Source organism: Strix uralensis, chromosome 19 (genome assembly GCF_047716275.1).
Source record: "Strix uralensis isolate ZFMK-TIS-50842 chromosome 19, bStrUra1, whole genome shotgun sequence".
NCBI classification, from domain to species: domain Eukaryota; kingdom Metazoa; phylum Chordata; class Aves; order Strigiformes; family Strigidae; genus Strix; species Strix uralensis.
Window position 1 is genome coordinate 2,753,057 of NC_133990.1, and position 70,301 is coordinate 2,823,357.

A 70,301-nucleotide genomic window follows, 5' to 3' on the forward strand; every position below is an offset into this window, starting at 1 on the left:
TGAATGTCATAGAACCATAGAATATCCTGATTTGAAAAGGACCCACAAGGATCATCGAGTCCCAAATCCTATCTCCACACAGGGTAACTTAGAAGTTAAATCATATATCTAAAAATTAAAGCATATATCTGAGAGCATTGTCCAAATGCTTCTTGAACACTGATAGGCTTGGGGTCATGATCACTTCCCTGGGGACCTTCTTTTGGTGCTTGACCACCCTCTCAGTGAAGAACTTTTTCTTAATATTCAATCTGAACTTCCCCTGAGACAGTGTTAAGACATTCCCTCACATCCTGTCACCATACACCAGAGTGAAAAGGTCAGCACCTCACTCTCCACTCGCCCCTCATCAGGAAGTTGTAGACAAAAAATGAGGTCACCCCTCAGTCTCTTCTCTAAACTAAACAAACCTAGTATCCTCAGCCGTTCCTCATATGTCACGCCCTGTAGTCCTTTCACTGTCTTTATGCCTTCCTTTGGACACATTTAAATATTTTTATAACCTTTTTATATTGCAGAGCCCACAGCTGCACACAGTAATCAAGGTGACGTTGTATCAATGATGAGTATAGCGGTACAAAAACTTCTTTTGGCTGGTTAGATATACTGTGCTTAATGCACCCCAGAATATGATTGGCCCTTTTGGACACCAGTGTGTCTTGTTGACTCATCAACCAAGACCTCCAGATCCCTTTCTGCAAGGCTGCACTCTGGCCTCTTCTCCCCAGTCGAGGATTATACTGTCCCATGTACAAAATCCAGCATCTGTCCTTGTTAAATTTCACATGGTTGGTGATTGCCCAGCACTTTAATCTATCAAGATCTCTCTGTAAGACCTCTCTACACTCAAGGTAATCAGTTGTTCCTCCTAATTTACTATCAGTGGCAAACTTAACTTAGTGTGCCCTTAACTCCTGTTTCCAGGTCATTAATAAAAACGCTGAAGAGAATTGGACCTAAAACTGAGCCCTGGGGAACATCACTAGTGACTGGCCACCAGCCAGACATTACCACATTTACTACAACTGTCTAAGTCTGACCCTTCAGCCAATTGTTCACCCATCATACTGTGTACATGTCTAGCTGTATGCTGGATATTTTGGCCAGAAGTATACTGTGAAAGGCAGTATCAAAGTTCTGCTAAAATCCCTAAAAAACACATCCATTGCCTTGCCTTCATTCACTAGGTAGGTAACCTTGTCATAAAAGGATATTAAGTTAGTAAGGCATGACTTTCCCTTCATGAACCCATATTGGCTTTGACTGATGACTGCATTGTCTTTCAAGTGGTTTTTAGTAACTTCCAGAATAATCTCCATATTTTTACCAGGCACCGAAGTGAGACTGACAGGCCTGTAACTACCAGGGTCTTCTTTTTTACACTGTTTGAAAATTGGAATAACTTTTGCTAGCTTCCAGTTGACTGGGACCTCTCCAGATTCCCAAGACCGTTGATAAATAATTGAATGAGGTCTCACAATAACATTGGCCAACTATTTCAGTACCCTGGGATGAATCCCATTTGGGCCCATAGACTTATAGGCATTCAGTTGCAGCAGCAAATACCATACAAGTTCAAAGTCAGCTAGGAGCTTACCACTCCCCTAGTCACAGTCCTCCAGCCCCTGGGGTCCCAGGGTCCATCACTGGCTTTAAAACAGGAGGCAAAAAAGGCATTAAATGTCTCTGCTTTATCTTTATCTCTATTTGTGATCTGATCAACCTCATCAAGTAACAGACCACCGTTTTCTTTAGTCCTCCTTTTGCTGTTAACATACTTTAAAAACTCATTTATTTATCCAGCACAATACTGGCCAGCTTCAACTCCAACTGAATCTTGGCTGTATGAATTTTCTCCCTGCAGTGTTGAACAGCATCTCTGCAGTCCTCCTATGCAGCCTGACCTTGCTTTCAAAGTCCATACACTTTCTTTTTCCTCCTAAGCTCCAAAAGGAGATCTCTGTTTGGTGAAGTCACCTTCTTCTCTGCTTACTTGACTTCTGACATATTGGAATTGCCTGCTCCTGTGCTCTCAAAAGATCACTCTCAAAAAGTGACCAGTGTTTATGGACCTCCATACCCTTGAAAACAGATTCCTCAGGGGACCTTACTAACTAGTTCCTCGAGCATCCTAAAGTCCCCTCTCCCCAAATCCAAGGTAGTAGCTCTTCTGACAGTTTTTCTCATATCACTGAAGTTTTTAAATGCAATAGTTTCATGATCATTGTGGCCAAGACAGCCACCAATTATTACATTACCTACAAAATCTCTATTTACAAACAAAAGATCTATGAGGGCACCTTTCCTAGTTGGCTCCCTTAGTACCTGTATCAAGAAATTATCTTCAATGTGTTTCAGGAATTTCCTGGACCTGTTCATGTCTACTGATGATAGTCTCAGTTAACATCTGGGAAGTTGAAGTCAGCCATAAGGACAAGGGCAACTGATCTAGAGATTTCCCTTAATTCCATATAGAATCAGTGTTGCTGTCCTGGCTGGGTCATCTATAGTAGATTCCCACAACAACATGTACTTTATTAGCTTTTCCCCTAATCCTTACACAGAGGTTTTCGACCATGTTGTCCCCAACTGCAAGCGCTGTACAGCCCAACTCCTCCTGTACATACTGTGCTATCCCTCCACCTTGCCTGTCCTGTCTCTCACTCCTGAAGAGACTGTGACTATCCATCACAGGACTCCAGTCACAGGATTCTTCCCACCAAGTCTCACTTATGCCAATGACATTGTAGCTCTGGGTCTGAGTCAAAGCTTCTGATTCCTCTTGTTTATTTTTCATACTGCATGCATTAGTGTACAAACATTTCAAATGAATTCCAGAGTACTCAGTACATTGCGGAGAAGAGTGTAAACTCTCACTAGCACACCATTCCTCAGACATTGTCATGCCATCACACAGCTTATCTCTAGTAAGCCTAATTTTATTGCTTTCTCCCTTCAAATCTAGTTTAAAGTTCTTCCAATCATTCCCACTATCTCATGAGCAAAAATATTTTTCTCCCACTGATAAAGGTGAATTCCATCAGTCCCCAGCAAGCCTGCTGTCACCTAAATCATCCCATGACTGAAAAATCCAAAATTCTGCTGGTGACACCAGCTTCAGAGTCAGGCATCGATAAAACACATCTGTCTGTTTCTTTCAACATCATTCCCTAGAACTGTGAGGATTGAGGAGAGACAACATAATGTGAGACAACAGAGAAGATCTCAGAGCCAAGAAAAACAAAAATTTAGAATTCAGGCTTAAAGACAATCAGAAGAAGATATCTAAGCAATAGATGTCTTTAGAATGATGAAGTCATCTTCTCAAAAAAAAAAAAAAACAAAAAAAAACAAAAAAAAAAACAAGAAGTCTCTACTTAGAAGGAAAAAAGCTTGTCATTTAAAAAGTCCCACGTTTTCTACAGACTCTTTTGCTATTCCAATACAAAATTTTGTTGATAGTACAGAGGGATCAGTGGAAATTATCCTAATACCTTCTGTGCCATCTGGTTCTGCCTGCTCTTCACGCTGCTTCTGCTTGAACTTCAAGTTCCCATAGTGCATGACAGCCCCCGTCAGCTTGTAAATGGCTGTTTTCTCATCAGCAGTGAAGCCCAGGATGTCAATGGCACTCTGGCAACAGAATCAGTGAAATAAACCTCTGGGCCATTAAATGGAACTTTCACCATACCAATATGCTCTGCGTCACTTACATCTGTAGCCATCAGCTCCTCCTGGTCATTAATGCTGGGAACGGTGACCTCACCTTGACTCACAAATTGGTAGTCATATGGGTTGGTGGTAATGAGGAGCATGTCTTAAAGAAGAATAAGACATATCTGGGCATAAGAATGAAGATAAATGTTAAACATGTTCAGATTCAAACAATTTATAATACTTCCTACCAATTAGCTCCGGCTTCTTGTTGGACATGATCTGATAAAATATGTGGTAACTTCTTTCTGCTTTGAGCTGGAAAGTGACTCTGGACTTCTCCAGCAGATCTGTCAAAGAAGGTAGAAAGAGTTAGGCACGGGAATGCACGTGGAGCTGGGAATTTAGGAAAGAATGAGATCAGGCCAGGAGAGTGTCTTACAAGTTTCAATGTCGGCAGAAGCCAGTTTGCCTGTGGCCCCAAAGTGGATTCTGATGAATTTGCCCTGTTAAGGGGAAAAAGAAGCATTTCAGCCTCGGTACATTTCATTGCCATCTCCCCATGTGAGAACACCACTAGCCCATCACTGCTGTTGTAATGAGGAGGCATTTTTGTCCAAAGCAACAACTTACAAAGCGTGAGGAGTTGTCATTCCTCACGGTCTTGGCGTTTCCAAAAGCCTCCAGCAGTGGGTTAGCGCTGATGATTTGATCCTCAAGCGTTCCCTGCAGAATGATAATTATTGCTGGTTATCCTCTCCAAAAATCATGTCAGGATCAGAGGAAAGCTTTGATTCAAACCAGCACCTATTAATTTACCTGCATTTTGCCTGACTGCTCCTCCTTCTTCTTCTCCCCACTCGCTGCAATTGTTGCAAAGTACTGGATGACACGCTTTGTGTTCACAGTCTTCCCTGCTCCGGATTCTCCGCTGTGAAACCAAAGAGAGAAGCAGAGAGCGTGTGGTCAGGCGGGAGGTCCCCCAGCACCGGGCAGCCCCACAGGGACCCGAGAAGGGGTGTACATACGTGATCAGGATCGACTGGTTCTCACGATCTGTGAGAGAGGCAGAAATAAAGAAACTTTAATGCTATGGAACAACACATAAAATACTAGAAGTGGTCTAAAAATAAGATATCATGATAGTTGTGTGACAGAAACATTTGTTTGGCATTTAAGTAACTCCCCTCAGTAATGCTCTGCTTTAGGAAAAGTTTTGGATTCTAAAAAATGAAACCTTAGAGCAAAGCTTTTTTCCTCCTTTCTTTTTCGTTTCCTTTGTTCATTTATCTTTTTATCAAATACAGAAGAATGAAAGTTTTCTAACGTAGGTTTTTTCACCACCTTCATTTTATCTTTTCATTTTTTGCTAGGTTGCTTGCAAATCTTCAGAACTAAGTAAGTTTTAAAAGTTACAGAATGAAAAAAAAGAAGATAAAATATAAAAATGAAATTAAAATTGCAGATTAATTTTAGGTTACCTGATAAAAGCTCATCTGCCCTGCCCCCAGCACAGAGAATCAATGGCAAGTGGGAGAGTCCAAATAATACCCTGCCCCAGCTCTTTCTGGGCCCATCAGAGGAACCATCAACCCATTGCAAACATATTCTCCCTTTCCGTACTTTAGGCAGTATTCTTTCAGTCATGTATACTCTTGGCTGCAGAAGATTAAAGCAGATATTTTACCAGAAAAAGATTCCATAGGTGTATCTAAACTAACTTTATAACATAATCCTGGGAGTGGTTCCTATTCATTAAAGCCATTAACCCGGAGAGACACAAATCCATATGATTCATGGCCAGTTCCCTCTAGAATACACTGTTTGCTTGGAATTGACTAGCATTTGGAATAACCTCTGACTCAACACTCAGCACCTATAATCATATTGCCATATCTGATCTTAATTCTTTACTCACTCAAGTCCACAACACTATTCCTTACACATGCTCAGCTTCTTGTTTGCAGCATATTATTCACATCACATAGCCTTGTGTGCTCCAATTTTACCACATGACTAGGTAGGTACATGCAAGTCAAAACTTTTATCATTTTTAGTTTTCATTATTTCAACTGGAACTGTTCAGAGCTGCACTCATGGCAATCCACCCCACCATGTCCTATAGGCAGCCACGGACACTTCTACACTAAGGAACTCCTCAAATGTTTGGTAGGCTGGGGTAGCTACACACTACTACAAGAGGAGGCAACCCTTTTGGCTTAAAACAATCTAATTATTTTCTTTTTGTTCTTTAAGAATTAATATCTTTCTATACTGGGCCCAAAAGAAGGAGAAAATGGCTTTATTTTCCACTGAAATAATATTCCATCATAAGGCTCAGATGTGCACTGCTGGAACACTGGAATGGTTAAGCTGCTAAACCTCCTGTGTTATCATTGGGGGACTTAAATACGAAGAGGAAGAAAGATCTCAGGTGATTCACTCTACATTACTTATTGTTATAGTCCTTAGAGCTAAACACAGATTCTCTCAGTCTCAGTTTAAAGGGACATCTAGAATCTTTTGAGTAACATAATATGGGTGATCTGGGAAATGATCCTGGAAAGAAACAATCCAAACTGAGAGTTTAGACACAAGTTGTTATTCCCCTGAAAGGTGTTCATAGTATAATTGCCTTAAGGGAGTTACAGCCACTCACCAGTCAGCATGGACTGATAGGCATTGTCAGAGATGGAGAAGATGTGTGGAGGGACTTCCTGGCGCTTCTTGCCTCGGTAGGCCAACACCACCTCCGGGTTGTACACCGGCAGCCACTTGTAGGGGTTGACAGTGACGCAGAAGAGACCCGAGTAGGTCTGTGAGGAAGGGAGACAGCACGTTGGCTTCCACTTACCCTGGCAGAGCAGTTCCTCCTCGCTGCCCAGAGGAAGACTGCTGCTGGTACTTACGTAGATCATCCAGGCTGCGTAACGCTCTTTGAGGTTGTACAGCACAGCAGGTTCGTGGAGGTGAGTCATCATGGCCATGTCCTCGATTTTATCATACTTGGGAGGGTTCATGGGGAAGATTTGATCATCCTTCACGGTAAGAGACTGCCAAAGAATAGAAACATGTCGGCTAAGTATGTCAGCTAAGAGCTGAAACTCAGAATAAAATGGTGTCCTTCAGCCTTGTTTCTCCCTCACCTCTCCACCTTCAGTCTTCACAGTGACCTTTCCTGATTCTTTGCTCTGGATTTTTCCTTTCACAAAGGATTCCTTAGGATGCACCACAAAGACAGCTGTCTTGGCATCGAAAGGCTTGTTCTGGGCCTCAATTCTCTCCTTTTCTGACTTTCGGAGATACACAGCTGCCTCCCCAAAGACGGCCATCTCAGCGTCTGAAGACATGGATGCAATTTATTTGGGGTACACCTGTAGAGGATTAAAATTCTCCCATCAGAGGCTTGCATTATGATCAGTCTGATGTCAACAGCAATTTAAATTATTCTTGTCCTGTCATGCCATGGCATGTTAGTCTCTCAGAGTTGTTAGCACAAATATTTTTTTGATAAACATTAACTAGATCTACCTTTAGAAAATAAAGAAAAATATTTTTTCCCATCAGCTAGTTCTAGGATACAGTTCAGAAAAGGGTCTTACTAACAATCAAGAACACTAACTTCAGTTCTAAAGGTGTGTTTCAGAGTGAAGACAAACTTTTCAGAATTACCTATCAAAATGAAAAAGAGAGCTGTTCCTCACTTACTAGTTTGGCTTTAAACACCTAAAAGTTGTGCAGGCTCCAAAGAGCATCTCTTTATACATGTCTTCCTGGCAGATACTCTTGTATCTTTTTTGAAAGCCACCCTTCAAGCATTATAAATAGTGCACTTTGTCTACTTCTCCCTTACATATCTTCCACTTTAGAAAGACATACACTGAAAGACAAGCTTATGTATATTTTATCTACTGTAAATCGAGCCATAATTGCCATTTTAAGAGCTATATTCAGTCACTTCCTGGTTTTGAAAACTTGCTAATGGGGAAAAAACTAGTTTCATTGGTGTTTCTCTAAATGCAGTCCTCAGCTCCTACCCAAGCAAAGATGTTCAAATGTATCAAATTCAATAAAGAACACACTAATATTATTCTAACTTCGAAGTGGAGAAAACAGGAAATGCTTTTTTTGTCAAGAACGTGGAAACTAAATGAGATGTGATTGGAGAAGCTAAGAAAGAGAAACTAAACATAGTTCTTTTTGATATGTCCTCACCAGTTTTCCACAGGTGGGGTGTAGGATCTTCTCATTCCTAGCATCTTCAAACTCCTATAACGGTGTTCCACATTATCTCAGTTTGCATTTCTGATCTAGGTGCCTTCCCTGGTCTCCTAAGGAATTGATTTATCAAGCGTTACCCAGATTTTTTTGCCTTGGTTTGAAAAAGTCTTTGGGGTGGGGTTTTTTGTTTGGTTATTGGTTGGTTGTGGTTTTTCATTTGGCTGTTTAATGTGGAGGCCCAGGTGTCTCTACAGTTTCTGAAGAAAAAAGCCACCTCCAGGAGTTAACTCCACCTTTTTTGATACATCTTTCTCAGGATGGCCTGAATCATTCTCTGTCAGTATCCACTCTTCTCCATTAACTACAGACAGAATTTAGGTGACAGAGACTTAGAACAAGGACAAGTTTGTTCTTTTGAAAGTGATTTTTTTTAATTTTAAGCTTACCACCTTAGCACCCTTATATAGTCAGTGGAGAGAAACAGAACCCTGCAGAAGGCAACTGATATAGCCTCAGACAGGGAATATGGAGCACAGATCATTTCTGCAGTTCTGTATAAGCCTCCTAGTATATATGATTTAGCACTCCGGGAAGTATCAGGCATCAAATCTGGGATCTTCCTTACAGGAAACATCTAATCATTCTTCCAAAGATATGATTCAGCCCTTCCCTCATCTTCTAAGGCAGACTGGGTGGTGGAGCACTTATTATATGACAGGCATGTGAACCTTATTTAATTACCAGCATCTATTTTCTATTACCATCTCTTACAAACTCCACTGAAAGCCAAACAAAACACTTCTGTCCATTGTTCCTACTGAAGGTGAATCCTTGTACAGAAAGGACTGCAAAATGCACAGGATAAGAAAGATCTGTGCCTGTGGTTCCAATCTTCAGTCACTGTTCCTACATTTTTTTTCCTTATTCAGTGAATGCTGAGTACAGATTTTGTTGCTATTACCTGCCATGTATGCTAGGCTTTTGTGGCTCAGGTGTTCTTGAGTGGCCAGTAAGATAATTATTAAGATACACCTTCACTTAATCCTAATGGGATTTAAGCAGGAAGCACTTGACTGCTCAGAATCTGGGGCACAACACATGGCAAAACTGGAGGCATCTCCGGGTCTTTAACATAAGTGCAAATACCTTCAAGAGTCACTCATATTTCTATTTTGACTTTTATTCTTAAGGTTTTCTGGCAAATATTCTGGAAAACTTAGGTCTTGAAGCATTGTTAGGAAGTGTCTCCCCACCCTTCCTAGTCCATTCCTGCTCCCTAGGGCAGGAACAATTCTACTCCAGGAAATGATCAGTTGTATCACCTAGCCAGAGGCAAAGTCCACCTGCCTAAAGCACCACCCTGAGGTGGGCACTGGGAGCAGGTGAGTGTCAGCAAAGAAGCCATGGTTCCACAAACAGTTCTGGTTGGCCAGAACACGGGAAAACCAGGCTGTCTGCTGCTGCATACAGGAGCATGGCCTTGGGGAGAAACAACTTCCCACAGCAGACACCTCAGACTGTCCTTCTCCCTTGTGGAAGTGGGAGGATTGAATCAAGGCAGTTCTCCCAGTGGAGCAGTGAGATCCAGTGTGCCACCCAATGTGAACAGCATCATTCATCCACTACACCCAAGAACAACTGTTTCATGTGGAGATGCTGCTTAGCTGTACTCTGCCTCTCTGTGAAACAGAAATTCTGGCCTCTCTGAGTCCCCTGCACAGCAGAATCTGCGGTCCTGTCCTTGCACAGACAGGAGTGATCATCCAATGACCAAAAAAGGCATCAGCTTCAGTGCACGCAGTATTTCAGTGCCACATTTCCAGTTTTCCTCTGCAAATGGCCTTAGAGACAGGTTCCCACATATTCACACTGTGGAAGATGGCACTGAAACTTTGCATATAAAAAGAAGTTTAGGTCAAAAAACTTATACTTCCCAACATCTAGCCAATTAGGCATACTTTTATTCTGAATAAGCCTGCCGATCTGAGACACATATACTGCACTTTTCAGAGCCTTTTTCCCTTTTGACACTCAACTATAACGTATTATGACTACCTGAACTTAAATTGACAGCACAAATATTTGGTGACTAATAGCGCTGATTGGAAATAACTTGTAAGTGACATAATTGCATGAAAAAATGACTTTTTAATGTTTATCACAGTTTCAGTTTAATGGTGTTTTGATGCCTTGTAAATGTACATGAAAATAATTTATAAGAAAATAAAGGTTTATGAATTTAAAAAATTGAAGTGGATTTTTAAATCCAGTATTAGAATCCCCAAATGATAATACATTTCTCATAACTGGAATGTTCAGAAGGCAAGGCAATTTTAGATTTTCAGCTAAGTCTTTAAGCACTGATTTTGGATAACCAAGAGCAAAACATTAAATTAATTGCAGTTAAATGAGAGCTCCCTACATACTCAACAATTAAGTTTGAGTTTGGATGGGAAGAAAGATTTCCAGTTTTATATGTGGAGTTTGGATGGGCATAATAGCACAAAGTCCTTAGCAATGTCATAAAAGTTCCCTTCTTGTGAGGAAATGTGAATGGGTTGCATAGGTACCCCTCCGTATGGATGGAGAAACAGCCATCAGAAGACAGCAGGCTGAACAGAAAAAAAGTGCATACTGTGAGAGTAATACTGGTAATCTCTGGAGTTTAGTGGTCCTGCTAACTACTCAAGAACTGCCAAACCCACAACACCAAGACCTGCTAAATCTGCCCAAGTCCACCAGCACACACCACCATCAACAATGACTTGTACAATTGAGATGACATCCAAGAGGTTAGTAAAGACTACAGGATGATACGTATCACCTGATGAAACCAGGAGCCACTGAGGGTTTTCTTGAACACGCAGCTAGAAGCTGCTGGCCTGTCAGGGCTGGCCTCCTGGTTATTGCTCCTACTGGGGAGTATGTGCATGAAAGAGCTGTGAAGAAGTACATTAATGTACAGTGTCCAAGGTTGCCTGGCATGAATAGTAACAGCTTGAGTCTAGTAATTGTGGCAGATTTATTAATGAAAGGTGTTCCAATAAATGTTGATTGTGATCTGTGTCTTCACTCGACTCAAATCACTTATCAGAAACCAAGAAATTTGCAACACTAGGAGGACACTGTATCACGTTTCAAAGATGACCAGCAGGACTTGTATGCTTTTCAACACAACGTTTTTCAATAGAAAACATGGGATAAAGTGATAGACTGACTCACACATTTTTCACTAATGAATAAAATATGCAAATATTTTCTTCTGGTGTAATCTGATCAGTTTGGATACTGCCAAGTCAAAGATTGAGGGATAAAAACCCCACCCTTTTCTTTGGTCCACAATTAAATGTGAGATGTCAGCTGGAAGTGAGTTTAAGTCCAGATAAGTGGAATTATAATTGAATTTTACATAACAGAGACGAAAACAGCTTGTCAACAGCAAACAATGTCTACCTTAGATGGTCTCTTACAGTAGGTCTACAGCACGTTACAAAGCACTATGCATTTCATAGTGTTCTGTGCACAGAATGACCATCATCAGGTCTGCATAACTGCATCAGTGTGCTCTCTCCACCCAAGTTACTTCATCCTACCAAAGAGCAGGGCTGATATAATCACACTGCTTCTAAGTTACATGTTATTTTTCTTACATTGTACTTCTTAGACACACTCTTTGGATGGCAAACAAACTCCCAGAATAATTTCCCTCTCCCCCCCTGCCTCCCTTCAGTAAAAATGTATTTTAAAGTAGAACTGCTACACAAGTCCAAATCAGTTATATGTCTTTATTATACACAAGGAATGAATAAAACAGCGTCTTACCTCTTGTGGGATAGAATGAGTTACTTGCAGGCTGGTGACTTGCAGACTGGTAGTACTGTAAAATAAAAAAATAATTTCCCTTCTTATTGTTGTGCAGAAATTCAGAGTGAAGTTGCAGAATGAATATTTACAGATACCTTGAAAGCTTATTTAAAATATGAGCTGAGAAAGAGATCCCCTTCTGAAAATGAGGTCCAGGAGGAACAGGACTGCAGTTGTAACAGAGAATGCAAGACTCTATCCCCTCTTTGCTAGGCAAGATGCCCCACACTTACCTTGAAATTTTCTTTAAAGGCAGATCTGTCTTGTCTCACATCATTTTATACTCTTGTCTTCACATGGTACAGATACCCTTTCTTTCTTCAGTCATAACATTTTTGGCAAACTATGTTCCTGGCAAAGCATTGTTTGGCAAAGTCAACTAAAGGGAAAACTGTCAGGTGATGTGATCAGATATAATTAGAAATTATTGATATCTCACTGACTGAATAAATCCCCTATAAATAATATGAGAAGGATATAAAAGAAGGATTTGGACAAGTCCAGCAGCAACAATTTGAAAGGGCCTACTAAGCATGGTGAGTTAAACACTGAAAATAATCCAGGGTGCACGTCCAAGGACACAGAGGCCTTGCTCTTGATGGAGAAAAATCACTGAATCATGGCATCCTGGAAAGATTTATGTCAGAATGTTCTCTGGAAGTCTCTCATACAATTCTCAAAACAGAGGTAGATCAAGCTGTGCAGGAACATGTACAGGTGAATTTTGGAAATTTCCAAAGAGGAAGTTGCCACAACCTCTCTAGACATTTTCCAGTGTTTAAACATTTGTTTGTACTTCTCCTTCTCACAGCACAGTCTAAAGTTTATGAAGAAATGTGCTAAATGTTTTAAATAAATTATGCCATAAAGAAGCAAGTAATTTTTTGTTAAAACTACTTACCAGCTGCAATAGCAAAACACCTAAAGCAGAAAAGACGAGATGTGTTACAGTCCAGGCTCCTTCCTGTGACAGTGCTGGTACTGGGGGTCCCTCACTGTCTGAGTCCATGACCATGCTGAGCTTCTGAGCTAGAGCCTCACACCGAGTACTTCAGATGAATTCTGAGGTAAGTAGTTAAATACATACACGAGTGTACACATCCATTTGCACATGTGTACACAGGTACACTCGGCCTTTGTATTCCTTATAAAAATGGAAGAATGCTGTAGAAAAGGTGCTCTGTCCCAGCTGATCAGTTCTTTCTGAAGGAGCGTGCTTAGACCTGTGCCACCTGCACCACATCAGAAGCCAAAAGAGATGGTCAATGACATTCACAGTCTCTGACATAGGATCTACTCCACAAACACAGAGCAATAAGTTCCTTCTGACAGCTGTAAACACACCTACATTGAAATATCACACATCCAGAAAATGTAAGAAAATATGCTATTTAGATGTTTGTATTTTCTAACTTCAAGATTCCAATTTACGATGCCTAGAATTTCAGTGTTGTGAAAAGAAGTAATTTGCAGATTAAGATTAAAGTGATTGATACTGGGTTTTTTAATGAGGAAGTGACTGATATTCATCTTCACCTAACACACAATGCACTATATTAGCATGAAGACCTTCTGAATGGAGCCTTTCCACTTCCTTGCTACGACATTTTTACACAGATTATTGTCTGAGAAACTGTAGAAAGGTGCCCAGACATTAGCTACTGTGCTAGCCCTGAACCCATCTTCATCAGAGATTAAAATTAAGTTATAAGATGTTATAAGTAGCAGACAGGTGTGGGCACACATTTCCATCTGTCAACTCTTCTCTGCTACAAGGACCTGTGAGACACCTGAGAACAGCATTCATAAATTGCTGCACCTAAATCCAATAGAGCTCACCTGTTGGACCTTACACATCAGCAGCTTTAAATCACACCAGATTTAAACACATTCTTCTTCTGGTCATAGGCATTTTGGTTATTAAAAGAACTCAGTTGATAAAGCTCAGTCAATAGCACAGTTGCTAAGCTTAGAAAAATGATGCCTGTGATCCAAGGTAATAGCCAACATTAGGCACTGTCTTGAGCATGAAGAGCTTATTCCAAGCAGGGCTCTGGCACTACAGCACCCACATTTTGAGTGACTAGGCCCCAGCCTGGATCACTGCTGAACTCCTTGTGCAGGACATGGGGAGGCTGATGGAAACACCCTGCCCAGGAGGAGCCCAGAGCCAGGCAGTGGGAAATGGCGAGCGCAGGGGTGCATCTGAAGTCCTGCCTCTCTGGGGAGCAGGCACCAAGGGGTGCTGGCAGGGCACCTCCCTCCAGCGGGACCCAGAGCACAAATGCTCCAGCGTGGAGGCAGCAGGCTTTGCTCTGAGGGGCTCCTGCAGCTGAGTCCCCGGGTGGTGGGCTGCCACTTGGTGTCCAGCAGCCCAGTGGCTATCAGACCTGGCTGAGGAGGGCACAGAGAGGTCTTGGCAGCTCAGAGCATGGGATTAAGTATGGACATGAAGAAGCAGGGCTGCAGCTGAGCCCTGGTGGCAAGGGCACTGCACTGAACTGGAGCCCTGATTCTCTCAATATATTTTCACAGTTTATCAAACTGGTATTTTAAATACTCTACATAAAGAAATATATTTCACACACTTAACTTCATGAGCAATATCTATAGTATTATAATCTTGCTCTTTTCTATACATGATCAACATGCTGTCTCTGTACATCTCAATCTGACAATTGTGACATAAGGGCTAGTTGCAACTACTAAATCATTGTTCTTTTATATGTCTTTAGTTCATAACTCAAATTTTCCAGCCTTTGGGGTTGGGTTTTTTTTTAAGATCTGGTGCTTTACATCCTTTATCCTTTCAGACTCATAACAGTTCAAAACTAAACACTAAAAAACCACTAAAAAACACTAAAAATTTTTCCTCAATGTGAAGCAAATTTCATGACCTATGATACACAAAAATGATTCGAGAGTATTAAATTAGAAAGTATGAAGAAAGTTGCAAATAATTCACAATCCTTCAAACTTTGTTACACTTACAATCAGAAGTACACTTTTTTGATTGCTACAGTTACAATCAAATTTGAAGAGAAAAATATTTAAACATGATAATCTGAATTTGCACAAAGACACTGACAAATTTAACTACTTGTTAAACCAAATGCAAGGATAAACATAGTTGCTGTCTATGTACTGCTAGTTCAACATTTAATGATACTGCACTCAGCTAAAAATACAAATGCTCCTCATAAAAGAAGATACTTAACTTTGTTTTTTCCAGAAGCTAAGTGGTGTATGACAGAACTGTTCCACCTTTGGTCCACAACCTTGAATTGAAGGCTCAAAAGAGCTAAAGGCTCTTTCTGGGTTACTGTAAGAAGAACAACAAAAAAGAAGTAACGATATCCACCTGCTGTCAAGATGTCATAGAAATCCAGTGGTGGAAAAATCTACTCATTAGCAGGATCTTGTTTTGACATTTACAGTTGTTCTTTGCTTCTGCCCTCAGAGTAATGTTAACTGACTGTCTTCCACAGAAAGGTTTGCCTCATAACAAGGATTGGAAAACTTCAGAAAAGGTATTGATATCGAACATCATCAGAGCAGTAAGTACAAAATCTTCAGCAACCACCTCACACTGAACTAAGGTGAAGTAAAACAACTTAAAAAATGAGCTCGTTTTAAAAGACAGGTTTCTAAACCATGTTCAATAAAGAATAAATACACTGGCATGACAGTATTAGATAAGCTACCACTCTAGTAGTGTGAAGGATCAAGGAGTCTATGACAAATGCAAACAGATGCAGAACTTGTGTTCCCCTTGAGCTATCAATGACAGAGAGTTTCATAAGATCATAAATTGTCTGGATTTCAATATGCATATAATATAATACACAGAGAAAAATTTCATTTGACCTGAAAAATAAATGCCACTATCTGCTTAGCTTCAATAGGAAAAGACTATCTTGCTTGCCTGTGCAGATTCAGACATTTGCAGTACAGTAGGTGTCATTGTCTAAAAATTTGATTTCTGGTCTAAATTGGTCTTCTAGACTTGTCTTCCTATGGAAAGAAATAGGTACCTTTGTAAGTGATAAACCCTTCTCTAAAAAAGATGTCATGGTCATGGAAAGAAGTGACTTTCAGAATTACTTCTTTCCATATGCTACAGACTGAAACTCAAAATGAATAGCTTGAATCATGAGAATGACTGTTCTGGGCCAGACCAAATGTCAAGCCAGTCCACAAGGTGCCTAAAGCAGTTTCCTAGTGTAGTCCCATAGCATATTATATTTCCTGTTGCCATTTCTATCAGAAGGCCAGAAGCCTTGAGCTAGTTTAACAATACAAGGACTCATCAGAGCTTGTCTTGTCTTGTTGAGTCTTGAGCTTATTTAGCTTTGTTTAGATGAAACAGCAAGTTTCCCAAAAGTTTGGAGACAAATGTCTAACTTGTGTTTAGCTTTAGCCTAGTTTGTATGAAGAAATTTTACTCTGTATGTTAAAGACCTGAAAACACTAAGTGATGTTTAGGCCATAGATTTATGGACAAAAAAAAAAAAAAAAAGGAGAATGTAGAAACCCCACCAGCAACATCATACTCTTCCTGGCAAAGAACTCAGGATGCTGAAGACTCACTATATCAGGAAGGACCCTTGATCTCAGAAGACTGGAAAAATGAAAACTCAGCATTTTTTAAAAAGGAGCAGATACTATTAAATTTGTGATTTATCCATTTTGACTGTATCACTAAGCACCACTGGGAGGAACTGGGCAATTTAGATTGTAAGTATTAGTGACTGGACAAATAATATGTACTGTATTTTGATCAGACTGTTGAAACACTGTTTAGACTAACAATAAATTTTCTTGGACTGATGTGTGTCTCATCAGTGACACCTGGGGATGCACTGGATGGTCATGGCATGGTCCATTGCACATCCACATGACAGGGAGTCGCAGACCTCAGTACTGCTCTCACTCTCCCAATAGCTCCAGCTACATGAGAGTGTTTTTCCCTGCCTGTGTCCCAGACACAGTTGCCCTTACAGATGGTCACCATGTACTCTGTGTCTTCTGAGGACCAGGAGCTGCTCACATCCCTTAAGTAGCAAGAAGACTGTGGAGCAGAGGAGGTCCTGGACTCTAAGGAGGAAACCTCCACCTTCTGCTCTGAAGTGGGGGCAGCATTTTGCCTTGCTGGTATGGAAGGTGACACTGGAGGAATCGGGGTGCTGTCATTCTCATGGCACCTCTATCCACAAGGAAAGCAGCTCTAGACTTCCTGCTGCCAGCTTAAGCCTCAGTGTGGTCCCAATTGCTCAGCTGCATCCTGGGCCATCACCTTGTGGACCCAGATGATGACTCTTCCTCCCCAGAAGCTTGTCTCTTCTGTCAGTCTTCACGAGACCAGCCTTGCCAAGTAGCAAGTTCCATGCTGTCCACCCCTGGTCAAAGGCACATCTCTGACGCCTTCTTCCTTAGCCACTGCCTCAGCCTCTCCATCCTGCAACCAAGAGAAGCAGTTGTGAGACTGGACTCAGTATCAGCTCTCCCCTCTATCCTCCCCCAGGCATACTGGGACACTGACTGGCACTGGAAGGAGCCACAGCTCCAAAAGGGTGATCTTTGGCTTCTCACCCCCAGCCAGGCTCCTGCAGGGCTGGCTATAAATTTGTGTGAGTTGATGGAGGGGATGCTCAGGTGATTTTTCTGCTCACCTCACTGCTCTACCTTCTGGGTGGCAGAGGTGCTCTGTTTGCATCCCTCTCTCCTCCACCACAAAGCAGGTGAGGAACTGCTATATGGCCTGTGAAAACAAAGGCAGATCTCGCTCTACAGGGGCAGACAGGCTTCTAGCATCCTGCTATCACTGCTGATGCTGTGCTGGGAGGAACATGTCCCCTACCACCTAACACCCTCTTAGGAAGCTGCCTGGCTGTGTGTCCTCTGTGCTGGGAACTAGGACTGAGGGTGGGATACAGGCAGAAGGTGCTTCCTCTCTGGATACCTTCATCCCTGAGGGAATCAGAAGCCAGAAGGCACGGGAGGGCACTCATACATCATTACCCAGCCTCTGGTCTGTCGTCTTGGGCATCTCCAGTCATCTTCTCTCTGAAAAGCACTCATTTACTTACCTCATCACAGCACTCACAGTTGTCCTGGGACCAGAGTCAGTTCCCCAAGGCTGGTGCCAGAAAGAAGGGGAAGCAAGTTCCCATGCAATACTTGCTCACACTGGCCCTGCCAGGTACCAGCCCCTACCATCCATGAAGCTGTCCCGAGCATTTCCTGGGGGCTTTGCACTGGGACTCAGATGTCAAGGAGCTGCTCTGGTCACAATGCAACTCCCTCCAGATCAGGTACCATGATATTCTCCCCACCCTTCCTCAAGCCTGTCCTCCTCCAGGAGCATTTTGTGCTGCTGGTCTGTGCCCAGGCTCCCAAGTCAACCCAGTCCCACTGCAGCAGCCCTGCCATAGATGTGCCCCTACAGTTCCCCGTGTCCCTTTCTGAAGCCCAACTACAGGAATGACTCCTTGTTTCCTCCAAAGTCACTTGGGCTGGGTTCATCTGTATCCATCAAGTATTCACAGTTCCAACCCAGGTTCCTTGCAGCCCTCTTTGTCAGCTCTGGGGAGAGGAACGAAGAAAACAGTTGTTATTCGGTATGCCTCACTGCTCCTCTTGAGATACTGTTTGAAGAATGAGGCTCCCACTTATCCCACAGCCTGGGTGGGAGCCCCTGTGCAAAGTTCCCACTAGAAATCACTCTCTGGGCTGAGGCCTTGGCAGGGTCCTGCCCACAATGCCTTTCCCATGCAGGCTGGAGGCTAGAGCCCCACCAGGTGCCTCAGCAGTAGCTGGTTTGCACTCCTCTGCAGCAGCAATGGCACCTCCCCAGCAGCTGGCATCCCCCTATTGTCTGCACAACCTGCACAGAGGCAGAGGTGGGGCCACAGCACCCCTGGCCCAGGAGTTCCCTTGAGCACAGCAAGGCCGTCACTGTGGCCACCCTCCTTTTCCTGGCCCTGTGGGAAATATTGTGCTTCTCATGTTGGAACAGGCACGTCCTTATGGGACTGTGGCCCATGGATACACCCATGTAAGGGAAAGGAGTTCATGGCAAATGTTAAACCCTCATCCAAAGGGTCAAGGGGTGGAGACAATAACAGATAAACCTTTATATTGTTGTAGCCCATAATCCGCATTGTGTGTTATAGGAAGTGTTATAGCAGGAACCACACACAAAACAGTGGAGGATTAGCCTCACGAGAAGACATGCAAGTGCAGCAGTGAGCCATCCTGAGCTGGATTTGATGTCAAATAACTCCAAAAAACACACTGTCTTTCCTAGCCTAAGTGACCACCATAATAGATGGAACCCAAGTCATGGACTATATGAACTCAACAGATGTTTATGGGCATTTTAGGGACATTTTACAGGAGTGGTCTGTCATAAGAAATTATATTTGTGTATATATGATAAGATGTGGTAGGGGGTAGTGATTAATAAGGATGTATTAGTGTGAGACCAGTGCATGACTTAAATGGTATGGAATAACAGGTAGAGATGGTATTGGTTTTGGCTGGGATGATAATGAAAGCGCTGATGAGATCATCATTCCATCTTTTTGCATTCACCAACACTTCATCTAGACAATGTAATGAAGAAAGACCTCATTGTACTAACAGATTGCATTTTGACAAGCCAGAAATGTGACTGTAGCATGAAGAAAGCAAAGGCACTCTCTAGCTGTATCAATCAAGAAATTTTACTCGACACAGTAAACACTGAATAAGCATGATATTTCATTCTATGACTACAGCCTTCTGTGAATCCCAGAAAATATTATCCTGCTAGATCTGTGCCTATGAATCGATGTTCACTGTCTGAAAGATACACTAGTGTGCTTTTGATTGATGTAGGAAGTGGTCTTGTCTTAATAATCTAGCCAAAATTAAATCCAAATAGAGATTCTGTTTAAAAAATTGGACTAATTTAAGAGAAAATAACTCTCTGAGCTAAATGAGAGAAATTGAACAAAAGGGTTCTGGATCAGAATACCATAAAAAAGACAGAGAACACATGAGTTTTAGTCCCTCATGGTCTCCATCACCTTTGCTGTAAGCCCTGCTGCTGTGTCCCCATTGTCTGTAGCACCCCACGAGCAGGATTTGCTTAGCTGTGAGCAGGCCCAGCTGTGCCACAGGTCATACCTCAGCACCTGAACCCAGGGAACATCCAAGGCCATGGCTTGGCACTGTGAGATGGATGCATAGAGTGCCACGAGCAGTGGCTGTGTCTGAAGCTGCCTATGCTCAGCCTGCCTGCCTGTGCAAACAGAGGGTTGTCCTCCCTCCCAGGGAGCACAGCCTGCCCCGGCACCAGAGCAGCAGCACATGGGCTCCAAGCTCTCCATGGCACAGCCTCTTCTTGGTTGATCCCAAGTGGGACCTGTAGCCATTGGTCAGCAGTAATAATGACAACAGTAATTTTCAAAGAAAATATAGTTTCTCAAAGGCTCATGTCACATGTTTACTGTAGGCAGAAGGTGGGAAGGACATCCCCTGGAAATGCAAGAAATATCAGTAATTTTGAGTTGGAAACATACAGGGACACAAGATAAACTTGATCCTTTCCCTGCCACACATGAAGTGTGTAATGACTTCTTAAAATGCACCAAGCTGAAATCAGGGCCCCACAGGGTCTGACTTGTTATGAAAATGCCTGTTCTATACTGGGCCCAAGAATCCAATTGTAAACACTTTTCTAAGGACCCCAGCCCAGACAGTTATTTTTATGGATGCTAGTGTCATTGCTCTTTGGAGTTGGGTTTCAGCAGAAAGAAGCTAGTGTTTCGCTGACATCTTAAGATATGAAGGAGAGCTTTGAGCCCTCTGAGGAGTGAGTGAAACATTTGGCTCTACCAGCTGCACAGGGAATATGATCTGAGCCAAATATAAGAGCTGAGGGATTTATACATTTGTTTCAGACATCATAAGTTCATTTTAAGAAATGATTCTCCCTGCACACATGCACACACACTTAACTCACTCACACCTGCATGTTATGATACTCTAACATTTTCCTTCAGCGTTAGTCTTACTGTTGCTGTGCAGAGCCTGAAGTCTTCCTGGGAAAAAATCTCTATGTGATGTACAGAGTGGTTACTTTTTCCACAAAGCTTTCTGAACATGACCATCATGATCACCCTCCTCTGCCCTGTTTCATAACATCCCTAGATCTCTCTGGCAAGAAAAGAAGTTCTTTGGTACAGGAGACTGAAAACTTCTCTCAGCTGATCAGATAAAAGAGTGCCTGGCAGAGAGATTTCTCCATGACTTATTTGGCCCTGAGATGCGGATTTCCTTCCTCAGCAGCAGGATTATAGTGATACATATGCTCTCCACACACACACTATTCTCTCATGAATACTGCTGGAGGGACGTCTCATGTGCCGTCAATGTTACTTAGGGAAGCAGAGGCATCATATGTTATTCAAAGCACAGGTACTACTGATAAATGGCTGCAAAAGTTAGTTTGTCCCTTCAGTCTTTAATACCAAAGGCCTTGCAAGCCTTATACTTAGCAAAACTATGTGGGAAATTTTCCTGAATTTTACAACACAAGATATCACTTATCAGCATGGTCCATGCTCAGAAGTGTTTTGCTATTCCTTCCTTACAGCATCTTGTGAATGCAGTTGCAGTTTTGGTTACCCATCCCTACAGGAGCATCAGGCAAGGAAGAACAACCCCTTCTCATTGTCCATAGCAGGAACATTATGGATGGTCTGAAAAGCTATGCTTGCTGAGTTCCCAGTATTTGTCCATAAAGATGCTGTTTCCTGATCAGAGGAAGCTGATACTCTCTTTCCCTCAAGAGATGCTAAAGTCTTCAAAGTCATGACAGCCAGCATTGTGGAGAACACTGCATACCTCCTGAGTTATGTGGTTATAATCAAATACCAAGAATTACACGCATTGCTTCTGGGATGTCCAACAAGTCTATCTACACACTAAATCAAAGATAACTCCTTCACAGGTCAACAAAGGAACAAAGTAAGTCTACATATAGCAGAAAGATGTACAGACTGTTATTCACCCAGAAGTGCCCCCTGAGAGCGAGACAGATCTCTCCCCAACATGGAACAAAAAAAGAACCATTTTTCTTCCCATCCCAAGTGTTTTCTTCACACATAAGGTATGGAGAGTAGAAGAGCAAACATCCCCAGGCTAGTATCTCTGTACTGCTCTCACGCCAGCTTCATTCCAGACCTGATCAAAGGACAGAACACAGTTTTGTTACATCCCCTTGTCCACACAGTAACAATCCAGAAGAAAGAAAGAATATTAAAAAACTACATAATTCTTCAGAGGAAACAGAAGAGAGATAAAAACATATTACAAAATATATATAACAGTCAGAGACAACTAATGATATGCAGGCCATCTGATTGGAAGAGGCCAGCCCTGTCTATGACTGCCTTGGGAGTGCATGAACTAGCAGGGCTAAAGGCATCAGGCACAAAAATTTGCCATAAGGGTGACTTGTACCTGAAGAAAAATAAACAGGGGCTGTTTAGACAGGAGACACTGGTATACTTGTATGTGTATCCAAACTGATCCTCAGCAATCAACCCTGTTGTTAACCTGCTACTGTGAGGGTAATCAAACATTGGAGCTGGGTGACCAGAGAGGTTGTTTAGTCTCCAGCCCTGGAAATATTCAAACCAACTTAGCAAGGTCTTGAGCAACCTGCTTTTGTTCACCTTACTTGAGCAAGAGGGTTGAACTATATGATTTCCAGAGGTTTCTTCCAATCTCGAGTATTCTGAGATTCTACATGGAATGTAGAATGGACTGTAGAATTCTACATGGAATATAAAAATGGTCCACAAAACTGGACAAACAAAATTAACTACTAAAAGAACCGAAGATCAGGAACTGCTGTGAAAGTTAAAAGTTCAGAAGGAATATTAATATGAGCAACTCTGCCCCTTTCCTCCTCAAAGCAATAAAAGACATACACAAAAAATGGCCTAGTTCCCTGCTGATGTGAGAATAGAATAGAATAGAATAGAATAGAATAGAATAGAATAGAATAGAATAGAATAGAATAGAATAGAATAGAATAGAATAGAATAGAATAGAATAGAATAGAATATTTTTAGAATTACATCACAATAATTCTCCAAATGGGATTATTGTACTTAATTTGTGCAAAGAAATGGAGCTAATTCATGATCAGCCAGACATCGCCTCATACAGATATCTAGGAATTTCCATTATTCCGAAGACAAAATGTTTGAGTATTTAATGAAGTTTTTGCTTGAGTTGTTTCTGCATCTCAAAATAACTCTTGAATAGAAAAGAGCTCTTCCTGACTACATGTGTATCTTTTATAAGCCAAATGCTCTTTAGATGTCTTCTCCATCTGCATTGATACCTGAGGGAATGGTTTCTAAATGTGTCTGAATTTGGCTTAGTAACTTGGACTCTATTCAGTAAGAAGACATAAGACTCAGAAGTAGGAGAATCTGCCTTCCCAAATCCTATCTGTTTTGAAGGGTTCTTCTCTCTTCTTCTTTGACTGATTTACTTTCCAACAAGCTTCCTACTTGTCAACACTGACTGGTTAATTAGTGTGTTTAAAATAGATGAGAAATGCTAAGATTCGTGTGTTACAAGCCAGTCAGACTGTGGAGCTTTCCAGACATGCTTGTCATTCGTTAGTATCTAAGACACTGCCAAAATATCTTTAGTAGTAGTTATTGAACTTCTTCCAGTCCAGCTAAGGCCAGCTAAAAGGTTAGCTTTATCATAAGAAAACAAGCCTAGAGGAAGAGTGGCATAGGAACACTGAACAAGCAATGAGACTCTCACTCTGCTATTACAAGCCTCAACATTACAAATAGAGGAAATGGCAACATCCTAAATTATATTAAATGCAACACTGATTGCCTTCTCTGTAGCACTAGTTAAACTTCTTATTGCCTAAATAAATGCCTGTTGGAACTGTTCTTAGATGTTCAGTGTTAGGTGCTATGTTCCCTCAGAAGCAGTCTCAACCTGGGGAGACAGGTGTCTTTTTGCTCCCTAAATCTTTTGGGATTTAGGTTAGACAGAGTGTTATCTAAAAATCTTTGTGGGAATGCCTAGTGATTACACCACATGCTGTGATAATGAAATAGCTGTGCTGTGGGCTCTCATTAGCCTGAGTGACCATCAAATAACATACTATGACAATGCTATAATCATTAAGATATAGGCCACTTCATGTAGAACAACTTTCAAGATTTGTGGACCAGACAAGAGAATACAGTTAGCAGACTGGGTCTGTTTCCTGCTAAGATGTGACTTCTTAGCAAGATATTGTGAGGGAGACCTGAACCCTAAGGATGCCTGGCAAATTTACAGTGGCAGTACAATCAACTGATTCTGTATCAGCCTGTTTGACAGTTAACTTGAGCAGTTTGTGACAAAATCAGGGGTGTTAGAGGGTGTAAAAGAGAAGCATTTTGGGATGGGAACAGTTGAAAAGGGAAGAAAGTACTATTATCTTTTTATATGGATAAGATAGCAGGAAGCACAATGATTTCAAGCACAAAAGCAGAGTAGAGTGCCACTTCACATGTAGTTGCTGTGAAACAGAAAGAAACTGCTCAGTAATGATGCTGCACAGAAAAGTGGCTACAGATATGTTAGGTAAGTATATTTAGGATGAAAGATTGCTTGGTCAAGACTCATTAACCAGGAAGTAGACTTCTGCTTCTAGACATTATCTAAACAGGTTTGGTATACATTTTAAGAGCAACCAGACACGATGCGAACACTTTATTCATAAAGAAAAAAGCATTGTGATGGAAAAATTCTGAAAGATTCAATACTGACACAGATCAGTGTTAACACAGCATGAGGGAAATAAGATTGGAGCAGTTAAGTACTTCCAGTTCAAATCATATGAACCCAGACTGGCCAGTCACTGGCATTCCATGTGGCTGAAACCATTCAGCCCAGCTCCCACTGAAAAAAAAAAAATTTTAGAATAAAGCCAGAATAACAAAAGCTATAGTTGAAAAAAAGACAAGATAAAGCCAGAAAAGTACAGAATGGAACCAGAAGTAACTGAAGACATGAGGAAGCCACTTAAAGATCATCAAAGGAGATCTGAATCTTTGAAGTAAGAATTAAAGGACATTATGCCCAGAGATGTACAGGAAGAATGGCTTTACATCAGCTTTTGAAGCAAGCTCATGGGCCAGAAATCTATGCCTTTGATTGTTGCATAAGGTTAGCTAGTTGTTGTGGTTTAAACTCAGCCAGCAATTAAGAACCATACAGCTGCTTGCTCACTATTTCCCACTCCCAGTGGGATGGGGAGAAGAATCGGGAAAAAAAAGTAAAATTCAGGGGTTGATATAAGAACCGTTTAATAACTAAGATAGAATAAAATGTAATAATAGCAATAATAATACTGAATAATAATAATAATTGTAATAATAATTATAATGAAAAGTTTCTAGAAGTACTAAAGTTCGGGCACTGCTTATGAAGGAAGAGAGTATTCAGTTACTGATGGGGAACTATATTATTCTTCCCAAATAGTCAATCCAATAAGCTGCACTGTATCTAAGAAGACAGCCAATGGGTATGAGGTTGGTTTCATTCACTAGCAAGTTTCTGCTATTTCATTAGCCACATGGTCAAAAAGATGCGAGGTCAGAGAGATCCACAGATCTCATTGGCAATTTACAGGAAGGCAGTCCTAAGTCTCACGTGGATCAAGTCATTACATCTATTCAAATGTTATGTAATTACTTAAAATTCACAATGAATCTGGTACAGCAATATGTATCCAAGACCTGTAAGTTTCAAAAAAGTGTTATATGATAAAAAAATATAAAAATGTGAATGCATCCATTTCAAGGGAAAATTTGAAGGTTTAAGACATGAAGGGGGAGGTTGAAATAAATAATAATGTTGCCTATGATTAGAAGTCCTCAGAGCTAGGTTATTCAACTTTTATGGATGAGTAGTTTAACACCTTATTGTGGCAGTAAGTAGATACCACAGGCTATAGACATTGCCAGATCTGTGTAGTGACGATTCAGAAGAAATCACCATAAATTTATAATTTGAGGAAGAATTAAATAGAAAGAGAGACTGTAAGTCTTTACAGAAGGATCGGAAGAAAATTTTTTCTCAAACCAGGTTATTACATTTAAGTGTATCCAGGTGAGGTGATTTTGAGCATAGCTCTGTAAAAAATATCGGAACTAGAGATTATGTCTACTTACCTCATGCTTCCTCACTAATTATGGTATCTGAGAAAAAAGGGATGCTAAGGTTTTGAGCAGACTGCAGAAAACTTAACAAGGTGGCTCTGCCCAATCAGTATCCCATATATAAAAGAGACTCATTTATCACTCTAGACAGAACAGAATACTTCTGTATGTAGGGTTTAAGACTACTGATAAATAGTATTGAAAAATGATTTTCAGAAAATTAGTCTTCATTTACCATTGACATGGAACAATGAGTTGAGTTTAACACAATTCTTTCTAGATAAAAATATAATTAAATTTCAGAGATCAGTCAGCTAAGTATTTGTAGAGTACTTGTTCTTGCTGCTCCTGGTAGTTCATCCACAAAATGCAGCCTACTATTTTTTCCATAAAAAGAGATCTGGAACAAAATCTGCATTTTCTTGACCAGACTGGTACACTCACTTCAAAAAAAAAAATGGTCTTTGTGTGATCTGCAACTTGTAAATACTGTGGTCGGCCATGTTATCAGAATTAGAAGAACATGCTTGGAAAGATCAATATGACCTGTAAACCATCAGTGTATATGACATGATGTAGGAAGTGTAGCCTCATTCTGCCGTTCCCTTGGTAAAAGGAGAGCTCCCAGGAATGTTGGCAGATGATAAGTAGAAATGTCAGAACATTAATCCTCCAGAGCAAAGCTTCTCATTGCTACACTTCGACTAATGTGTTGCTATGAAGAGGACCTGGAGATGGTAAGGACATACTTTTTTTATTAGATTTAATAAGTATTGGATCAGACTAAATTAATTACAGGGACTACCTTCTACATTATCCATGGAACTTGTCTGTTAAATATGGAGCTTATCATGATGTTAAGCTGACATTCTTAAGATGTCCTCTAAGAATCTCTTTGAATGTTCCTGATAAAGACTTCATGTGCTGGGGTGAGGGCAGATGGAATTTCAAACTGATTTCTTGAGATAACCCAGTAATTACCATTACTAATGTGAGTTGTGGAGTAATTCTCTAGGAAGAAATGCAGTTGAGACCAATAATTTATGTACATATGTAAAAGGCAATGTCTGGGAATAAATGTAAATCTCCCAAGAATATTATTGATGAAGACTAGCTTTTTTACACAGAGATTAGAGATGTGAAAAAGTAAGGAGATCCTCCCATTGAGTCACGAGGTTCAGAATGGACCCCCTTGCTTTCTGAACTCCTTCTTAGAGAGGAGTCTAGGTGTGGCTGGATCCAGACTTTGTCTCAGACTTGGTCAATGGTTTATGGCTAAAAGATTGTGTGTGCACAATCAATCCCTAGATCACTTCATTAGGATTTCAATGTTTTGCATGTTATTAATAACTTACCAATCTGTCTGGGCATCCAATGTTAGTTTGCTCTGAAGTTCAAGCCCTTGGTTTCCCAAAACAGAATCTCAGGCACTGAGTCTTATAAAAATAAATAATTTAATGGAGTGCTACAACAGCAGGATGAGCTTGAGCTGGGTGCCCTGGAGAGGGGGGGGCGGGCAAGGAAGAACCTGAACAAAGAAATCCCTGGGCAGTTATACCCTTACAGATTATTTACCTGCCATTCAGGTGATCTTCACACACCTTCTACACACACTTTGGTCCAATAGTGATTCTAGTCTATAATTTTCTGACACCTTCTGACACCTTACTGGATTCCTTCACTGTTTCCAGGTAGGCTGTTCTCTTGTCGAGTTGCAGCTGCTGTTGATGGTTGTAGCCTTGAAGCATCCTTATCTTCTGATTTACGCTGGCTCTGGAGGCCCCTGTTTTGACTGAGTAGGTACATGTTCAGTAAATTTAAGTGAAAGTTTACAGCTTGCATCTTAAGGTTTCAGCAAATCTGGCTACTCATGCTAAGTAAAGCTAAGCAAACAGCATATTAAATCACACAACTTTATAGCTCCAAGTGATTCATTCTATTTAAAACTTACTTATTTAGGCTAAGCAACTAATATCTCTTAACATGGAGAGTTATCCCTGCTCAAGGGGACAGTTGCCTGGTGTACAGTCCAGTTGCCGTCCAGGAAGAACTCAAATTGGGCTCATCCAACAATGTGTCATTGGTGAAAGATCTTGTTACTTCGAGGAGCAACCTTGAGAGGCGTCCCAGCTCAAGGGGAGATCACCGCCATGCAGCCACACTGCCTAGCAGGGACACCTCAAAGAAGGGTCACTTAGGCTGTCATATTTATGGGTAAAGTGGTTGGCTCATAGTCAAATTGCATACAGTGGGAAAGGTATGCACAAGATTCCTTCTGCCCACAACTCTCATTGTGTTGCTCTGCTCCTTTGTGGGTTTCCTAGAGGAATTCTTGGCCTGGCTATGGATCAGATCTTTACTTCCTTTGGAGCCAGTACCAAACTTGTGCTGGTTTGGTTAAAGGGGGGTCAAGTGCCTCTATCACAGGAGGGAAATCAGGGTTGTTAGCACAATATTACTGCGAAGGACTCAAAAAGAGGTTAGGTGTCACGTTCCTTAGATGACCTTCTGTCTGTCACAGAATTGGAGAGGTGTCATGATGCAGGCAGTTTATCATAACTCTGATGTGTGACTGTCAGACACTATAAATGGAATGTACAACTAAATTACGGTTTGCCTGAACTTTGTATGAATATTTTCTATCTGTCTTAAGCTATAAAGACCACTTCACTCAATCACTGCTTTACCAAGCATGCAGGCCTAACCTTTGCCTTCTGCATCCATATTGTCAACTCCCTGGTGCTCCCTTAGGGATTTCTCCAGCTAGCCTGTGTCATCTTGGAGCAGGGTGACCTCTAGGGGACTCCGGGCAGAGCTGGCGTGGAATGAGCATGTCAGTGCTCTGCCCCACACTCTGCTTTGCACATTAGAAAACCTTGAACTTTACCTAGTGCCCTTAGTCTGAGGTCTTTATATATGTTGAATCATATATTCCCAGCAATATTATCTTGTCTTCCAAAAGACTACCCAGGTAAGTAGAACAAGATGCTTCAACAGACTCTGTCCTTTCTCTCTTTCATGAGAAAGACAGGATCTTTTTCAGCTACTAGTTTCTTCTGGGATTTGAATAGACTTGTAAGTCATGAAGAACTGAATTGATAAACTTGGTTTGTCAGAATTCACTGAATAGAGGTTTTTTTCTACAGAACTGGAATATTTTCAGTTAATGTTATTCTGTCAATGAAACAGTGCTTATTTACTTAGGAGGCACATCACTGATGTCCAGATTGTTATAGTTCTAAGAGTCTTTGCAATCTATGCAGCTCCACTGGAGTACACCAGCTGCATCTATTTTAAACTTCCTATCAATCAGAGATGTTTCTTTGTGGTAATTACGGACCAATGCTTTTTTCAAAGTCAGTGACCTCTGCTAGTAGGCAGCCTGACTACAGAGCGTGTTTATACAAGCTGATTCTAATCTTCAGTTTATGGCATCAAACTATAAATACATGAGAAATTAAATATACTTTAATTTACATGAATGAATATGAGATATTTCCCCAATATAAATAAGGAACTTTTCCAGATTCACAAGAACTAAACAAGTATTTAGGACATAATGTTTATTATATGACTTTTTCTGGACATATGCAGCCTGGTGGCACATGCAGGTTGTTGCTATTAAACACCATCACCACCATAAATGTTCATCATACTAAGCATGAATGTAGTATAAAATTTTATTTAAAGAAAAAAAAAACTTTTATTTTAATTATGGAGTACTTACCTCCTATTCAAATAAATAATCACATCAAACACGTAAAGTCTTTCTAAAATTTCTCTGCAAAATAATACCACGGCTCTCTGTATGAATGCTGTGATGTCTGCTTATTAGATTCTACCAAGATAATTTTTCTGGTCACTGAACAAATGAAAAGCAGATGGAAAACAAATAGCTTTGTAATAACATCAATATAAAATGTTTTAGTTTAGCTACTAAAAAATAATTGTGAACTGACATAGGCATATGGTTTTCCCCCAAATTATACTGACTGTATACAGATTTTTCTTTCCGTCTTCAGAAATGCCAGCATAGAAAATGTTGGCCAGGAAAGTTTTTTCAACAAAAGAAAACTCAACTGCCAGTATTTTTCTTCACAGACATTTTCCTTTATCCAAGATGCTTGCAGTGACCTTAAATGTTTAAAAACCAAAGTTATGATCTTCCTTATGTGATGCCATTTGCTTAAATTGTTAAATGTAAGCCATTATAGCATCTAGTTATAGTAATGTCATAACTATGGTTAGAGTTGCTCATATAATCATAATTATTTTACACATTTAAAGATATCCTCAAGCCTATCAATTCTTACACTAAAAAAGCAGCACAGTTCTTGTCACTTTTTCCCACCTCTAACTCCTATTCATTTCTCTTTGGTGTCACTCTTACCTGTAGCCTCTTCTAAGTGCAACAGCTATCAGTTTTTTACATTTTTCTTCCCCAAAGCTAACATCAATTTGCTTCTTATTCCCTTTTTCATATCCTTTCCTTTCACATATAGCCACACCTTTCCAGCTCATATTCCAGTTTCTTGAGGCTCTTCTGTACCTGCAGCCTCGGCTGCACAGAGACTCCCAGACTGGACTGTCCCCTTTGGCACACGGACAATGTCTTTGGGGGTGGGTGTCACCCAGCCCCTGCCTCACCTCAGGTCCACACATGCTGCCATGGTGCAGGCAGCTTTAATTGCAGGGGGGGTCTTTGAAGATATCTTCATTAATGCTTCATGTCAAACAGGAAAATGCTATTGAAGCAAATCTCCCTGTTGTCCAACACTTTGGTTTGCAGGACAGGTGTGCACCAGGGCCACATCTAATGTGCTCCCACCTCAGACTGGCACTCAGCTCTTGGGACTCCCACCCTTTCCCCCTGATACCCATTTAGTCTAGGTCTGCCAGGTCCTCAACACTTGCTGTTCTCCTGTCATGCTGTTCTCCTGTCATGCTGAGGAAAGGACAGCCTGTGTTTCAAGCGTGTGCTAGTTTGTAGGATCACTGATGCTGCATGTTGGCCTTTTGATAGTCACACATTTCCAAGCATCTACGTGGTGCCCTTTCTGGGTAGAGTTCCCAGTGCAACTGAGGTTCTGCACACTGACCAGTGGCTGCTTCTGTCAGCTCAAGGTCTTTTCTTTCAGCATTGCTGACCCCAACATTTCCAGGCCTTCTTTGGCCCATTCCACCTGTCTTGGTTCTGTCCCAGCGGTGCACACATGAAACTGGCTGATCCACCTGGTTGGATTTTAACCTTTCTGGTGTGATTCGATCATAACACGTGGGCCAGGAAGTTTCAGCAGCTTTAAAAGCGCCCATTTTTAAGTGAGACCTAGTTGCTGCCACCCAGAGCAGGGTCCACCTTGATGGCTCCATGCTGCCACCCCCTGGCAGTGGGTGCCTGGAGCAGCGCGCCCGGGCGGCTGCTGCCTGGCTGAGCTCCCTGGGACTGACAGGAGCCTGCTGGAGCTCCAGACCAAGGAGAAAGCTGATGGGGGCCTGTGCCCTCACAGCAACAGCCCAAATGGTGAGGCAAAAGACAGAGCCACCGTTCCAGCTGATGTCTCTAGGCCCTACACCAGCACCCACCTTGGGGTCTCACCGCAGCTGGCTGCACGTCCTTCATGTGTTGCCACCACCCGGGGCTTGTGTCAGTGTGAGTCAGTGGGCCGCTGCCTCATGGCACCCACCATCTCCTCAGGACCTCTTTGCCTGGGGGTGAGCAGACAGACAGTTTACTTGTAATCCCTGCCAGCACTCACCTCATGGGCTTGGCCTTCTCAAAGCTGGTGGGGTGCTTACATTCCAACCCACTTCCTGACACATTGTCTCAGGCCTCCAGCCTGGAGCTGTCCTCTCTGATGGCTCTTGCCTCGTTTGTACCCTTTCAGCTGGGGAGAATGAGGTAAGCTATGCAAATCTCACTGGGATAAGAGTATTGATTGTGTGGGCACATGACACAGTAGCTTGACATCACAGTTTAAGACACAGATCATCTACCTCCAGCCCACGTTTCTAAGGGAAGGGGATAGCTAAGGCAAGCGTGACCTGTCTAAGCAGGTTGTTAACAGTCTGTGTCTCCAAAAGACTCTTCACAAGTACTAAGAGAGTCAAGCATGTGCCTCCTAGTAGTACAGCCTCTGCTCACTCTCATCTGAACCCTGTGTGGGAGGATGTGCTTCATACCTCAGAATGGCTTAGATTTTTCGACTGGGCACATACAAAAATATTACTGATGATGGCTCAGTGAAAAATTTTTAAGACCTGAATTAAGTTTGAAACTAAAAAGGGCAGACCACATTTCTTCTGGCCTCCATTTATAGGCCGGAGATGTACTGCTGAGGTAGAAACTCCATGTATACCTCCCAAGATTTTAGGTCCACCTGTGGCATTCAAATCTGTATGGCTAGTTCCTGACATAGGAAAGGATCTGCTACATGATTTTACACATTTCCAATAAATAGTGCATCTTCCTGAAGAAGTGCAGTTTGTGCTTTTCCTTCTCTACAAGGTTATCTTAGAAATTGTCCCAAAAAAGGAAAACTGCATCTGACAGAGGCCTAGACCATTCTGTCCTGCACTCCTTTCTAACAGGAAAGGTCCCTCATACTCAGCTGGAGCTGACACATGCTAAAGATTTCACAGTAATTTGTACATTGTCTGTTGAGTGTGATTTGAAAATGTCTCTAAAATCTATTCTACATGGAAAATCACACATCCTGACTAGTGGGGCACAGAAGGAGGTATTTCCTTGCTATGGGCAGTTTGGTACACACCATATATGTGGATCTAAGTTCCCATTCTAAGTCTAATAATAAATTCATCTCATTGATAAAGAAAAGCCTCATTAATAAAACAGTTAAAATTCTTACACAAAATACTTTCTCTTAACAGCCTCTTTTGTGTGGTATTATACTTACCCTCCCAATGTTACTTTCTGTCCTAAGGTTGAATCTTCAGTCTTTCTTAAGAATGGTAGTGTGGCAAGGAGGGACCCTACTACATGTTTTCAGCATCCTCAAGTCTACCAGGAGGAGTATGGTATAGCAGGGATTTCTTCCTACTTGGACTTGGGTTTGCTTGAGTGTATTATCTATTTCCTTATCACAGTCTGCTTCCCTTTCACTGGTTCCCAACTGATGTTTAAAAGCTGCAGAGTAGCTTACCCTGCCCCAGTAAACATGAAGGGTAATTCTTTACTACACAGTGACCCCCAAGGCTTGTCAGAGCTTTACTGTATATGGTATTCACAAAGTTTAACCTAAGCCATATTAGGTAGAAGTTGTTTGACTACTACACAGTTATTAGAACAACCTAAAATGACTTCAGGTGCAGACAAGCCCTAAGACTATGCCCTGTGAGGTCCATACAAACCCTCAAGCCTTTTGTTATTAATGGAAAAAAATCATATTTGCTGTTCTACAATAATGGAGGTTTTAAGGAACTGAAGCACCTTAGGCTAGACAGAGAATGGTGGGATATTCAGAAGGAGGAGTGAAAAGAAGATAAACTGATGGCAAAAACAGTATCAGAAAACAGTCAGGCTGGTCTCTGTCATGAGTGTGGGGAATAAAATGAAGTGAAAGAAATCTGAAGTCTACTAGGAAGCCACAGAAAGCCTTCTAATATGTCATGGGAAGGAAGAGCTAGAGTGGTATCACTGCTAGGTGTTAGATGGATTTATTGAGCTCTTTGTGGCTGAAAACTGATCAGCTCCAAAAAAGCTCACTCTCATCACTCTTTCAGAGAGCAATGACAGAGACATCAGGGGTTCTTGCTTTCTCATCCTCACTACTGACAGTAGAGCATCCTTAAAATTACTGGTGCATTTGTGAGTTAGCATCTTGGAGACAGATAATTAAATACTCATTTTGGTAATTCAGTCTTAGCCATACAGACGTGCTGCTGTCGGCTTGAAGTTTCCAGTAGAGCGAGCAAAGTTCACTGGAAGCTCACTTTGCTCTTTGGAAGCAAAGCCCATGCTGTGACAGTGGTTTCCACACACACTGACTGAGGGACCACTGTCAACCCTCAGAACTTCCTAGGAAACCTCAAAGAGCTCCAATGGCAGGCTCTCCTTTGAAAGCTTTGTAGATGAGTAAAGTTTTTGGAGACCACTGACCTCAGGTCTGGGCACAGCCATGGTCTGCATGCCATGCTTGACCACGCAGGTGACAGTCAGGGTCCCCTGCATTGCTCTCTGCTTGACAGTGCAGCTCCAAGGCAACAACAGTCATATCTAGAGCTTTTTTTTTTTTTCCAATTTTCCTTTTAGGCAAAACCTAATACAGTCAGTAGGTGTCCAGAGAGCAAGCTATGGACAGCATAGACTGTAAATTCATGAGAACAACTCGGAAGCCTCCATATCCTTCCCAAACCATATATTCATCCCTCTGACCCTGACTGACAGACTCATTTTCCACTCCCAAATGGACTTGGAGCAGAGGATGCCCTCCCAATCCCCAAATGTATTTGTGCTCTGCTGACAGTAGCTAAGCCTGTAAAAAGAGAGAAACCAAGCATGCTGTTACCCTCAAGTGCTCTCCTGAACCTCTGTCTTTCCATACAGCTCTAAGCCTTTGAACTATGGATAGGATTTCTGTGCAGTTGGTAAATTCTGGTAGATTTCTTCTCTATTAACATGTTCAAGCCTCTTTTCAATATGTGTAATCCTTTAGTCTGCAGTGACAAGGACTTCCACAGCTTAACTGCATACCTTGTAAAGAACCCATCTCTCTTTGTGGCTTTGAGTACCTTGCCATCAGGTAGTTTCATTTTATTTACAGCTCCCTGCGCGTGCCCTCCCCAGCCCCCTGTCCTCCATCTTCTGCCCTTTGCACTCTCCTGTTCCTTTTAATGCCAGAGTTGCTTAGAACATTGATCCCTGTCAAGCCTCACCACACTGGGCTGATTTGTTCTGCTTTGTATGCCCACTCAGTTCTCTCCTTTCTTATCTTAAGTCTCTGGGTCTGTTTAATTGGTCCTCCAATGGAAGTCTCTCCACAGGTCTGATCACCTTTATTGCCTTTGGAATCATAATTCCTTGCAAATTGAGTTTATCTCTTTTTATTTTCTCTTTTGCTACCACGGCTGAGAAAAAGTGGATGCCTTCACACGATTATGCAGCTTATGTGGCAGACCTTGCTCCTGACCGGTAATTGTCAGTTCAGAGTTCATCTTTTTCTATGTGACACTGCATTGTTTCCCCACATGCATAATTTTGTGGTTTTAACTGTACTGAATTTTGTATGCTATTTATTGTGATTGTTTATTTAGAGTCATGAAAGTTTTCTGCATTTCTTAGGTATTGGTCATTGTTCTTACTGCCTGGAACAGCATTATTTCATTGGAAAATATCATGTTCCTTACTCTTCAACATCACTTGCTTTATCAATAACTTGCATAAAACAGCTCCCAGGAAAAAATTACTTTTCTCTTTCATTCTGTGTTTCTGAGGATAATTTATCTCAGTAAGAAGCTTCCTTTTTATAAGTCATTGAAGTAATATAGAAGGGTAAGTATTTAAGGACTAGGTAAAAAAAAGGTGTACTGTGACATAGGTACACAAAGGTTATAAGCCAAAACTGTGCCCAAAGGCTAATGATGACACAACCCTAATCAGTGAAAAGTGAAAAAAAGAAAAATACTGCTCATGGCACATATGCAAAGAACTCTAAACTTTATTCCCTAAATATTGAGGTGACTGCAAATATAAAATATAGAAGAAAGCGACAGAGAGGTTCACATTTTGTGCATCCCTCCGGTCACTTTGCTGCCTCATGACATCCTCACTCCTCCTCTTCTATCTTCTTGCCATGAAACTCCCGGCTTTTCACACGGAGCTTGTTGACCTGTGACTCTGCAATGTCAGCCCGCTCCTCGGCTTCCTCCAGCTCGTGCTGGATCTTGCGGAATTTGGAGAGGTTGACATTGGACAGCTCCTCCTGTGCGGGGAGAGGGAGTCGGTGGTGAGGAGCCCAGGGCAGGGGTTTCACTCCCCCTGCGCTGTGGTAATGAAAGGCTGTGGCTCAAACCTCCATCCCCCACCCACCACCGCTTACACGTAAGCCTCACACAGACCTCCTCATCCTCCCTTATTCAGGGCCCCACCGTGACAAGCCTCAGCAGTACTGTGTCCCTCCTGAGGAGCAATTTTGTCACTTGGATTTGTCATTTGGGTACTTATTCCCCCATTATAGCTGCCCAACTATCAGTGTGGCTATTAGGTTGAGAAAGAACCTGAAACCCTCTGCTTTTGGTCAGCAGCAGAGATTCAGGAACTTCTCAGTCAGTGGGTGTGACCCCTGGGTTTGTTTAGTCTGACCTCCTGTATCAAACAGGCTGCAGAACTTCCCTCAGTTCATCCCTGAGTGCAGGGTGCCCAGAACTCTGCAAGGACTCGTGACACGATAGCAAAACGGCGTGGCCAAGACTGCTGTGACTTGGGAGTTTCTTTCATGCCCCTTTCCTGGGATTCGTACTCATCCCAACGAGCATGCTGCCCCGGTGGAAGGTGGCTCTTGCCCATTCTTCAAGCAATACTTACAGCCTCCTCAGCTTGTCTCTTGTAGGATTTCACCTTCATTTGCAGCTTGTCCACCAGATCCTGCAGCCTGAGAATATTCTTCCGGTCTTCCTCAGACTAGAGTGATTGGTAAGCAGCAAAGAGAAGGAATTATTGGTTCTGCATCATGTGTGGTTAACAGTTCCCCTTGGGGATGGTGTGTGCAAAATTTGACTTCTTGTGAGAAAACTCTGTCAGCCCAAGGAGGCTTCCTGCCTTACCTGGTAGGTCAGCTCCTTCACCCTCCTCTCGTACTTGCGCACGCCCTTCACAGCTTCAGCGCTGCGCTTCTGCTCAGAGTCAACCTCCGCTTCCAGCTCCCGCACCTGCAATGAGAAGCCCGGCTTTGGAGCTTCCCTGGTGGTTACTTACGTGACACATTCACTCACTCACAACTAAAAGCCCTACGCACTCTGGCCTCCAGCTTCTGGATTTGCTTCTTGCCTCCCTTCAGTGCCAACTGCTCGGCCTCATCCAGACGGTGCTGCAGGTCCTTCACCGTCTGGTCCAGGTTCTTCTTCATCCTCTCCAGGTGGGCACTGGTGTCCTGCTCCTTCTTCAGCTCTTCTGCCATCATGGCTGCCTGATGAGAGCAAAGGGCAAAAGCCATTTTGGGGCTGGAGACATTCTGGGGAGAAGGCAGTAATCTTAAGCAGTGAAAGGAACCCCCAGCTCACATCTGTGATGGCCTTCTTGGCCTTCTCTTCAGCATTGCGGGCTTCCTGGATCGTATCCTCCATTTCACTCTGAATTTGCACAATGTCTGTTTCCAGCTTCTTCTTGGTGTTGATTAAGCTGGTGTTCTATGCAACAGAAAAGACATGATTGGTACAGTTAGACCTAATGCCTCCACTTCAAGAGCTAAAACTGTGAGTATTGTTTATGAAAGTCTTTAAGGCAGGAGCCTGTTTTAGAGCCACAGCAGCAAACCAGACAGGGGTGGCTGCCTGGACTGGCCATGTTACGGCGTAGCTCTTCAGGTCTTTATATAGTAGTTACTGACAAGACGCATAGCAGTCGCATTGTGTGTTATCACTGGCTAATGGGACTCATTTCCAGCAGAGTGCCTGACCTGGGTATGGAGGAGCTGCACACGTTCAGTGGCATCCAGGAGCTCCTGCTCAGCCACTTTCCTCGACCGCTCCGTCTGCTCCAGGGCTGCCCGTAGCTCCTCAACTTCAGCCTGCAACAGGTTTGCTCTGCGCTCCACCATGGCCACCTGCTCCTTCAGGTCCTCCTGTGTCCTGAGAGCATCGTCCAAGTGTATCTGGGTATCCTGTAAAAGAGACAATAGAAATTACAAGGTGGCACAACACTCTTGCATCTTAAAAATGTAAGGTGAGACATTCTTCTATACGCATCTTTGCTGAACATACCTTGAGCACTGCCTGCGTGTTTCTCAGGTTCTTTTGTGCCTCTGCAGCCACGCGGTTGGCATGGCTCAGCTGGATCTCCATTTCATTCAGGTCTCCCTCCATCTTCTTCTTCAGCCGCAGGGCTTCGTTCCTGCTCCTGATCTCAGCGTCCAGGGTGCTCTGCATGGACTCCACAATTCTGAGGTGGTTTCTCTTCATCTGGTCGATTTCCTCATCTTTCTCTGCAATCTTCCTGTCAATCTCAGACTTCACCTGGTTGAGCTCAAGCTGGAGGCGCAGGATCTTGCCCTCTTCATGTTCGAGGGAGGCCTGGACAAGTCAGCAGGAACAGTGACTCAAACTAATGCTTCCTTTCTAAGTAGTCTCTTATGCAGTGAAATCTAGGCTTGCTTTCCTGCCATCCCTGCAAATAACTACTCCCATACTTTCAGTCTGGACACCATTTCTTAGCACGTACCTCAGCTTCCTCCAGGGAGGCTTGGAGTTCAGATTTCTCCTGCTCAATCTGCTTCTTGACTTTCTCCAGCTCATGAATCGCCTTTCCTCCCTCTGCAATCTGCTCCGTGAGGTCAGAAATCTCCTCTGTGGGAACAAAGACCAGTGGCATGGTCAGGCTCAGAGCTGAATGGGAAGGGCACTGCCACACAAAGGTGACCAGGCATCTCTGCAGAACTGCAGGCACAGACCCATGTCGAGCGGTGGGCAGTGGTGGAGAGCGAGACAGCCCTGCCAGGAGCAGAGGGCCAGGGACTTACGCTGCAAGTTCTTGTTCTCACGCTTCAGAGTTTCCAGGTGGTCCAAGGACTCCTCATAGGCATTCTTCATCTTAAACAGCTCCGTGCTGAGAGAGCGAGACTCCTTCTGGGAGGCTTCCAGCTCAGCCTGCGTTTCCTCATACTTCTGCTTCCATTCTGCCAGGATCTGAAGAGAAACGGGGCGTCAGTATGGAGGTGGCAATCAGGAGGACATGCTCTGCCCAGGAGCCCCGGCGCTGGAGCCCAAAAGACCTTGTCAAAGTTCTTCTGCTTCTTATCCAGAGCTGCACAGGCAGCATTAGATCGCTCCACGTCAATCATCAGGTCCTCCACTTCATTCTGCAGCCTCTGCTTTGTCTTTTCCAGGGAGGCACATTTGGCATTCACAGCCTCAACGTGTTCCTCTGCATCCTGCAGGCGCTGTGCCAGCTTCTTCCTGGGAGGAGGTAAGCGCAGCTCCCGGTTAGAACTTAGAGGGGAGACAATTTTCGCAAGAGGTCAGTTGGCCACTTTGGGGGCTTCGAGCCTAGTGATTTTCACAGTGGTTTTTCTGTTCCAAGATTACATGCAGCCTAAAGGGTCTATCACCTCCTTGTCCTAGCGCCTGCTGTGTATTCACCCTCTCTTAGCATTTCTAGCCCTAAAGGCTACGTTTTCCTTCTAATCTACACTTTTTCCACAGCAAACTTTTCCTCTCTCTCCCTCTCTTCCCTCTACCACAGACACTATATCACTGCCTTCATCCCACCCCTGTCCTAATACACTCTAAGAGGCTCCAATTTCCCTTGACAGGCTCAGCCTTCTCCAGCCATTTGACATCCCACGTCCCACGTACTTGGCCTCCTCCAGCTCCTCCGTGCGCTGAATAGCATCCGTCTCGTATTTGGTTCTCCACTGGGCTACTTCGCTGTTGGCCTTGGACAGGGCACGCTGCAGCTCCCCCTTGGCTTCCTGCTCCTCCTCATATTGTTCCCGGAGCAAGTCACAGTCGTGCCGAGCTGACTGCAAGGCGTGGGCCAGGGCGTTCTTGGCCTGTGGGGACATTGGGATTGGTAACCTGAATACTTGCCTTGAGATGCGTCTTGACAGTGAAGCTGACAGGGAAATTAGAATCAAACTCTAATTAGGCAAATGCAAAGCTGGGGGATGATGAACATCAACGTGTTCTGGAGGATCAGGATGTGTTAGTGACAGGTGCTCTGGGGAAAGTAACCTGCTGTCTCTGTAATAAGTGTCTCAATCCTGTCTTAGAGAGTATGGTCAGAATGTCATGAAAGCCTTGTGGATGACTTCCTCCAGCATCAAAATCATTATGTTTCCTTTCCTCTCTGGCTTATGAGCAGGGGGCATGTGCATTATTGGTGTTCACTCCAGTGCTACATGTGTTTGGGGAAGGAATGTTGGAGTAGAGTCATTCCAGACCTTTATTTCTTCCTCTAAATGTCTCTTGAGTTCCTCAATTTGTTGGGTAAATCCTTGCTTGCCCCTGGACAGCTGAGAAATCAGAGCATCTTTTTCCTCCACCTGGCGTGAATATTCACCTGGGAAGGGCAAAGTGAAAAAAGTAACTAGATTATTAATATTATAACAATTTTTGCCTGTAAACACATGCAATCATGAGTAGCCTGTAGAGGTTATGCCAGTTGTAACTTTTCACACTGTGTTATCCTCATGGCATGCAGGACCTCCTATTGCACCACAGCAATGAAGAAATGTCACCTGATTCTGTCTGCAGACGAGCTCTTTGAGTATTGAGGTCATTGATCATGTGCAGGTTCTGCTCCTCCTTAGTTTTAATCTCACTCAGCTGGTCTTCCAGAGTGCGGCACATCTTCTCCAGATTTGCCTACAGAGCCAGTACAAGCAAGGAAAGGAAATGAACACCTGGACTCTGCCTTATTCTCACAGCACGGACTTAGTGATGAAAATGTGGCTGGCAGATGTAGCCTATGTGCCATATTTTGGCCCTGTGGGCATGTTCCACTGCGATCCCGTACCTTGGCTTTGGAGACAGACTCCATGTTACTGGCCAAGTCGTCAATCTCCATCTTCAGCTCACTCTTCTCCTTCTCCAGCTTCTGCTTCACTCGTTGCAGGTTGTCGATCTGCTCCCCAAGCTCAGCTGTGCTGTCCGCGTGCTTCTTCCGCAGGGCGGCAGCCGTGGCTTCGTGCTGCAGCGTGGCCTCTTCGAGGTCACGCCGCATCTTCTGAAATTCTGCCTCACGCTTCTTGTTCATCTCGATCTGAGCTGCTGTAGCCCCTCCTGCTTCTTCCAGGCGCTCGCTGATCTCCTCTAGCTCCCTCGAGAGGTCAGCCCGATGCTTCTCTGCTTTTGCCCGAGAGGTTCGCTCTGCCTCAATCTCCTCCTCCAGTTCCTCAATACGAGCCTGGGGAACATTAGGGACCCTTCACACCCATGCCCTCCTCCTTCCTGACCTGACACTGGCTGAGAGAGGGCAAGGGACAGAGGCTTGCCTGCAGCTCCTTGATCTTCTTCTGTAACTGCATGCCCAGGGCTTGCTCATCCTCGATTTTGCTCTGGATCTGGCTGATTTCAAAGTCTTTCCTTTGGGCAAAGCAAACCGTGTCAGAGCTCAAAGAGAAAAGACAAGTGCACCAGCCCAGCACTCAGGGGCCCCACAGCCACACTTACTTCTTCAGTTTCTCATCCAGCTGCTGCTTATCATTTTCTAAATCCATTATGCTGTCATGGGCCAGCTTCAGGTCTCCTTCAAGTTTCCTCTTAGCTCTCTCAAGGTCCATGCGCAGTTTCTTCTCTTGCTCCAGGGACCCTTCCAGCTAAAAATAACAGGAATATCAGTGCTCTGCTGGCTATGCTTTCCTCTACAAAGTTTTCTTTTTCGTTTAGCTACACATGTGCTTACATCATCCACTTGCTGCTCCAGCTTGGTCTTAGCTTTGGTCAGTGTATTGACTTTGTCCTCTTCTGCCTGCAGGTCATCCAGTGTCTGCTGATGGGCCTCTTGGAGGGCTTTCTTCTCTTTTGTCAGCTTGGCAATGCTCTCATCCAGGGCTGCCATCTCCTCTGTGAGGTTTTTCACCTAAAAATATAAGCAATTGTCAAAATTAGGTGGAAAACATGCGTGCTGGTTCTTGGAAATTTTCCCTTTGCTGTCCTTAGCCAGTAATTTCATTTTTTTGTTTACCGCTTCGATAAGGCCCACCTCAAATGTTATAAAGTCCTGGGGTAGCAGGATTTTTGCTCCAAGAAATAGTGATTTTTTGACCCCTTATGTCATTCTCTATGTGTGTACCTTGTTTTCAGTGGCATGCTTTTCCTTTTCCACCTTGGCCAACGTTAACTCAAGGTCATCAATATCTTTCTTCAGCTCTGAGCATTCATCTTCCAGTTTTCTCTTCTTGGCTGTCAGCTCGGCATTAATTTCCTCCTCATCCTCAGCCCTTTCAGTCACCTCTTTTATTTTGGCTTCCAGCTGGATTTTGGTTTTGATGAGCTGGTCACATCTTTCCTCAGCGTCAGCCAAGCTATCTGCTTCCTGGTGGGGACACACAGATTTTTATGGGTTGCAATGTTTTGAATTTTCTCTGCTCTGTCTTTTGTATCACAGAGTAGGCACGTGTTAAAATGGAGGCTGAACCAGGCCCTCCACTCCAGCAACAGGAAGATCTGGCCCAGTGGCTACTGGGAAACCTTGTCACCTGGAATCAACATGGACTCTAAATTCTTTTTGTCTCTTAAAAATGCCTCACAGGGAAGGTATCTATGAGAATACCTCATGAACCCACAAGCACAACACAACAACTTCAGTTACTAGTTTCAGCAGGAACAAGGGTTTAGAGTCTTTTTTCCTGACAGAAAATGTATTTAGTTACTTTTACTTTTTAATTGTTTCATCAAGAAACTTATAATATTTGGGAACTAAATGCTTTTCCACTTTTGAGAATAATTTAGTTGAGAAAGGAATTTATCACTTTTCTACATGCATTAAAATTGTTGCAAGACAAATAGAGTTCTTGCGTTGCTATCAGATACCTCCTTGTCTTCCTTCCATGCCATGCCTAGCCTTTCCAATGTTAACTAGATGATCATTTAATTTGGTGTGAAGAAACTGCCTTCTCCTAATTGAGTTTGAATGGGAAGTATCCATGTTTCTGAAATAATCAGTGCCTTCAAGTGTAGCTGTAAGTGGGCAAAGTGGGTCCTTCTCAGGTTTACCTTTACTCTGTTAGACAGATACTCTGCTTTGAAAGTTGAATAGATGGAGATCCTTCCCTTCCAGTTCAGAGCTCTGCTGTGGATTACATGTTGGTGAGCGCTACATGGCTCTTCCCCCAGACAGTAGGAATGCCAGGCCTCACGTGGGGCTGCCATGAGACACATCATGCCCCTGCCCGTACCTGTTTCCTCAATGCTAGTGTGCCTTAGGGTGTGTGATTTAGACTGTTTTCTGCTGCACGTTAGTCAGCTTCCTGCAAGTCTCTGTTTAGGGTAAGAAGCATTCTGGCTGCATATTGTTCTTTTCCCAGGGACAAAAGAATGCTGGTTACTCACTGCCTGCACTTGGAGCTGCAGGTCATTTTTCTCCTGCAGCAGGGCCACCATTTTCTCCTCCAGCTCCTTCCTCTTTGCCTCAGACTTTGCAAGCTCTTCCTTGGTTTTTTCAAACTCTTCCTTCATGTTGGCCATCTCCTTCTCAGATTCTGCACTCTTCAGCAAGGGCTTGATCTTGAAGAACAGCTTCATCCAGGGCCAGTGCTTGACATTCATGAATGCACGAACATTGTACTGGATACAGAAGATGGACTCCCTGAAATGAAATTCACATGGCTATTGCATAGCTTCGGTGTGATGAATTTAAACTTCATTAGTCAAGTACCATGAGAACAAACTTAATATGAGAAATGTCTACCTCCTCTCCACCATTCTCCGATACTCCACTCTCATCAGGAAGCCTCTGCACCTGGCTTGTGTGCGAGTGATGATTTCTGCCAGCTTGTCATCTCTCATCTCCTCCAGGAGCCCCAGCAGTCCAGCTTTGAAGAACACCTTGAGAAAGTAAATGTTGCAGCATGTCATTGTCAGGTAGTACAGAATAGAGGCACAGAGTGGTTTAGGATCCTTACAGACCTTAATGGCCATGACCAGGCTCCACTTGGGCCCCCTCTCAAACCATCCCTCCACAGGCCTACGAGCTTCTTATAAGTTCAGCTCTAAGCATTTGGTCCCTGTCTGAGGTATGTGGTATGTGTTCTGATTTCCAGCTCAGCCACAGCCTCAGCCACACCTCTGACTGATCATGGACCCCAGGGAGCTCTACCATGACCCATGGACTTATTTCCTGGCTTGCTTTTAGACCAATCTCATTGCTGTGGATCTGTCCAGGAATTAATGAATAGTGCCAGGGCCTTGTTAGCCTACCTATATCTGACCTTGAGCAATCTTAAAAACCAAGGCTTTATGGCTTGACCTCAGACTTCCTTCTTGTCACAAATCTTCCTGATGATCTGGGCTCTTGGCTGAACCTGATTACCATTCCAGGGTCTTCCCCACTTGCCTTGCTTGAGTACTGTTGGGATGGACACTTGCTGATTAAGGCTTCTACCCTACCAGCTCCGTTATTGTGTTGTGCTGTCTGCCACTGATGGAGCAGCCCACCCTTACCTCTTCCCAACAAACTTTTAACAGAGGACTTATTTCTACCTTGGTGTGACCAAATCTGTATTGAGTGTGATCCACATCAATGGACCCAAGGAGCTTTTCTGAAGCCTTCTTGCTGTCCATGAATTGTCCCTCTGGGATAGCACTTGCATTAAGCACTCTGTATCTGCAGAATAAAACAGACATGAAGAAATCCTCATCACTGAAACCACCACTGTGAGTGAAGCCCACAGCCTCCTCAGACTGTCTTACTGAACTGGTCTCATGCCTGGAGACAGTTCATCCTTTCAGAATAGGATACGGAAAGTGGTTTTACTATTAATTCTAAGTGCAAGAGAATCCAGATCTCAACATTGTCATATCATCATGAAGTGATGATGAAACATTTCTGTATTACTGCTCAGTACCAATTTAAAGTAAAATGTTTCAAGTATATTATGGTACACAGGCTCTTCAGCTTGGTCTGAATGGGCAGAAAGGTGGAGCACTCCTACCTCTGTTTGAAGTCAGCATACAGGACTCTGCTGGGGAATCCTTTCCTGCAAATTCTGATCCCTTCCAGCACACCATTGCACCGCAGCTGATGCAGCACCAGCTCATGCTCCATAGCACCTAACAAACACCACCGTTAGTGACTACCCTGAAGAAGAGCTTCTGTTGCTTGAGTTTTTATCCTATTGGCTCCCCTTACCAGGTGTTTTTGTTTCATTTGGGATGATACATCGTACAAAATGGGGGTGAGTGCTTCTCAGGTTAGCCATCAGCTTGTTTAAATTCTCCTGTCAGATCATGAAATGAAGTTTATATTATTAAGTGTAAGTACTGGAAGTTTAATAATGGACGCATCAAACCGAGTGTTTCAGGAGCAGACCTGTCTTCTCTAAAACACCTTGTAGAACTCCCAGAGGGAAACTTGGAAATTGAAGGCTCTCAGATTTTTGGTTTTGAAATTCTTTTGTAGAATAATGGTTAGTACTACTTTCCTTGATTTTCTTATACAAGTACAGACCTGCTATCTCACAGCATTTCTTCCACCTGGTATTTCTTGTGGTACTTATTTGGGCGTTTTAAGTGGATGACATGTACTCTTGGTTACACATGAATAGCATCTAAATTAGCAGATAAGTCCTTTTTAAATAGATGGAATATTTCTAAAGCCCATATAAATTGACTTTTTTAACGGTAATTCAATCTCTCTAAATATCTCCACTTCAGAAAAATGGAAACCTTGAAAACATAACTGAAAACTGACCTGAAAAATTATTTATTTAACATTCACTCTCTTTCCCCATTGAAATTAAAACATGGACTTACAATCTTACAATCTCAAGGCAATTATTTTGCTTTTGATGTTTAATTTCTTATCTTTGAATTCTAAAATGTGACAATACTGAAAATCCTCATAGATACGTAAAACAGATATGGTAAGTATCTCTGAAATTTCCAGAACAGATGTTAAGGAAGTTCAGCTGATTTGTTATTCACTCCCAGTCTAAGTAGGTGAACTTCACCCTTGGAGATTTTGTAGAATATTCAGAAAAGGTAATAGCAAAACTAGGTCGGGTGGAAGAAATCAGCCAAAAGAGGGTGTAAGGCCAATAGTTAAGGGGGGAAAAAAAAGACTAAGACAATTGCCTAGGGAGTTCCAGGAGGCTGAAAATATCACTCTCTCTCCTTAAATAAAAGGAAGAACATGCACACATTGAAGTAGAGATTTTGTACTGTTCAAGGTAGTTCTGTAATTTCCTAGAAGAGCAAGGGAAAGATTCTCAAGAATGACAAGACCTATGACCAAAACTAACACACAACTTTTAGATTAATAATAAAATTCCTCTCCATCTTCAAATAAATGATGAATTCTGTACTTACCCGGAAAAGAGCTGAGACAGTCTGGAAGGAAGAACCCTTCTTCTTGCCACCTTTTTTGCCACCACCACCCTCTGTGAATGGAAGAAAAGAAGGAAGTATTAAAATATGGATGTTGCATATTGGAGACGATGGAACACAAAACTTTAAATGCTTAGTGTTCACTGCTTTAATTCTGTGTCAACATTGTCCCACACTGAAAATACAGTTTTCACAGAGCTGACCTGCATCTGCTCCACCATAGGTGGCAAAGAGTAAGGCCAATGTTTTCAGTGATGATTTCTGGTACAACCCAATGACAGTTTCATTCAGGGGGTCCTTGTTCTTCTCAAGCCAGCCAGAGATGTTGTAGTCCACTGTGCCAGCATAGTGCACCAGGGAGAAGTGGGCCTCAGCCTTGCCTTTGCCAGGCTTGGGCTTCTGGAAGTTGTTGGACTTGCCCAGATGCTGGTCGTAGAGCTTGTTCTTGAAAGAGGTGTCAGTTGCCTTGGGGAACATGCACTCCTCTTCCAGGATGGAGAAGATGCCCATGGGCTGGAAGGTACCACAAGAAGTCACAGAGAAAAATTATAACGATGTGAAGCATGTGCTATGAACATCAGAGATACCAGGGTATTGCTGGTAGCATCTCTGCCTGGGTAAGGGCCTGAGTTTGTTCTCAGACAGGGAGCTTGTTTCTGCCTTCCATTGATGTCCTGCAGCCTGTCTTCACAGGACTGGTAAGAACATCTGTCTGGTTCAGGTTAGAATGCTGAGTAGAATCGGAGGGAGAAGTGGTAAACAGAAAAATAATTGGGAAAACAGCTAGAAGAGTCCCATTTGATTTGGCAAATCAGGCGAGACGATATTTATTTCCCAAATTTCTGTGTGGAGTCCTGATTTGAGTCTTCAGAGGAAAAAGGAAAGGAGATTGACTCCAGGGTTTTTTTAAGAAGTCTGTTGGTGGGAGTCCAGGCTATTTTTCCCATGCTTGAAGACCAGGTAATACAAGATTGATGACACAGATTTTCATTTCCTAATTACTCTTCCCCAGACTAAAATCAATTTTGGGGCAAAATATCTTGCTTAACTGACACTGAATGCCTGGCTGTGAGTTCCTTCTGAGCTGAATGTGGTTCAGAAACATCACAGAATTTCAAAATGCATCATAAGCTTGCACAGAATAGGTACCTTCTCAATGAGCTCAATGCAGGCAGCCAGGTCCATCCCAAAGTCAATGAACTCCCATTCAATTCCCTCCTTCTTGTACTCCTCCTGCTCCAGCACGAACATGTGGTGGTTGAAGAACTGTTGCAGTTTCTCATTGGTGAAGTTGATGCACAGCTGCTCAAAGCTGTTGAACTGCCCAAAGCAAGGAGAGGTGCACAGGTTCTCAAGGTGTGCCAACACCACCGGGTTTTGCTAGCAGTCTCCTAATGCTCTTTGAAGTGCCCCAGCTGAAACGCCACTCCTAACTGTACTGTAACTGCATGTGTTTCCTTAGCAGGACTTCTGTGGTAAAGTCTACTGTCCTTGAAGGATTTTATTATTATTGCTTTTGAAATCAAGGTTAAAGTAACAACCCTTTTTTACTGTGCTACTCAAAAGCAAATCCTTCAGTAACTTTAGCTGCGGCATCGTGTAGGTGTCTCAGTTCTCTGACCTCCCAGAGAGTGGACACCTCCTCAGGGTCCCACCCAAGAATGCCTCTGTCCTCAGATCAACAGTCAGGGGGTTTCTCTGCTCTGACAGAAGTCCTAGCATCATCACTGCATTCACAACACCAGAAACATGCTGTGAACTTCCCCATAGCACTACCCTTCCCTTGGCTCTTCCAAGAGCATCCACACATTTGGCCCACATCTGTGTGAGCCTTAGTCCTAAAGCTGTCTCTTTGTTTGCAAAGCCTAAGACCTTTGGCTGTCTCTTTGTTTGCAAAGCCTAAGACCCAAGGCCCCCTCAAGGGCCTCTGGGACCATTTGTCAGAAAGCAGAGCTTTCTTCTACCTCTTGACAACGTTAGAATCAAAGTCTTTGTTAGTAAAGCCATTTGAAGGTGCTACTGTGACAGAGAAGAGGGAGGAGTTTCTAGAAAGCTGCAGATGAGGAGGATAAACTCCTGAATCTTCTTAAAAAGAAGTGCGTTTCTGAGTCCTCATGACACCTCCCTGCCCCTCCCTTCACTGTGGTGCCAAATCCCGGTTCCTTACATCAAAGATCTCAAAGCCAGCAATGTCCAGGACACCAATGAAGTACTGTCTGGGCTGCTTCGTGTCCAGCTGTTGGTTGATGCGAATAACCATCCACAAGAACATCTTCTCAAAGACAGCTTTTGCCAGGGCACCCACTGAATTGTTCACCTAGAGCACAGAAGAAAGAACAAGAGTTACCTCCTACAGTCAAAAAAGAATGCTCAAGTACTCTTTCAAGATGTATTTTCAACCTCCAGATTTTACCTGTGACACAGTTTGACCTTTGGTCACAAATTCATTCCCAACCTTGACTCGGGGATAGCACAGGGCTTTGAGCAATTCAGCGGAGTTTAGGCCCATCAGGTAGGCAGCTTTGTCAGCCACTAAAGAGGGAAAGAGAGAGAAGCATTTATCTTTGGACAATGGCTAGAATTTGGTCAGTGTGAACAACTGCTGTTCATGTTCTAGAAATGGAAAAGCATTGGTCTGGTCTCATACATAAGCTCTGGGAAGGAATATAAATTCTGGAAGCCAATGATGGCCTCCTTTGAAGGCAAGAACAGGTAGGGGTTGTATAGGAATAGCTTGAATCTGGAAGTTCCCAGAAAAACTCCAAAAGCCTCTGAGAATACATGAGGTGTGCATGCAGCACATTCTTTTCCTGTGGAAAGTGGTTTTCTGCATAGCAGAGAAAGCAGGGTTTATTTCACTAAAAATATGATTGCACATCATGGTGACTTAGTGGTTGAAGGCTTTGCAGAGAGAGTAGTACTCTCTGTTGAAGTTGAAGTTCCCCCTTTCAGGCTGTGTGTGTTTGGGGAGTATCCATTAGATAAAATAACGGTATTTCCCGTGATCAGGGAAGCACCTCTGCAGATAGAGAGTCAATGAACAAAGATGTTTTTCCTCAGAATTTTATGTGGTGACTCAGACAAACAAAATGCCTGTCATTAGAGGCTAACATATCATCTCTGCAAACAGAGTTCTCTGAACAAGTCGGCTGTTGAATTTGCTGATACCTTCTGTGCCGTCTGGCTCTGCCTGCTCTTCTCGTTGTTTCTGCTTGAACTTCAGGTTCCCGTAGTGCATGACAGCCCCTGTCAGCTTGTAGATGGCGGTCTTTTCATCAGCAGTGAAGCCCAGGATGTCAATGGCACTCTGCAGACAAAACAAAGAATTAAAATTCGTGTCCTTAGCAGGTCACCTATGTCACCTTTGAGACATGTACACTAGGCACCTTTTTGCTGTGTCACTTACATCTGTAGCCATGAGCTCCTCCTGGTCATCAATGCTGGGAACAGTGACCTCACCTTGACTCACATAGTGGAAATCAAAAGGGTTGGTGCTAATGAGGAGCATGTCTGAAAGCAGGAAGAGGCAAGGCACAGGCTTAGTTTTGCCAACCAGGTAACAGAGGCAACTGTTGCTCAGCAATCATCCTCAAAAAGACATCATGGTCCTTCCTACCAATTAGCTCCGGCTTCTTGTTGGACATGATCTGATAAAATATGTGGTAGCTTCTTTCTGCCTTGAGCTGGAAAGTGACTCTGGACTTCTCCAGCAGATCTGTCAAGGAAGGTAGAAAGAGTTAGGCACGGGAACGCACGTGGAGCTGGGCATTTAGGAAAGAATGGGATCAGGCCAGGAGAGTGTCTTACAAGTTTCAATGTCGGCAGAAGCCAGTTTGCCTGTGGCCCCAAAGTGGATTCTGATGAATTTGCCCTGTTAAGGAGAAGCAGCACTATTTCAGACTGGATAGGTTCTTCTGACATCACCTTTACATGGAATACTGCTAGAGTGTCACTTATCTTGTAGTGACAGGGAGAGGTTTTGTCCAAAGCAACAACTTACAAAGCGTGAGGAGTTGTCATTCCTCACGGTCTTGGCGTTTCCAAAGGCCTCCAGCAGTGGGTTAGCGCTGATGATTTGATCCTCAAGCGTTCCCTGCAGAATGATAATTATCGCTGGTTATCTTCTCCAAAAATCATTTCAGGAACAGAGGAAAGGTTTGATTCAAGCTAGTATCTATTAATTTACCTGCATTTTGCCTGATGTCTGCTCCTCCTTCTTCTTATCTCCACTCGCTGCAATTGTTGCAAAGTACTGGATGACACGCTTTGTGTTCACAGTCTTCCCTGCTCCGGATTCTCCGCTGTGAAACCAAAGAGAGAAGCAGAGAGCGTGTGGTCAGGCGGGAGGTCCCCCAGCACTGGGCAGCCCCACAGGGACCCAAGAAGGGGTGTACATACGTGATCAGGATCGACTGGTTCTCACGATCTGTGAAAGAGGCAGAATGAAAGATAGTGTTAGTGACATTATTGAGTAGTACAGAACACAATGCATGTGACAAACACAAGCAGTGCTTTTAGAGAGCTTATTTTATATTGTATTATATGGAAAGGGCTGGAGTTATCAAAGTTTGTATTTCTTCAATTTCCTTTCATCTCTGAGGGATTAATTTAAACTCCTTTTTCAGTTGTTTGAATATGACATTTCTGCTTAATTTAACCGATTTTTCTTGTCAATCTCTGTATGAAATGAATACTTATGCAAGAATGCCTGTAACTTTCCGGTGACCTCAAGAAGTCTGGAGGATTATCTTCTTCAGAGAAGTCTGTTATAGAGATTGGAAGATTTTGGTATGAAAGAACTCTCTGTAGAATCCACACAGATTAATATCTCATTTCTTGTGTGCCTTTTTAAGGTCCCAGCAAATATAACTAACTGCTTATACATCAGTGAGTCTTCAAACAATTTAAGAATCTTAAAGCAGTTTATACTTGGTCCCCTTTAACAAAATACCTTTTGAGAAGTCTGATTAATTAGGTCTCATCTCAAAATAACCAGGGGCTGTAGCCACTAACTGTATGGAACAAAAGCATTCTGATCTCCCCCTTTAACTAATTTGTAAGAGTGTAGAGATTTAATCTATGTTGGAAATGTTCAAACAATATTTTTTTTCCTCCTTTTCTTATTTTTCTTTTTCACCAGTGAATTCAAAGGAATTATTTTTTTCTGAGATAAGAAAAAATGTAGGGTTTTGTTGGTTTGGTTGTTTTTCGTTTCAGATGTTTTCTGCTCTTTTTATTATTTCTGTCTTTACAAGTTTGTTTTTAAAGGAACCAACTAAGAGAAGGAAGAAAGAAAATAGCAAATGTGAAAAAAAAATGTTAAATTACTTGTTATTTATAAACCAGCTCCAGTGTTAAAAGTGGAAGTGGAAAAGGAGAAGAAGAACTATTCTTATTATCATTCTATTTTTATTCAATAATCAGGGATTTTTCAAACCATCAATATTATTATTATGTGATGTTCAGTAATATCCCTGTGGAATCACGAAACAACTCTAGATACATGACTATCAAATCATAGATTCCCTTCTGCATATTGCGGTTTTGGTGCACAGAATCTAGTCCTTTCTGGTCAAGTAACTTTCATGCCTAAGAGGCAAATACATAATACAGAACCATTAACTAGCAGCTAATTTGAAATGAAGTCATTTATCATTGTTTTCAGAGGGTGCAACTTTGCTAGGATTCTGGTTTTTGTTCATTCCCAAGAAGCTGTAAATATTAAAATAACACTTGAAATTGGATCATTTGTTTTTTCAAACAATGTCTTCATGAAGCTAAAACACCTAGAAATTAACTTAAAGTATAGTTTTGGAAGATATTAATGAAATTGTTCTGAGGTCTATTAGTATTTTCTGTCACATTTTGAGCAAATCAGATCTCAGTAATAGGTAGGGGAGAACTTTTGTTTCACCTGACTTAATTCATCCTATTAATTGTTCTTCACTGTAACTTTTACAGTGGTGTTTTCTGTATGCTATAAATTAGTGTTCTAAAAATCATTAGGACAGAACTGTGTCTAATGCATAATATCAACAACTGTTAAAATAAGTTAATTAAAGTCTCATGCTGAGGTTTACACAAACAAATATTTTTAAAAAAAAACCGAAATGTTATATCACCATGAAGATGCTGCCAAATGACTCACCAGTCAGCATGAACTGATAGGCATTGTCAGAGATGGAGAAGATGTGTGGAGGGGCCTCCTGGCGCTTCTTGCCTCGGTAGGCCAACACCACCTCCGGGTTGTACACCGGCAGCCACTTGTAGGGGTTGACAGTGACGCAGAAGAGACCCGAGTAGGTCTGTGAGGAAGGGAGACAGCACGTTGGCTTCCACTTACCCTGGCAGAGCAGTTCCTCCTCGCTGCCCGGAGGAAGACTGCTGCTGGTACTTACGTAGATCATCCAGGCTGCGTAACGCTCTTTGAGGTTGTACAGCACAGCGGGTTCGTGGAGGTGGGTCATCATGGCCATGTCCTCGATTTTATCATACTTGGGAGGGTTCATGGAGAAGATCTGATCATCCTTCACGGTCAGGGTCTGTCAGAGGAAGAACATATGTCAGCTAAGAGCTGAGAGCGGGAATCAAATGGGTCCTTCAGCCTTGTTCCTTACTCACCTCTCCACCTTCAGTCTTGACAGTGACCTTCCCTGATTCTTTACTCTGGATTGTCCCTTTCACAAAGGATTCCTTAGGATGCACCACAAAGACAGATGTCTTGGCATCAAAAGGCTTGTTCTGGGCCTCAATTCTCTCCTTTTCTGACTTTCGGAGATAAGGGGCCGCCTCCCCAAAAACAGCCATCTCAGAGTCTGCAGAAGCCATGTCTGCACTTTACAGGAGTCACAGTCAGCAGAGTACTCTGTAGGAAAGAAGACATGTTGAGTCAGTGAGTGAACAGTTTTATGTGGAAGAGAGGAAATCTCCTGCACTTTGTTCTCTTCAAATATCTAAGTAGGTATAAACAAGTCAAAGGTTGGATTTAAAGTACCCAGTCTTGACTGAAATTAATCCTTTGACATCTAGCTATATAACAAAGTATAGAACAGTCCTTTATTGTTGCAGTATTGTAGGACAATTTAGCAGTATTATTTCAACTTTGTGGACTCTGGTGAATATGGACATTGCCATAACAGAGACTTCATATTAAATAAGTCTCTGATTTTTTTTAAAATGCTACGTGAAAGCCTCTGAAAGACTTCCTTGTCTGATAGCAAATAGTGGCTTTTCACTGGAAAATTTACTTGCTAGGAAAATTCATCTTGCATTATGACAGATAGAAATGTCATTATTGCCTGTTCGGCTTTCTAGAAATCTTAAACTGTTGGATTTCTTCCTGTAACTTAAAAGCTGGTAAATTTTGGTATTAATTCTGGCGGCAGAGGCTGGAAGTCAGTCACTCCTGTTCAAAAACATAGTAACTCATTTTGTGTTGCACAGATGTGCAGAGCTAATATATAAGCTGAAGGAAAAAAAGCCGCCTTCAAACCTAGAATAAAATCACTGGTCATAGAATCACAGAATCACAGAAACATCTAGGTTGGAAAAGACCTTGAAATCCATGAAGTCCTTGAAGTCCAACCATAAACCTAAATCATAGAGACAGTCCCTGATAGCCTGATAGAAATGGATATCCAAGACTTATAGGAAGTTAAATGGAATAAAAAGGTATATGCTTTGCCCAGAAGTTCACAGGAGCCATAGACTTACCTTGAAATTTTCTGTCAAGACTGGGTACAGCACTCCAAAGAGACTTTTATAGGGTCTGGTATGCAGATGTTCTGGATGTTTCTTTTTCCTTCAGTGAAAATTTATTTTGGCAAACCATCTTTGGCAAAACATTGTCTGGCAAACTTAACTAACAGCATAATTGTCATTTGATTTGACCAGATATATTTAGAAATGTTTTACATCTTACCATTCCTGGGATTACATTTCCTATAAATAGTCTGACAGGGCTATTAATAAGGGAATCTTGACTAGTCAAGGCACTTAAAGAACTTGGATGTAGAATTTATAGGTTCCTCTACTGTCTCTACTGATAACTTGATCTTTGACCCAGAGGACATTCTTTGGCACTTCCATACTGCAACTATTCCAGACATAAAATGGGAAAAATACAATGTGTCTTGCACACGTGGTCCTGTGAATTTAGGGACTGCCTTTACAGCATTAGAAAAGACAATTGTACAAATGACAAATCATGACTAAATGTCATTCAGTAGTTCATTAGATGTTATACTGAAAAGGGGAAAACCAGGCACATATTGTAGGCCAGGACATTGACTGCAGTAGCGTTAGATACAGAGGGAAACCAAGAGACAGCAAGTCAGAATACAAGTTCAGGTTGGACATACAACTCGTGCTTAGAGTGTGAAAGATGACCCTTTAGCTATAAAAAGAAATAAATCTCTATGAAAGCAAATATGCACTTAGTATTTTGCAGAAATTGAAATATTCAGAATGTGTGTACTAGAGGAATGACTGTTGCTGAGTCAGTCATAACTGATATTGAAGTATTACCTAGTTTTAAAAAAATAAATTACTTATGGTACATTGTCCCTGAAAAATGAAAAAAAAAATTATAATGCTTTTTTAAAAAACATTTCCGGTTTTACAAGATTCAGTGTTTTTGTTACAGAGCTGATCTAGAAGGAATGTGTAACATTTAATGACTAGCACTTGTATTAATAAGAAGTTATTCATAGTCAAAGTTATTTTTATTTTTCAAAGTTTATTAAAGATATTCTAAGGATTGAGAGACAAACATGCAAAATTAACCTAGACCACGAAATATCTTCAGCCACAAATACATGCGTACTCAATAAATACACTGTGATGCCTCCTGCTTTCCATCGCACAAAAGAGAAGTGCTAATGCGCCTTAAAGAGCTTAAGCCTATGTCTCCAATATGTACGTTCCCAGTGCCAACATATAGCAAGCAATGTCCTCAACTGGGTCAGGAAGCTGGGGAGGTCCCTGTAGCCTTTCACTACCTACAACTCCAAAAAAACCCCACCCAAACACAACTGTACACACAATCACACGCACAGCATACAGTCCGAGATCCTCTGCACTCTGACGCATCCTCAGTCCAGCACTCCCATCCCATCCCAAATATCTTGCACACTTACACATTCGTACAGTTCCAGCAACAAAAGCTATGAACACAGTACTGTCTGTATCAGAGCACTAGAGGTGGTAGGCAGTCCTGTACAATGCTGATACTCTGAGAAAGGGGCAGTCTGCTGGTAGTCCTGGAGAGTGACTGATCCAGTTCTAGGAAAAGGGCACTGTCACTTGAGCTGCTTTAAACACTGTCAGTTCTAAACACGCTCTCCTCCTGGGTCACTGGCATTTTGGTTATTAAAAGAGCTCAGTGGATAAATCTCGGTGAATAACACAGGGGCAAGGTCAGAAAAATGATGCCTGTGATCCAAGGTAATACCCAGCCTCAAGCACTGGCCTGTGCATCAAGAGCTTGTTCCAAGGAGGGCTCTGGCATTGCAGCACTCATTTTTTGAAGTTCAAACCCAGAGCTCACCCCAGGGCTCCCTGAACAGGACATGGGGAGGCTGATGGAAACACCCTGTGCCCTGCCCAGGAGGACTCCAGAAACAACCAGTGGGAAAGGGTGAGTGCAGGGGTCTGAAGTCCTACTTCTCTGTGCAATCTCTGACTCCCATGGACGTGCAGAAGCTGGAGGGTAGAGTCATAGAATCACAGAATCATAGAATGGTTTGGATTGGAAGGGACCTTAAAAAGATCATCTAGTGCAACAACCCTCCTGTAGACAAGGAGATCTTTGAGTAGAACAGGGTGTTCAAAGCCCCATCCAACTCGAGCTGGAGCACTTCCAGTGATGGGCATTCCCAAATTCTGGGGCCAATCTGTTCCAGTGTCTCACCAGCCTCATCTTAAAAAATGTCTCCCTTATACCCAACCGGAATCTACCCTCTTCCGGTTAAAACCTTTTCCCCTTGTCCTATTGCGACAGGCCTTGGTAAAAAGTCTTTCTCCCTCTTTCTTATAAGTTTTCTCTAGATATTGAAAGGCCGCAATATGGTCTCCTCAGAGCTTTCTCATCTCCAGGCTGAGCAGGCCCAACTCTCTCAGTCTTTCTTCATAGGAGAGGTGTTCCAGTCCTTGGATCACTCTTGTGACCCTCCTCTGCACCTGCTCGAGCAGGTCCATGTCTTTCTTGTACTGGGGGCCCCAGAGCTGGATACAGTACTCCAGGTGGGGGCCTCATGAGAGCAGAGCAGAGGGCGAGAATCCCCTCCCTCTGCAGGGCTGCTCCCAAGCCACTCATCCCCCAATATATACTGATAGTGGGGGTTGTCCTGACCCACGTGCAGGACCTTGCACTTGACCTTGTTGAACTTCATCAGGTTCACATGGACCCACTCTTCAAGCCCATCAGGGTCCCTCTGGATGGCATGCCTTCCCACTGGTGTATCAACCGCATCACTCGACTTGGTGTTGTCTGCAAACTTGTTGAGGGTGCACTCAATCCTACTGGGTATGTCATTAAGGAGGATATTAAATAGTATTGATTCCGGTACGAACCCCTGAGGGACACCACTGGTTTCTGTTTGGACATTGAGCCTTTGACTGTAACTCTTCTGATGTGGCCAACCAGCCAGCCAGTTCCTTATCCAACTAACAGTCCATCCATCAAAACCATAACTCTCCGATTTAGTGGCAAGAATGTTGGGGGAAGCCGTATCAAAGGCCTTACAGAAGTCCAGGTAGATGACATCAGTTGTCCTTCCCTTGTACACTGATGCAGTCACGCCATTGTAGAAGGCCACTAGATTAGTCAGGCACAATTTGCTCTCAGTGAAGCCATGCTGGCTGTCTCTAATCACCTCCCTTTTCCATAGACTTCGACATAACTTCCAGGAAGGTCTGTTCCACGACCTTACCGGTCTCTGATGTGGGGCTGACTGGTTGGTAGTTCCCAGGGTCCCCCTTATCACTCTATGCAAGCAATGAGAATAATTCCAAGGATGAAAGTAATTCCAGGAGAATTTCTGAATAAGTAATAAGAGCCTAACTGACTGTGGGCAGAGTCAAGGAGAGGTAATGAACCAAATTCCGTTCAGACATAGAAGGAAAAGTATTCCAAGAGAAGACCATTTGTAGGTGAGAAGACGACTAGGAGATCTGCAAAGGAGAGCCCAGAAACTGCGGGCAGCAGCTTCCTGAAAGGAAGATATGAAAAGCTGCCTGACTGCTCAGCGGGCAGAAGAACTGTAGCACACAACACACTGTCCCACCTAACCTTGCATGTAACTGGAAGATGTTGGAGGACGTCGTCCTTTGACAGAACATTTCTTTGGTCAAATGCTAGCAGCAGGTGCAAATGACCAGCACGAATGTATGTGCTGGCTACCTCCTGAAGAAGAAACTGCAGTTCAGTGGAGCTCTATGTGGAATTTCTGTCCTCAGCATGGAGGTTGAGCTCTGTCTGTTAACAGCTGGGCTTTGATACCTTACTCCCCAGGTACACACAATGGAAGTTAACATAAAGCAGTTACAGATGCATGGGCTGTGTTTGGTGTGGTGGAGCAAAACATACCTTGAAAGGTGACTGCTGTTAATCAAGTAATAATCAGGAAGATTATTGAAAGCAAGCAAGGATGACTTTGAAAAAGCAGTCCCTGTGGGATTTGCAGCATGCTGCTGTTGTTATCAGCCATGCTGTCTGGATTAGCAGAACATGCCTGTGGGGATCAGTGCACCCTGTGAATCACCAGTGGATCATGTGACATGGAGGATCTAGCTTCAAGGGAGTGTGTAACAAGGCAGACTTGATAGAGGACACTACTCACTGAAGTGGGAGATACAGCAGCATCGAGATGTCAGTGTGTTATCAAAGCATCCACAACTCCTCCTTCCTTCCTTCCTTCCTTTCTCCCTCCCTCCCTCCCTCCCTCCCTCCCTCCCTCCCTCCTTTCCTTCCTCCTTTCCTTCCTTCCTCCCCCATTTTCTTCCTTCCTTTGAGATTTTTAGATTATTTCACAGAGTGGATTTCCTACCCACAGGGTTAATGGGATGGTGTCTCTCGTGGGTGATGCTGTATGGCACCCCCTAGGTGAAAAAATAAAGATATCGTAAACTTCCATTCAGTAACAGGGAGGGATTGCATTTGTTCAGCACTGAACCCAACGTGCTTAGAGGTGAAGCAAAAGCATTTCGAGCATGAGAAGAGACAAACATCCACTGTTAAGAAGTGCAGCTTTCACATGGTGCGGTCAGTTATGCTGCAAACATTTGCTAAGCATGCTGAGAGAGACATCACTACACCAGATGGGCAGCCTGACAGGGAATGCCCAGCCTCCACTTCAGCAGTGTTTCTTCAGACAACAGTCCTCCGTGTAAAAGAAGAACTCCCAGGAATGCTAGCCCAAGCTGGACAGAAATGCCAGCACCCTAATCCTTTGGAGGAAAACTCCTCTTCCCTGTTCTTCTGCTAAGACATGGCTGTGTGCTGGAGCCTGCATATAGTAGGGACGCACTTTCCTCACCAAGAAACCCGTTTATTCTGCTGGTGGGCATTGAGTCGTATGGAATCAAATATGAGGAGTGCTTTCTCCACGCCTAGCATACCATGTCTAGTCCACACTGTTGTTTGTGGGCTATCTGGTTAAGATATATCCTATCTCAGAGTAGCCATGAAGAGACCAGGATGGCCTTTTGCCATCTCCTCATGCTGCTTCTCCACTCAGCGAACAATTTCTGCAGGTCTTCCCTGACCTCACAGCAGGGAAAACAGAAGCGAATGCATATTTCCTTTAGGGAGTTCGACTCACAGCTTTTTCTATTGGTTGTGTCTCCTCTTTCCAGCAGCCTGCAAAAGACTGAGCATCTCTACCATCTCAGTCGCTGGTAGGACTGTCACTTGAAGTTGGGCTGCACTTGAATGAGTGCCCGAGTTGCGTAGTTACTCAGACACCTCTTATGTTCTCAGCTAACATCTCTGGAAGCAATCGCTGCTGGGCAGTGGGTCCTGGCTGAGAGGGTGACCTTCCAAATGCCCTTTCCATCACCCATCAAAGCAACTGGAGTGCTCCTGCTACAGGGCAGGTGAGGGGGGGAGCAGGCCTCTTGGGTAAGAACAGGGAAGGAAATGGGTCAGAAATGAAATAATGATGGCAACATGCCAGCAGATAGCCAGCCGCCATAGTGTCAGGGTCCTCTAACAGTCCTTGCATCCCCCATCCTGAGGAGATTCCCTGCTCACCCACTAAAGGCTGCTAGGGACACACCTTTCTCTCCATGAGGCTTGTACTTGGCAAGGTCTGAGTTTAACCCAAGAGATGGGGACATTGTTTGAGCTCTAAGCGAGTAGATTTGGGACAAGGTATCTCATATCCTCTCCAGCTCAAGCTGCAATGACCACTTCACTTGGTCACTGTTTTGTCAGGCAGCACAGGTGTATATTGTCTTCCTTCCAGATCACTCTCTTCAGCTCCCTGAGAAGTGCCCCCAATTAGCCAGTATCTTCCAGGGTGACTCACAGGGTCTCAGAGCAGAGCCATCCCATGACCGCACACTGCTCTCAGCCGCACACATTAGCTAAGCTTGGACTTTACCTCTTTGGGCTCCGATTCCAAAGCCTTCCTGTGTGCTGGACTGTGTTTCCCCAGCAGTACTCTGTTGATGTTGGGGCTGTGCTGCTGGCATGGTGAGGGGGTGTGGCATGCCTATTCCGTGGGAGGTGTAAGAGCACGGTTCTGAGACCCTAAGAGCAAGGCTCAGGTACTAGGTGATTCCTCTACGCCATGGGGAGGTGTGACAGGGACCTTGTGGAGCTGGCAGCGTTCCTGGATTTTTATCAGAGGGATTCACTGGTGCCTGTAGAACAGAGCAGCTGAATTGGGCTTCTCTGACAAAACTGTCAGTGAAAGGAATTTCCAGATTCTGTTGCTGGTCCCCTTGCTGGTGTTATTACTGGAATGCTGCTTTTGTGCTTGGGAGAGACAGCGTGCTGTTTCTTGTTCAGATTGCCATAGATCCATGATCCTCTGCAGCCCGTGTGGGGAGCACATCACTGCATCTATTTAAAACTTCCTCTGAGAGATCATCCTTTATGGGCTCTTACAGAGCGATGATTTCCCCACTTGGCATCAGCACTTAGCAGGTGACAGCAGCCTGACTCCAAAAATAACGTGTCAGGGGAAAATGGCTCCTCTTCTCCGTGTATGGCAGCAAATCCCAAGTCAACAAAAAGTAAGCTTCAGTGTCTCGTTCAGTAGTGTTTTACTTCAATGCTTATGTCTGCTATGCTCAGTGGGCACTCTCAGTCACAGATTCATCAACAGAGCATCAGTACATGGGACGGATCTCAATTCGCTGCCAGTGGCATTATAAGTAACACACCTTGGGATTTATAGTGTAAGTTTAAGCGAGTCCATGGCTATAGTTGATAAGACATTCCTCAGAATCTGTCACACAGGCGCGCCAAAGGGGCTGACGAGCCTAGGAGTATTTTCAGGGCGTTTCAGTGTGAGAACAGCTGTTAGATGATTTTCTCAATCTGTCAATTTCATTTTCTCCCATTTTAGTTTTCATCCTAATGGTGTTCTCCTTTTCAGTGAGTGTCATCATAGTATGGTGTGACCGTAATCATCATTAAGCTGTGCAAGCAGGCAGTGATCGACACGGCAGCTCAACAGCAGAAGGCCTGATGTCCTTGTGTTTCCTGCCTTACCCCCGGTCACTGAAGCTCAGTGTTCCCTAGCAGACTTTGTGGGGCAGCTCTTCTCCATACTTCTACCTGTCAGTACTTTGGCTGCTGGTTGGTGAGTGTCAGTATTCTGAGTGAGCAGCACACTCACGGCCCCTTAGAAGTTTCTTCAGATCCGTAAAGGTGGAGCACAGCACAGACTGACTTTGTTCCATACTAATAACTAGGAACACTGGGTTTTCTCGATGAGCTGCATTCCCAGGAACACTGAGCTGATTCCAAGTTCCCAGACTGGAGAGAGGTGAGGAACAGAATGTCGTCATCCCACTGTAGCCCTGCTCAGCTTCTGTGTGTGAACAGTGAAGGCCCAAGTGGGCTTTGTTTGGGTCCACAGTGCCATTTTCACATCCACTTCACAGGGGCAAATATTGTGATTACTTGTGTTTTGAGCCAGCATAAAGGTAGACCGTGAGAGTGACGCCTGTACACTTCACTGTGCAGAAGGCTTCCTCTGAGGCAGCTGCTCTGTTCCTGGAGGGGAGACCACATCCCAGGAGAGGCTGGCAAGCACCCAGGGTTCCGGGTTCACAGTGTCATTCAGCTGACTTCACACTCTTCTTTGTGCATGATGAGGGAGAGCACATCCAGGCCTGCTGCTGATTCTCAGTGTTTGAGGCAGAAAAGGAAACGTGCCCAGCTGAATCTTTCTGAGAGAAGAGCAGCATCTTCTACCTTTAGATGTGGGCAACTGCACCGTGCCCGAAGATGGCAATTACAACACATTGCAATGCAGCATGGGGAAGATTCAGTAGTCCGTGTGTTGAACACCATTGTGGGTTAATAGAAGAAGATTATCCCTAGAAGGAGACATGATCGGGGTGCAGGAGCTTTCCAAGGGAAGCACACTCTGTGAGCAAAGCACCCTATGCTCAGCATTCACCTAGTAGCTCTGCACAGCGGCGTGTCTTAATGTCAGTATCCTGGGACTTTTTTCCCACGGCACATATGGTGGCCTTATATCAGGCTCATGAGTAGAATATTTGGCAAGATGCATAAGGACCTATACAGCTTGAAGGAATAAACCAGGCTCTTTCTTGGCTGCTTCTCACTCCAAGGTTGCTTATGATTACCCCCTGAGCTGGTTACTTTGTGCTCAGCTACCAGGAGTGGTGAACCAGCAGAAATACACACCTCGGTAGAGCACACAAGGCAAGGCAAGGCCACAGCACAACAGCTTCCTTGTGCTGATGAAAGTCCTGACTGATAGCGTGTGCCTCCATTTCTTACCAAGGACAGACCAGGAACTGAGCAGCTTCCAAGACACATCCCAACAAAGCTACTGCCTGTTACACTAAGGAGAAGAGACCCGGTAAAGGACCTGGTAGGTCATGTAGTAGTCCTGCTACGAATGCGTTACCTTTGCTGCAGCTGGGGACTGCTGGCAGCTGAGCAGATGATCGCTTCCTAGACTTCCCCTGCACTCTCCCTGCTGGGGCATGCAGCCCCAGGGAAACTGCAATCACAGCTGCAGCCCAAATTCACAAGATCTTGTCCTTAAGGACCCCTAAAGCAGTGGGTGGGCATCCAAAGAGCCAACTGCATGGAGCATAGGCATGTAAACTCAGTAGAGCTACCCAAAAACCTACCTCCCTCTTCCCTGCTTCTCTGGTAAACACTCCCATAAGTGTCTTAACCTGGGAGAGCCCAGCAGTGTTGTTACTGTGCCAAGCCAAACATCTCCTGCGTAAAAACACTGGGATTCAACAACTCTGTGTTTATCCCTGTGTTCCCTTGGGGTGCCTGGTTTGGTGGGTGTGTTCTGACTGGTAACATCATTTCCTACTCTCAAAACCCACTGAGGTGGAGGCTGTCCTTTCTTGCGCTGTCCCATACACAGAAATGCAGAGACATGCCTTGTGCAGTGGCCTGCCCTTTGGTTCACTTCTCAAGAGGTGGATGTCCAGGACTCTGTGCCTGCTCCCAGGCCTAGGAAGGAGTCTGGTTCTCTGTAGGGACTAGAATGGAGCTAAGACTCAGGAGTGCTCCCTCAGCAGTTCAGGCATGCATCCAGCATAGAAAAGACCTGGTTCTTTACTCTCAGCTGCCTCCGTTTTCTCCTTTTTTTCCTGATACTTGCCGATGGGGAAATGTGTTCTCTGTCCAAATACAAGACACCACAAAGCCCAGAGCTCCTGCAGATGCTTGCCTGCACATTTTCATTTCTTTTGGATTTCTTGGGCATTGCAAGATCTTATTAGACCTAGGGTCTTTTTTGCACAGGTGCCCCTTTTCTCTGTGAAATGAGCAGAGGTCGAACAGTGCCTCTAAAAGTGATGGAAGTCACCTGCTGTGGATGGAAGCACACCTTTCTTCCTGATGAGAGCAAGCAGAGAATCAGTGTTCTTATGCTGGATGCTGTTGTGCAAGTTCACATTTTTTAAAGGGTTCTCAGCCTGTAAAGGAAGGGCTGTTTGGGGCAACTCTCAGTTCAGCAGGTCCATCACTGTCTCCTCAGCACGCCATGCCATCTCCACTCCTATCTGTTGCACCCTGCTAGGCCCAGTGCTCAGTGCAGGAACTAGCTCCTGCTTCAAACACCAGCAGATGCGTGGCAGAGCTGGAAAGAGGTACGCTGTCAAAAGTACTCAACATAAACACATACTCTGGCCTCCACTTCATAATGGGCTCATTGTTTTCCCTTTGTTGCCAGCTGCTCTTCAGTCCTCATTTTTTTTCTGACTTGTATCTGGTTCAGTTAGCATTCGTCTCTCACCCAGAGCTCCTTCAGTCTTTCTGGTTTCTAAGAAAAAACCTCCAAGGTTGTCTGGTCATCCTGAAAATAAGGGACAGAAGTTACCTCAAAGCACAGAGCTGTTGGTGCTATGAAAATACCAGCTTAGGCAGGCATCTCTGCATAGGTTTTTCTTTTAACAAACCGTGACACTGCCTGTGTGTCTTTCGCTTGAAAGGCAACACATAACGCATAGGAATAAAACAGCTGAGAGGGCTGATAGAGCACATGAGAATTCATGGCTGGACATGCCCAGTGTGTCTCTGCTGTTCAGATCAGGGTCTGAATGAAGGAAAATGTATTTGCCAATACTCTCCATTCTCTTCCCTCTCACTCCCTAAAAAACACTGCCCTGATGTGGCCCTGTGAGCTGCCCGGCAGCTCTATGGAATTCTGGAGCCAAGAGGTGTAGGTGAAGGGAATAGTAGCCAGATTGTGCGGAGAAAAATTGCATAATTGTGGGGTATCAGTGAAATACCTAAACAGTGCTGTGTCTGTTGTAAACTGGTCATCTTCTATGTCCATTCCTCTAGCAAGGAAAACTACACTATTACCTATACTTTTAACTGATTGTGAAATAAAAACATGTGCTACACATCAGACAGATAATGGACACAAGCTAAACATTCAACAATAGCCAAAGTTTAATGGGATCCTATAGCTAACTAGGCAGACAGAACCAGGAAAACATGGCGGAGTGAGAAAAAGCCACTCATGTCTGTATGCAGAGGAATCTACAGTCTTTATTCTCTAGACATTGACACGGTTACAAACATTCATTGCAGGAGAAAGCGACAGAGAGGTTCACATTTTGTGCATCCCTCCGGTCACTTTGCTGCCTCATGACATCCTCACTCCTCCTCTTCTATCTTCTTGCCATGAAACTCCCGGCTTTTCACACGGAGCTTGTTGACCTGTGACTCTGCAATGTCAGCCCGCTCCTCGGCTTCCTCCAGCTCATGCTGGATCTTGCGGAATTTGGAGAGGTTGACATTGGACAGCTCCTCCTGTGTGGAGAGAGGGAGTCGGTGGTGAGGAGCCCAGGGCAGGGGTTTCACTCCTCCTGTGCCTCGGCCTTGCGGGGCTGCGGCTCTTCCCTGGGAGAAGGCACAAACCTCCATCCCCCACCCACCACCACTTACACGTAAGCCTCACACAGACCTCCTCATCCTCCCTTATTCAGAGCCCCACCGTGACAAGCCTCAGCAGTACTGTGTCCCTCCTGAGGAGCAATTTTGTCACTTGGATTTGTCATTTGGGTACTTATTCCCCCGTTATAGCTGCCCAACTATCAGTGTGGCTATTAGGTTGAGAAAGAACCTGAAACCCTCTGCTTTTGGTCAGCAGCAGAGATTCAGGAACTTCTCAGTCAGTGGGTGTGACCCCTGGGTTTGTTTAGTCTGACCTCCTGTATCAAACAGGCTGCAGAACTTCCCTCAGTTCATCCCTGAGTGCAGGGTGCCCAGAACTCTGCAAGGACTCGTGACACGATAGCAAAACGGCGTGGCCAAGACTGCTGTGACTTGGGAGTTTCTTTCATGCCCCTTTCCTGGGATTCGTACTCATCTCAACGAGCATGCTGCCCCGGTGGAAGGTGGCTCTTGCCCATTCTTCAAGCAATACTTACAGCCTCCTCAGCTTGTCTCTTGTAGGATTTCACCTTCATTTGCAGCTTGTCCACCAGATCCTGCAGCCTGAGAATATTCTTCCGGTCTTCCTCAGACTAGAGTGATTGGTAAGCAGCAAAGAGAAGGAATTATTGGTTCTGCATCATGTGTGGTTAACAGTTCCCCTTGGGGATGGTGTGTGCAAAATTTGACTTCTTGTGAGAAAACTCTGTCAGCCCAAGGAGGCTTCCTGCCTTACCTGGTAGGTCAGCTCCTTCACCCTCCTCTCGTACTTGCGCACGCCCTTCACAGCTTCAGCGCTGTGCTTCTGTTCAGCATCAACCTCCGCTTCCAGCTCCCGCACCTGCAATGAGAAGCCCGGCTTTGGAGCTTCCCTGGTGGTTACTTACATGACACATTCACTCACTCACAACTAAAAGCCCTACGCACTCTGGCCTCCAGCTTCTGGATTTGCTTCTTGCCTCCCTTCAGTGCCAACTGCTCGGCCTCATCCAGACGGTGCTGCAGGTCCTTCACCGTCTGGTCCAGGTTCTTCTTCATCCTCTCCAGGTGGGCACTGGTGTCCTGCTCCTTCTTCAGCTCTTCTGCCATCATGGCTGCCTGATGAGAGCAAAGGGCAAAAGCCATTTTGGGGCTGGAGACATTCTGGGGAGAAGGCAGTAATCTTAAGCAGTGAAAGGAACCCCCAGCTCACATCTGTGATGGCCTTCTTGGCCTTCTCTTCAGCATTGCGGGCTTCCTGGATCATCTCCTCCATTTCACCCTGAATTTGCACGATGTCTGTTTCCAGCTTCTTCTTGGTGTTGATTAAGCTGGTGTTCTATGCAACAGAAAAGACATGATTGGTACAGTTAGACCTAATGCCTCCACTTCAAGAGCTAAAACTGTGAGTATTGTTTATGAAAGTCTTTAAGGCAGGAGCCTTCTTTAGAGCCACAGCAGCAAACCAGACAGGGGTGGCTGCCTGGACTGGCCATGTTACGGCGTAGCTCTTCAGGTCTTTATATAGTAGTTACTGACAAGACGCATAGCAGTCGCATTCTGTGTTATCCCTGGCTAATGGGACTCATTTCCAGCAGAGTGCCTGACCTGGGTATGGAGGAGCTGCACACGTTCAGTGGCATCCAGGAGCTCCTGCTCAGCCACCTTCCTCGACCGCTCCGTCTGCTCCAGGGCTGCCCGTAGCTCCTCAACTTCAGCCTGCAACAGGTTTGCTCTGCGCTCCACCATGGCCACCTGCTCCTTCAGGTCCTCCTGTGTCCTGAGAGCATCGTCCAAGTGTATCTGGGTATCCTGTAAAAGAGACAATAGAAATTACAAAGTGGCACAACACTCTTGCATCTTAAAAATGTAAGGTGAGACATTCTTCTATACGCATCTTTGCTGAACATACCTTGAGCACTGCCTGCGTGTTTCTCAGGTTCTTTTGTGCCTCTGCAGCCACGCGGTTGGCATGGCTCAGCTGGATCTCCATTTCATTCAGGTCTCCCTCCATCTTCTTCTTCAGCCGCAGGGCTTCGTTCCTGCTCCTGATCTCAGCATCCAGGGTGCTCTGCATGGACTCCACAATTCTGAGGTGGTTTCTCTTCATCTGGTCGATTTCCTCATCTTTCTCTGCAATCTTCCTGTCAATCTCAGACTTCACCTGGTTGAGCTCAAGTTGGAGGCGCAGGATCTTGCCCTCTTCATGTTCGAGGGAGGCCTGGACAAGTCAGCAGGAACAGTGACTCAAACTAATGCTTCCTTTCTAAGTAGTCTCTTATGCAGTGAAATCTAGGCTTGCTTTCCTGCCATCCCTGCAAATAACTACTCCCATACTTTCAGTCTGGACACCATTTCTTAGCACGTACCTCAGCTTCCTCCAGGGAGGCTTGGAGTTCAGATTTCTCCTGCTCAATCTGCTTCTTGATTTTCTCCAGCTCATGAATCGCCTTTCCTCCCTCTGCAATCTGCTCCGTGAGGTCGGAAATCTCCTCTGTGGGAACAAAGACCAGTGGCATGGTCAGGCTCAGAGCTGAATGGGAAGGGCACTGCCACACAAAGGTGACCAGGCATCTTTGCAGAATTGCAGGCACAGACCCATGTCGAGCGGTGGGCAGTGGTGGAGAGCGAGACAGCCCTGCCAGGAGCAGAGGGCCAGGGACTTACGCTGCAAGTTCTTGTTCTCACGCTTCAGCGTTTCCAGGTGGTCCAAGGACTCCTCATAGGCATTCTTCATCTTAAACAGCTCCGTGCTGAGAGAGCGAGACTCCTTCTGGGAGGCTTCCAGCTCAGCCTGCGTTTCCTCATACTTTTGCTTCCATTCTGCCAGGATCTGAAGAGAAACAGGGCGTCAGTATGGAGGTGGCAATCAGGAGGACATGCTCTGCCCAGGAGCCCCGGCGCTGGAGCCCAAAAGACCTTGTCAAAGTTCTTCTGCTTCTTATCCAGAGCTGCACAGGCAGCATTAGATCGCTCCACGTCAATCATCAGGTCCTCCACTTCATTCTGCAGCCTCTGCTTTGTCTTTTCCAGGGAGGCACATTTGGCATTCACAGCCTCAACGTGTTCCTCTGCATCCTGCAGGCGCTGTGCCAGCTTCTTCCTGGGAGGAGGTAAGCGCAGCTCCCGGTTAGAACTTAGAGGGGAGACAATTTTCGCAAGAGGTCAGTTGGCCACTTTGGGGGCTTCGAGCCTAGTGATTTTCACAGTGGTTTTTCTGTTCCAAGATTACATGCAGCCTAAAGGGTCTATCACCTCCTTGTCCTAGCGCCTGCTGTGTATTCACCCTCTCTTAGCATTTCTAGCCCTAAAGGCTACGTTTTCCTTCTAATCTACACTTTTTCCACAGCAAACTTTTCCTCTCTCTCCCTCTCTTCCCTCTACCACAGACACTATATCACTGCCTTCATCCCACCCCTGTCCTAATACACTCTAAGAGGCTCCAATTTCCCTTGACAGGCTCAGCCTTCTCCAGCCATTTGACATCCCACGTCCCACGTACTTGGCCTCCTCCAGCTCCTCCGTACGCTGAATAGCATCCGTTTCGTATTTGGTTCTCCACTGGGCCACTTCGCTGTTGGCCTTGGACAGGGCGCGCTGCAGCTCCCCCTTGGCTTCCTGCTCCTCCTCATATTGTTCCCGGAGCAAGTCACAGTCGTGCCGAGCTGACTGCAAGGCGTGGGCCAGGGCGTTCTTGGCCTGTGGGGACATTGGGATTGGTAACCTGAATACTTGCCTTGAGATGCGTCTTGACAGTGAAGCTGACAGGGAAATTAGAATCAAACTCTAATTAGGCAAATGCAAAGCTGGGGGATGATGAACATCAACGTGTTCTGGAGGATCAGGATGTGTTAGTGACAGGTGCTCTGGGGAAAGTAACCTGCTGTCTCTGTAATAAGTGTCTCAATCCTGTCTTAGAGAGTATGGTCAGAATGTCATGAAAGCCTTGTGGATGACTTCCTCCAGCATCAAAATCATTACGCTTCCTTTCCTCTCTGGCTTATGAGCAGGGGGCATGTGCATTATTGGTGTTCACTCCAGTGCTACATGTGTTTGGGGAAGGAATGTTGGAGTAGAGTCATTCCAGACCTTTATTTCTTCCTCTAAATGTCTCTTGAGTTCCTCAATTTGTTGGGTAAATCCTTGCTTGCCCCTGGACAGCTGAGAAATCAGAGCATCTTTTTCCTCCACCTGGCGTGAATATTCACCTGGGAAGGACAAAGTGAAAAAAGTAACTAGATTATTAATAATATAACAATTTTTGCCTGTAAACACATGCAATCATGAGTAGCCTGTAGAGGTTATGCCAGTTGTAACTTTTCACACTGTGTTATCCTCATGGCATGCAGGACCTCCTATTGCACCTCAGCAATGAAGAAATGTCACCTGATTCTGTCTGCAGACGAGCTCTTTGAGTGTTGAGGTCATTGATCATGCGCAGATTCTGCTCCTCCTTAGTTTTAATCTCACTCAGCTGATCTTCCAGAGTGCGGCACATCTTCTCCAGATTTGCCTACAGAGCCAGTACAAGCAAGGAAAGGAAATGAACACCTGGACTCTGCCTTATTCTCACAGCACGGACTTAGTGATGAAAATGTGGCTGGCAGATGTAGCCTATGTGCCATATTTTGGCCCTGTGGGCATGTTCCACTGCAATCCTGTACCTTGGCTTTGGAGACAGACTCCATGTTACTGGCCAAGTCGTCAATCTCCATCTTCAGCTCACTCTTCTCCTTCTCCAGCTTCTGCTTCACTCGTTGCAGGTTGTCGATCTGCTCCCCAAGCTCAGCTGTGCTGTCCGCGTGCTTCTTCCGCAGGGCGGCAGCCGTGGCTTCGTGCTGCAGCGTGGCCTCTTCGAGGTCACGCCGCATCTTCTGAAATTCTGCCTCACGCTTCTTGTTCATCTCGATCTGAGCTGCTGTAGCCCCTCCTGCTTCTTCCAGGCGCTCGCTGATCTCCTCTAGCTCCCTCGAGAGGTCAGCCCGATGCTTCTCTGCTTTTGCCCGAGAGGTTCGCTCTGCCTCAATCTCCTCCTCCAGTTCCTCAATACGAGCCTGGGGAACATTAGGGACCCTTCACACCCATGCCCTCCTCCTTCCTGACCTGACACTGGCTGAGAGAGGGCAAGGGACAGAGGCTTGCCTGCAGCTCCTTGATCTTCTTCTGTAATTGCATGCCCAGGGCTTGCTCATCCTCGATTTTGCTCTGGATCTGGCTGATTTCAAAGTCTTTCCTTTGGGCAAAGCAAACCGTGTCAGAGCTCAAAGAGAAAAAGACAAGTGCACCAGCCCAGCACTCAGGGGCCCCACCGCCACACTTACTTCTTCAGTTTCTCATCCAGCTGCTGCTTATCATTTTCCAAGTCCATTATGCTGTCATGGGCCAGCTTCAGGTCTCCTTCAAGTTTCCTCTTAGCTCTCTCAAGGTCCATGCGCAGTTTCTTCTCTTGCTCCAGGGACCCTTCCAGCTAAAACAAACAAGATCATCATTGCTCCATCAGTCAG

At 44.0% G+C, this 70,301-nt stretch overlaps 3 protein-coding genes across 3 annotated transcripts in view; all 3 read right to left on the reverse strand.

The window, feature by feature from the left end:
- The window catches only part of LOC141952286 (myosin heavy chain, skeletal muscle, adult-like), a 24,370-nt gene extending 17,366 nt beyond the window's left edge, over window positions 1-7,004 (reverse strand). Inside the window, exons 1-10 of the mRNA XM_074889588.1 lie at window positions 6,801-7,004; window positions 6,564-6,707; window positions 6,314-6,470; window positions 4,683-4,710; window positions 4,474-4,585; window positions 4,288-4,380; window positions 4,097-4,160; window positions 3,906-4,004; window positions 3,714-3,817; window positions 3,495-3,633 (exon numbers count right to left, since the gene is read on the reverse strand). Coding sequence (XP_074745689.1) covers window positions 3,495-3,633; window positions 3,714-3,817; window positions 3,906-4,004; window positions 4,097-4,160; window positions 4,288-4,380; window positions 4,474-4,585; window positions 4,683-4,710; window positions 6,314-6,470; window positions 6,564-6,707; window positions 6,801-7,004 — 1,144 coding nt within the window. The remainder of the gene's footprint in view (window positions 1-3,494; window positions 3,634-3,713; window positions 3,818-3,905; window positions 4,005-4,096; window positions 4,161-4,287; window positions 4,381-4,473; window positions 4,586-4,682; window positions 4,711-6,313; window positions 6,471-6,563; window positions 6,708-6,800) is intronic.
- Window positions 7,005-35,636: 28,632 nt separating this feature from the next.
- Window positions 35,637-53,027, reverse strand: LOC141952290 (myosin heavy chain, skeletal muscle, adult). Its single transcript, XM_074889592.1, has 38 exons — window positions 52,821-53,027; window positions 52,598-52,741; window positions 52,348-52,504; window positions 50,598-50,625; window positions 50,386-50,500; window positions 50,200-50,292; window positions 50,007-50,070; window positions 49,816-49,914; window positions 49,606-49,709; window positions 49,368-49,506; window positions 48,613-48,731; window positions 48,367-48,516; window positions 47,349-47,519; window positions 46,403-46,712; window positions 46,182-46,252; window positions 45,004-45,091; window positions 44,807-44,924; window positions 44,355-44,478; window positions 43,564-43,700; window positions 43,206-43,461; window positions 41,947-42,189; window positions 41,557-41,733; window positions 41,325-41,470; window positions 41,147-41,237; window positions 40,669-41,058; window positions 40,391-40,517; window positions 40,094-40,212; window positions 39,507-39,703; window positions 38,924-39,107; window positions 38,672-38,837; window positions 38,374-38,498; window positions 37,917-38,225; window positions 37,613-37,816; window positions 37,218-37,343; window positions 36,953-37,123; window positions 36,762-36,866; window positions 36,523-36,618; window positions 35,637-35,920 (listed from the first exon to the last, which is right to left on the reverse strand). Exons 1-38 carry the CDS (start codon window positions 53,025-53,027, stop codon window positions 35,765-35,767), a joined length of 5,826 nt encoding a protein of 1,941 aa, XP_074745693.1. The 3' UTR covers window positions 35,637-35,764.
- An 11,384-nt stretch (window positions 53,028-64,411) lies between these two features.
- Window positions 64,412-70,301, reverse strand: part of LOC141952285 (myosin heavy chain, skeletal muscle, adult-like) — a 17,726-nt gene continuing 11,836 nt past the window's right edge. Inside the window, exons 23-38 of the mRNA XM_074889587.1 lie at window positions 70,119-70,264; window positions 69,940-70,030; window positions 69,462-69,851; window positions 69,184-69,310; window positions 68,887-69,005; window positions 68,300-68,496; window positions 67,717-67,900; window positions 67,465-67,630; window positions 67,167-67,291; window positions 66,710-67,018; window positions 66,406-66,609; window positions 66,011-66,136; window positions 65,746-65,916; window positions 65,555-65,659; window positions 65,316-65,411; window positions 64,412-64,695 (exon numbers count right to left, since the gene is read on the reverse strand). Of these exons, the coding sequence (XP_074745688.1) occupies window positions 64,540-64,695; window positions 65,316-65,411; window positions 65,555-65,659; window positions 65,746-65,916; window positions 66,011-66,136; window positions 66,406-66,609; window positions 66,710-67,018; window positions 67,167-67,291; window positions 67,465-67,630; window positions 67,717-67,900; window positions 68,300-68,496; window positions 68,887-69,005; window positions 69,184-69,310; window positions 69,462-69,851; window positions 69,940-70,030; window positions 70,119-70,264 (2,712 nt within the window). The 3' untranslated portion in view covers window positions 64,412-64,539. The remainder of the gene's footprint in view (window positions 64,696-65,315; window positions 65,412-65,554; window positions 65,660-65,745; window positions 65,917-66,010; window positions 66,137-66,405; window positions 66,610-66,709; window positions 67,019-67,166; window positions 67,292-67,464; window positions 67,631-67,716; window positions 67,901-68,299; window positions 68,497-68,886; window positions 69,006-69,183; window positions 69,311-69,461; window positions 69,852-69,939; window positions 70,031-70,118; window positions 70,265-70,301) is intronic.

Bases quoted from the DNA above. Each gene is read 5' to 3' on its own strand.
- LOC141952290 (XM_074889592.1), bottom strand. From the start codon at position 53,027: ATGGCTTCTGCAGACTCTGAGATGGCTGTTTTTGGGGAGGCGGCCCCT. The intron at 41,471-41,556 runs GTAAGCACATGT...TGTTATTTTTAG, and splicing joins TGGAGCAGCAAGTGGATGAT to CTGGAAGGGTCCCTGGAGCA. The intron at 40,213-40,390 runs GTGACATTTCTT...TGCCCTTCCCAG, and splicing joins TCGTCTGCAGACAGAATCAG to GTGAATATTCACGCCAGGTG.